Here is a 72,089-nt window from a genome sequence, read left to right as displayed (position 1 = left end):
AAGTTTTGATATATTAAAACTCTTTAAAATTTCATAAGTTTGACTCATGATCTCAAATTAAGGCTCAATTGATGATGATCTAGAATCATTAAAGGATTTGTGAGAATTTGATATTTATAAGACTTATATGAACTTAATACAAATTTTATTGTTCAAATCATTAAATCATCACATTTAAGTCATAAATTCTTTTGTAATTATGTTTTCAAAATATTTAAAATATGTTTAAAAGTTCATTTTACCTAAAAGAATCCATTTGGAAACAAATATTGACAATCTATTAAGGCAGATGAAGCTTATGACTTAACTTGTAGATTTGATGTCTTTCAGTGTGCTTAATCAAATCTCGAAGGCATTAAGCCATTTAGATCATTAAGGTACGTATGAGTTAAGTTATGTTAAGGTATTAAAACAAATTACTAAGTCTTAAGAACATCTGTGGAAACCAATTGGGTACTAATTTGAGGAGTACAAGTCATTTAAATCAATGTATAATGCTCGAAATGAAATAAAACTTTATAATGATGTGCAATGTATATTACATAGTCATATAATTAGCAAAGCCAATTTTATAAGGACTGTGTAATGGTCACTACACCTAAAATAACTTTTTATTTATTTTGTTTTCAATGTATTTGACCTCTAATTACATATATTTGATATCTTTTATTTAAGGCTAGCTTCGTATTCATATGTGAAATATAAGTTTGTTGTTATTCTAATGTGGTATATGTCTTTTATTTTAAGCCTCTATTTCATGAAAGAGACAAAAAGAGAAAGGTAAGTACGCTCATGTCATGAGAATATAACTAAAAGTGAATCCATATTATGTGAATAAAATTAAAGGCATGTCGTTGTTATATGTATCAAACCACATTTTTATAAAGATTTGATTAATATAATGTTAAATATCATGTTATTGAAACCAATGTTGCAAAATCGGCCAACTCAGTGAGTACTTGAGAATTGGCCTTAGATTGAGACTAGTTAAAAGAATTCGGCCAAAATTACTTAGACTCGGAGCAACTTGGTCCTAATCGGGACAACTCAATGACTTGGACAAAATGTCAAAATTGAATTAGAATGAAAAAAAGTCAAGAATTACAAGATAAATATTAATATTTTATATATTATATAACATTCTAACCTTAAAACTAAAGTAAAGTATTGAATTAACATATCATATATGCTTTCCCTTTCTCCCACCTCATATTCAAGAATTTTAAAATTAATATTTATTATTTGAAGTAGTTTAACATTCGAACACATATATTTTTATCATTATTTGTCTATTTTATTATGAGATCACCTTAGTTATGATATTTTAATATATAAAATTTCTTCAAAATTAGTGCTCTTTAGAATTTACCCTAGTGGAGTCCTTCCACCATTGTCGAGTACTTGCTACTCTCAGTTTACCGATTGAGTAGCACCCAATGAGTTTTGCAACGTGTATTGAAACAATGTCATTTAATAGTTGTATGCATTAAGTTTTTTTGTTACGACTAGTAAACAGTGATATTTGGTTTATAGATGTTTTAATATATAACATTCTAACCCTAAAACTGAAGTAAAGTATTGAATTAACATATCATATATGCTTTCCCTTTCTCTCATCTTAGTTTCAAGAATTAATGTCTATTATATGAACTAGTTTAACATTCGTACATATATATTTTTATTATTATTTATCTATTTTTTGTGAATTTAAGCACCTTAATTATGATATTTCAATATATAAATTTTTTCAAAAATTAGTTTTCTTAATAATTTACCCTAGTCGAGTACTCCGTGCCCATGTTGAGTACTCGTTACTCTAGTCGACCGGTTTAGTAGAACCCAACAAATTTTGCAACATTGATGGAAACAATGTCATTTAATAGTTGTATGTAATTAAACTTTTTTTACAACTAGTAAACAATGGTACAAGTTGGGGCTAGCCACTCGGCTAACAAAGTGTTTAAGAAGGTGAAAAAGAAGGTTATTCGCTTAATCTCAGAGATATAGTAGCTTATCGTTCTAAAAAAAAATGGGATTTGTTATAAATATGTTTTAATATATCATATTCTAATCCTAAAACTAAAGTAAAGTATTGAATTAACATAACATATATGCTTCCCCTTTATGTCACCTCATCTTCAAGAATTTTAAAATTAATGTTTATTTTTTTGAACTAGTTTAATATTCAAAGATGTATATTTTTATTAGTATTTGTCAATTTTGTTATGAACTTATCACCTTAGTTATGATATTTTAATATATAAAAATTCTACAAAAAAAAAATATATATTTTCTTTACAATTTACCCAAGTCAAGTACTTCATGTCCATGTTGAGTACTTGTTACTCGAGTCGACCAATTTAGTAGCAACTTAACGAGTTTTGAAACAATGATTGAAACAATGTCATTTAATAATTGGATGAAATTAATTTTTTTGTTACAACTTGTACACAATGGTTTTTGTTGTGTAGATGTTTTAATATATAAGGTTCTAACCCTAAAACTAAAGTAAAATATTAATTAACATATCACATATGTTTTCTCCTTCTTTCACCTCATCTTCAAGAAATTCAAATTAATGTTTATTATTTGAACTAATTTAACTTTGGAACATGTATATTTTTATTATTATTTGTCTATTTTGTTATGAACTTGATCACCTTAATTATGTTATTTTAATATATTAAATTTCTCCAAAATTAGTTTTCTTTACAATTTATCCTAGTTGAGTACCAGTCATTTAATAGTTGTATAAAATTTAGTTTTTTTGCTACAACTAAAAAACAATGGAATTTGTTGTATCGATGTTTAATATATAACATTCTAATGCTAAAACTAAAGTAAAATATGAATTAACATATAATGTATGTTTCCCCCTTCTGGCCTTCTCTCTCCTCATCTTCAAAATTTTAAAATTAGTGGTTGAACTAGTTTAATGTTTGAACATGTATACTTTTATTATTATGTGTCTATTTTGTTATGAACTTGATCACCTTAATTATGATAATTTAATATATAAAATTTCTCCAAAATTAGTTTTCTTTACAATTTACCCTAGTTGAGTACTTTCCGCTCATGTCAAGTACTCGTTACTCCCAGCCGACCGATGTAGTGCACCCAAGTTTTGCCACGTATATTGAAACATTGTCATTTAATAGTTGTATGGAATTAAGGTTTTTTTTTTTGTTTTTTTTTATAGCTGGTAAATAGTGGTATTTGTTGTATAGATGTTTCAATTTAGTGGTCATATAAATTTTTTAAAAACAAAATTAATTATGCTAGAAAGTTTTCCTGTTTTAATCATTGAAGTTTTGATTTTGTTATAACAAAAAAGTTACGTAGAATATTAAATTCTATAAAAGAAAATATAATAATTTTTAATTTGCCTAATTTAATCATATGAACTTTTTGCTTTTCAAAATTTAATCATATAATTTTTAAACTTTTATTTAAAAAAAATTTAACCAGTAAAAAAATGTTTGATGACTTTTTGAAATTCATTATCAGATTAGTGTTTTAATTTTAAATAAAGTAGCAATTAGAAATTTCCAATGATTAAATAGAAAATGCAAAGTTTGGTAGGGCTTATGGAATTTGATCATCATAAAATAGAGGGGCCAACTTTTTATGCCATTTAACTAATTATCGAACCCTTTTCGAAAACAAGTCAGGTTGTATATATAACTTGTTACCGTATGTGGTTTGTAGATGGGAATGTGCCATCTACTTCTTAGTATACACCTTTAGTTACTGTTTTGCAGTTATATAATTAATCATTATTAATTAAGCATAGTTTTACTACAAGCACGATATCATATTGGAGTTGTCAGATGCTGTTGTAAACCGAGTCATATAAAGGGCTCATATTCATTTATGCATATTTGACATGATTATGAAATCAGGTTCTATATTTTATTCTTCCCGGGTTAATTATATGTCTCCCATTGTAGTGGTGTTAGTCATACAATACATTATGCAAACATGTGATGCAGTACACATTTTTTGATCTGTATAGTTATATATAAAGAATACGATAAATTTAATAATAGTTCTGAGTTTGTTTTCATGTACAAGTACTATACAACTATCACTATAACTTGCTGTTCTTCCAATAATAACAAAAGATAAAATAGAAGAAATATAGGGGCGAAAAAACGATAAAACATGAGAATGTGGTGGGGCAATAGCGTAAATAGGGTCGTTCAAAACGATTTTTTTTTTGAACCCCATCATCTTCCTCGTAAATTACATTTCTCCGCTGTAGATATAGTCTTTGTACACCTCACCCCCTTCTATCTCCCCTTCCCCTGCCTTTATATACACTGCCCTCTATACCAATTTTATCACTCCTCTACTTTCTCACCACCACCACCGCCGTCTCTCTCTCTCTCTCTCTCTCTCTCTCTCTCTCTCTCTCTCTCAACATGACAAAAGACGTGGCGGAGGAGGGGTCTTTCTCGGCCAAGGACTACCACGACCCACCACCGGCGAAGTTCATAGACCCGAAGGAGCTGACAAGGTGGGCTTTCTACAGAGCTCTGATAGCGGAGTTCGTTGCCACCCTTCTCTTCCTTTACATTACTGTCTTGACAGTTATCGGTTACAAGAGCCAGATCGACAAGGGCTCCGACGCCTGCGGCGGCGTCGGTATCTTGGGTATTGCGTGGGCCTTCGGTGGCATGATCTTCGTTCTTGTTTACTGCACCGCCGGTATCTCCGGTCAGTTTCCACCTCCTCTTTCCTTTTCTTTCAAGTGATAAACGATCTCCTTAAGATACTTAACCAAATATAAAAATATTATTAAAGTATTTTTTTAAAGAAAAGCTTACACAAAAATACGTAAACCATAAATAACCCAGCTAGCCTTGATTTTTGGAATTTTATTTACTTATTTTTACGTTTATTTCTAAAAGCGCAGGTTATAAAAAAAACTCATTACTTAATGTTTTTATATCTTTTCTAATATCATACCATAATTAAACGATCTAGAGTTGTGTGGTCACAAAACAATTATTGCATAGTGCATATATACTTCTTTTGGTCTAAATTTCCAGACAAATTAAAAAGGACAGTAATAAATATTTGTGTGAGTTTAATGCAGGAGGCCACATCAACCCAGCCGTGACCTTCGGTCTCTTTCTGGCTCGTAAGGTCTCACTACCTCGAGCCATCATGTACATGGTGGCTCAGTGCTTAGGAGCCATTTGTGGTGTGGGTTTAGTCAAAGCCTTCCACAAGACTTACTACACTAACTATGGCGGTGGTGCCAACGAGCTAGCCGATGGCTACAGCAAAGGCACCGGCTTGGGTGCAGAGATCATCGGCACCTTCGTTCTTGTTTACACCGTCTTCTCCGCCACCGATCCCAAGAGAAGTGCTCGTGACTCCCATGTTCCTGTATGCACTCCCTCTTATTCTTTAGTTATTAATAAACTTTATGAACGTATGTGTCTATATTTCATCATGTTTTGTGTGATCGATGTGCACATATATATAGGTGTTAGCACCTTTACCCATTGGGTTTGCTGTGTTCATGGTTCACTTAGCCACGATTCCCATCACCGGAACTGGTATTAATCCGGCGAGGAGTTTTGGAGCGGCGGTTATTTACAACAAGGAGAAAGCTTGGGATGATCAAGTGAGTTTTAGTTATTAATTCTTCGTAACAATTTTTGAAAAAGATTTGGCTTCTTATAAACTTGTTTTCTGAATCGATTTTGCAGTGGATATTCTGGGTTGGACCCTTCATCGGAGCAGCCATCGCCGCCTTCTACCACCAGTTTATCTTGAGAGCCGGTGCAGCCAAGGCCCTTGGATCTTTCAGGAGCAGTGGCCATGTTTGAGATACGGATGCATTATATTGTTCGCAAAAAGATTGGGGAAAAAATTGTTTAACTGTGGATGAAAGTATGTGGTGTTTTGGTGTTAAGAGTGTTCTGTATGTCTTGTTTAAGGTTTTATTGCGAACCATGGAAATGCAATGTAAATTCTTTTTTAGGGGTACCCCTGCCCCTCGTGTTATTCTTGCCACTTCAGAAACTTTGTATTTACTCAAATTATTTCCAAGTTTTTTCTGTGTTATTGAGAATGTTGTCTTATGTAAGAATTAAATGTTTAATTCTGAGAATGTTACTTATTACAATATAATATGATATTAACCTATAAAGTGTAAATAAAATAAAACTATAACTAAAGAAAAACATGTAATGTTTAAAATGTCTTTATCTTACACATGATTATGTTTCTTTATGGATCAAAATTTTCAATTCATACCCTTGTTTATAAATGCATAACACTTTGTGACCTAATAATTAATATTGGATTGAATGGAGTATTTTGTGTCAAAATGCGACCTCACAAAATATATTAAACTTTGTATTGTAAAAATATTAAATACTGACCTATTTATTTTGTTAAAAATAATTAAATAGTTGCAATATTAATATTTATATTTATAAAAATATTAAGTATTGACATATTTTTTTTAAATAATTAATTATTAAACAATTATAATATTAACTTTTTTTTGGTTTATTGACTTAAGATTTTGTTATACTTACTTTAAGAATAAACTAAGAAGTTATAATAATGAGGACCTAGAAAAATTTATAGGTTGAACATGTTTATTGACATTAATTTACCCCCATTAATTGCAAAAAAGTAATCTTTTTTTGGTTTTGGCGTCATGTTTGAAGAAGTTGAGGAAACACCTTAATTTGGTGAACTGTAAAGGGGATAAATCCCCTTTTGATTACATCAGTCTTTCAGTGGGGTTGAACATGTCGAAGATGGGTAATGGAGAATTGTAATTGATTGATTTTTCAATAAACACTCGTCTTGAAAGGTGAAAGTGTTACTCATTAGTAGTCGTCTTAAGTTTTAAAAATATGTTTTTAGAAGTTTTACCATTTATTTCTTTTTTATTTTTCAGGCTTCAATATTAGTTCTGAATTTTCTTGAATCGTCTTGTGCGTGCAATGTTCTTTCTTGGAAGTAAGATTCATGACAGAAATATTAGTTGGATCAAACAGAGGAAAGTGTTGGCTTCAAACGTTGAGGGTGGATTGAGTATGCGTAGATCACATGCATTAAACAATGTGTTGCTTTTGAAATATCGTTGTAGGTTTTTAAATGGACCAAATCGTTTGTGGGTCAAGGCCATTTCGGCTTATTCACGAACTTAAAGGTGGATTTGAAGTGAATGGTTTCGTAAGTACAGATCGAGGTCTGGAAAAACATTGGTGATTTTTTGCGAAACCACGAATCAAAGACATTGATTAAGAGGTATTCTAAAAAGAAAATAATTTACTACTTTTTTGAAAGATGATCTAAGTGGGTGTAGAGGTGTCAAATGGTCAACCATATATATCATGTTATTTTCACATGAGACAATAAGAATATGACTGAAAAACAACTCTGACTTCGGTCCAAAGATCTAAGAATATGAGTGAAAAAGTGAAGTTGGAAATCACTTGAAGGATCCCGTGGCTAGGTGAAGTAAGGAATTTTGGTGGCTAACTATCGTTTTTCGAAGCTCAACAAATGAAAAAAAGTTGAAGAGGTCACTTTGGGGGGAAATTGTTAAAACAAAAAGTGACCCTCTTAAACTTAACGATTCGCAGTCCATTTTGCTACGGTATCTCTTTTGGCTACCGTAATCAGTTTTGCCACCGCAACAGATGTTTATCTACTGCAATTGAAGATCTTGTTTTATCCAGAGTTGAAGTGCAACCTCTATACCGCAGTGAAGACATATTGGCTACATCAACTGACTTAGCGTGTTTGCATTACATTGTCTAGTGAACTGGTCACTTAGAGTCGATAGTTTATTATTGTTTATTTAAGATGTAACTTTATGGAAATTAATCTCTAGTCTCCATCTTCATGTATTAGACACCTCTTTACCACTACTTCTTATCATATCACTTAAACGATCTTTCTGAACTTTCACTTTGAAATACTAAGATCATTATCTCATATCTCCATATTACTAATTATCTTCGAAAATTTTTCTTCAATTTAAACTGATCACACATATTAACTTGGGTTTGAATGCAAACCTCTTTATGAATTCGTTTGGTGTATACTTGATATAACTTGTTGTCATTTACATTTCCTTTACTTTTTAGCACTTTATAATTCCGCAACTAACCATCTAACAAATCTAACTTATTATTGTTGAGCTTGTATGATCCTTTGAGATTAACTTATTCCGCAACTATTATCTTGTACTAACGTTTTATCAAGTGTTTCTCAAAAGTTTTTCTCTGCACAGATTTTATTAACAAATATTTGTGAAATTATTTTTCAAAATACACTGTTTTCACAAATTTAATTCGGAGTAAAAATTATTTGCTCAAGCTTGGTTTGACTTATAATATGAATTTTGAATCTGCAATAAAGGTATTGAGACTGTTGTCTAGGTAGTGATTTCATTGAAGCTTCCCTCGGTGCAAAATATGATCATGTGCGAAAAAAAGAGTGAAATATTTTTAGTTCAAGTTTTTAAGTTTTCTTTCATTTATTTGAGTTTTTATTCTAAATGCTTTTTAGTTCATCTATATATTTCCATTTGTTCATAATGTTTAATCTTTTTATTACTTGAGGGCAACTAAGGTTTAAGCTTGGGGAGATTTGATAGATGTCATTTTATACATCTTTTAGGGTAGTTTTTATTAGCATTTTGCATCATTTTTTATGCTTTTTCATGTGCATTAGTTTAAATAATGTTCAGCTCATGTATTTCGTAAGAATTCCCGTACAACTCATGTTTTAGTGTCTATTTCAGGTGATTTGAAGTGGAGCGGTAGTTTGATGGTCTTTGAAGCATATCTGGAGCATAACTAGAGCTTATCTGGATCCAAAACGCTAAAGAAGACCAAATACAACCTATTTCTCATGAAAAAGAGGTTGTTCTTCACTTACAAAACATAACCGGAGGATTTCTGATTTTTTTTGAGGAATTTGAAAATTTCATCCCTGAAGCACAGGTTGTGCCTCCTAAGCACGGGTTCTGCCTACCTCCTAATGCCATTATTTTGGGTGTCAGTCAAACCTGCTATGGCTGTGGTGAGGTCGGGCATTACAAGCGAAACTGCCCCAAAGCAACAACAACCAACAACATCGGGAGAGTTCTAAATATGGGGCAAGAGGAGGCAGTTGCCGATCCCACCGTTGTCACGGGTACGTTCCTTCTCGACAACTCTTATGCATGCATCCTTTTCGATTATGGTGCAGAACGAAGTTTTGTTAGCCATTCATTCAAACATCTTCTTAAACATAGTCCTCAACCATTAACCGAAACGTTTACCGTCGAGATGGCTAACGAAGAGAAATAGAACGCTAACGATGTATTCATAGGCTGCACCCTTACCCTAAATGACCATTCCTTTGCCATCGACCTTATGCCGGTGTCCATAAAGAGCTTTGATGTTATCGTCGGCATGGATTGGTTGAGTCCCAATCATGCTGATATCCTTTGTTACGAAAAAGCTATATGCCTCAATCTTCCCTCTGGCCAGACCCTCATGATCTACGGCGATAAACTTAGTTCCAATCTTCGCATCATTTCATGCATCAAAGCCCAAAAGCTCCTTCGAAAGGAATGCCATGCATTCCTAGCTCATGTAATTAATGAGAAACAGGAAGTTAAAGACCTCGAGAGCATCCCCGAAGTCTGTAACTTTCCTGATGTCTTTCCTGAAGAGCTCCCGGGAATTCCTCCCGAACGCCAAGTCAAGTTTCGCATCGACCTAATTTCCGGAGCTACCCCCGTAGCCAAGTCTCCATATCGCTTAGCGCCAGCAAAAATGCAGGAGTTATCTAGTCAGCTTAATGAGTTGCTCAGCAAAGGGTTCATCAGACCGAGTTCCTCACCCTAGGGAGCCCCGATGTTATTTGTGAAGAAGAAAGATGGATCCTTTTGGATGTGTATAGACTACCGTGAGCTGAACAAGCTGACCGTTAAAAACTGTTATCCTTTTCCTCGAATAGATGACGTCTTCGATCAACTTCAGGGAGCCAATTACTTTTCAAAAATAGACCTTAGATCAGAATAGATGACCTCTTCGATCAACTTCAGGGAGCCAGTTGCTTATGCCTCAAGACAGCTGAAGGCACACGAAGTCAACTATACAACTCACGACCTGGAGTTAGGAGTAGTGGTCTTCGCACTGAAGATTTGGAGACATTATCTCTACGGAACCAAGTGTACGATCTTCACGGACCATAAAAGCCTACAACACATCTTCAATCAGAAAGACTTAAACATGAGACAACGGCGATGGGTAGAGCTGCTCAGTGACTATGATTGCGAAATCCGCTACCATCCCGGCAAGGCCAATGTGGTGGCAGATGCCCTTAGCCGAAAGGAAAGCTCAGGCAACAAGGTGAAGACACTGACAATGACCATCCATTCCTACTTATCCGCACAAATCCGAGAGGCTCAGTTGGAAGCCCTAAAATCAGAGAACATGTTGAATGAAGCCTTGAGGGGAATGGATAAGAATCTTGAGATCAGAGGTGACGGAGTCTATTGTTTCATGGATCGAATCTGGACCCCAAAGTTCGGAGGTTTTAGTGAGGTTGTCATGAACGAAGCTCACAAGACTAGATACTCCGTGCACCCAGGTTTGGATAAGATGTACCTGGATCTCAAGAAACTATACTGGTGGCCAAACATGAAAGCCGAAATTGCTACCTTCGTGGGCAAATGTCTGACTTGCGCCAAGGTGAAGGTTGAATATCAGAAGCCCTCAGGTCTACTCCAACAGCCCGAGATAACTGAGTGGAAATGGGAGATGATTACTATGGATTTCATTACCAAATTACCCAAATCTCCGAGTGGGTACGATACCATTTGGGTAATTGTCGATCGATTGACAAAATCCGCTCACTTCCTACCGATCAAAGAAACATTCAAAATGGAAAGACTTACGTGAATCTACATTCAAGAAGTGGTCCAACTGCATGGTGTACCTGTGTCCATTATCTTCGATCGAGATAGCAGGCTTACCTCGAGATTTTGGCAGTCCCTACAAAAGGCTCTTGGAACTAAGCTAGACATGAGCACAACTTATCATCCTCAGACAGATGGGCAGAGTGAGAGAACTATCCAGACCTTGGAAGACATGTTGAGAGAATGTGTCATCGATTTCGGAAAGTCGTGGGACACTCATTTACCCTTGATTGAGTTCTCTTATAACAACAGTTACCACACCAATATCAAGGCTTCCCCGTTCGAAGCCCTCTACGGTCGTAAGTGCAGATCCCCTCTGTGTTGGGCTGAGGTGGGCGACACACAACTAGCCAAGGGTCGAGTCCCCGACAGTACTCTCACTGGTCCTGAAATCATCCACGAAACCACCGAAAAGATCATTCAAATCCGAGAACGACTGAAAGCTTCATGAGACAAACAAAAGAGTTATGCCAATAAACGACGAACACCCTTGGAATTCCAGGTTGAAGATCGTGTCCTTTTGAAGGTCTCGCCCTGGAAAGGCATGATACGCTTTGGAAAGCACGGGAAATTGAACCCAAAGTACATAGGACCTTTCAAGATCCTTGCTAGGATCGGTCCCGTAGCCTACAAACTCCGATTACCTCAAGAGCTTAGCAACATCCACCCTGTCTTCCACGTCTCTAATCTTAAAAAGTGTCTATCCGATGAAACCCTTGTGATCCCTCTTTATGAGATCGAGATGAACGAAAATCTGAATTTTGTGGAAGAACCAATTGAAATCATTGATCGGGAGATCAAACGAACGAAACAAAGCCGCATCCCGATTGTGAAGGTTCGCTGGAATGCTAAGCGGGGACCCGAATTCACTTGGGAGCGCGAAGATTCAATGAAACAGAAATATCCGCATCTCTTTTCAAATCCATGATTTGTATCTTATTTCCAAATTTCGTGACGAAATTTCCTCTAACGGGGGGATGATGTGACAACCCGAAGTTTATTCCGTCAATGTAACCCACTTCCGTTAATAAAATTTATTTTTATTAAAAATTTTCAGTTAACTTTTGAGTTAAGTAAATCCTTTTGGGTTATTGTTGTATTTTTCATATGCGTCTGAAAGCAATAAAATCACATGAAATACCCTCGAATTCTTTCGGAAAAATTTCTAGTTCACGACTAAGTCGGGTTACGGCTATTTAATCGGGTACAATCTTAAACTCCGTTTGATGTCGGGATTGGGTGGATCCCCACCTGGCCGTGAAATCAACCCTATATAAGGGTTGAGTGGTCTCCATTTGAACCTTTTTCACACACCTTAGAGATTTCTCTCTCTACTCTCTCTCTCTCTCTCTTCAACTCGGGATTCGATCTAGAAACGCCCCTTCAAGCTTCACAACTGTAAGTTAACCTTCCTAGCTTGTTGTTTAGCCTAACATATTTGCAAATTCGTGATTTATTCATCCAAAAACCTCAAGATCATGTGTTTACGGTTTGGGAACATCCCAAAACCGTAAACACCCTAAAAGGGGGGTTTTTATGCCCCAAAACCCTTCCAAAACCTTTCCAATGCTTGGCTTATGATCTAGAAACTTGCATGAATGATCTACGAACCCCAAAACATGAATTGAAAGGGGTAAACATGATTTTACGGTTTGGGGATCTCCCAAAACCGTAAACACCTTCAAAGGGTGTTTAAGTGCCCTTAACACCATGTATGGCTTATATTTGGGTCTAGAACTTTGCATGCTTAACCTACAACCACCAAAACACATAAAAATGGACAAATATGAGTTTACGGCTGTAAACTCATGTGTTTACGACCGTAAACTCCCAAGGGAGTGGTCCAAAGACCGTAAACTCCATAAAGGGTCCATTTCAAGCCCCAAACACTTCCATAACCTTTGATTCAACCCTAGGACCTTTCTTTGCGAAGAATGAGACCTTTGAGCACCCAATAACACCACTCCCATGAGTTTACAGCCGTAAACTCATGGGGATATTGTGACATCCCCAAAATCTCGGCCAGAAAAGACCGATTTCATTTATGCTTTTTAAAATAATTTCAGAGTAAATCATTTTGATTTAAAAGTGTTGCGGAATTTGTTCCCAAAACAAAACATGATAAAATAATGTTTACCAAAGCATTTCATCAAGAGATGCATTTTCATTATATAATCAAAACTCGGGATGTCATGTTCCGATACAGACCATAAAGCATAAACGATAAACATTACAAGTCATGCAACAAATATATACATATACAGACTTGTAAACAAAACAACTTGATGGTTCATCCATCTTATGCCCTTGCGCCACTTCCTGTAATACAAATAAAACTGAGTGGGTCAGGCTTGGGAGCCTGGTGAGCATATAGGGTTTTCAACCCACAATAAATAAATTATATTTAATTTCACCAACCAACACTATCCCGATTACCCATTCCCGTTATCCTCACTTTATGTCCCTAAAACAACATCTATCTCAAGGGACCTAATCTAGGATTTTCATCGGGACGGACATTACTGCTAAGGGGTTTCCTCAACAATAGATATCCTAAAGGCAACCATGAGGGGGATAGAGTACACCGGTGAACACATCGTTCACAACACCTACAGGTTATGAACCTGCTAAAGTTCCACAAGACTGTCTAGAAAGAGTCTGTGGTCGTTATCCATACTCCGCTGAATAACTAGATCAACAACAACAACAACATCGAGGCCTCTCATCTGTTTATTACACACCAACTATTTACCCAACATATTAGTAGATAAGAATATATATTTTCATACATAGTTTAAAACCTGTATAGCATTTTCATTCAATATATATTCCACATAACAGATGAGGCATACCCACATAACACGTATTTCATAGAAACAAATCAGATCTATGAGATAGAATAAAGTGAATATACATTCACACATATAACAACAAAATATACACATAACAAGTATATCATATAAAATACTTCATATTTATGCGTTAGAAGAAAGTAACTACACACTCACACATATAAACCACAATTTACTTAATACACTCAAACCATACTTGTACTATTATCGTGTTTATGAAAGGTAGTATACACTCACTTGATCAGAAGATGATCGGACAGCACTACGACTTGCAGAAGTAGTAATCCTCAGCAGATCTGGAAGATCTCTACAAAAAATCGAACTTCTCGGGGGCAGAGCTTTGGCTCGGGAACCGCACTTCTCGGGATCTTCGGGATCTCGGGACTTGCTTCGGTGCTCGAAAATAATACCAGGGCTTCGGGGTATTTCTGGCACGCAAAACGATGCAAAACGGGAGAGAGAAGAGAGAAAAGAGCAAAAGAACTCGGCTGCCCTCGCATCCTATTTATAGGAGGCTAGAGCCTCGGAGTACGCGGGGGGTACTGCGTTACGCGGGGCGTACTGCCTCAGAATCGTCATTGGTTACGTATCCGAAGTCCTCGAGCGCGAGTGTCGACATCTTCGATGTACGCGGGGCGTACTTCGGATGAGTCCGATGACTCCTCTTCGGATAATGCCGGATTTAATAATTAAATTTAATTATTAATTATTTAATAAACTTCGGAAATTCATATCTTCTTCATACGAACTCCGTTTTTGACGTTCTTTATATCCACGCGTAGGTGAGACTACGCTCTACAACTTTTGTTTAGACTCCGTCGGCAAATTTTAACTTTATTTTTATTATTTATTATTAATAGGCCGGGACAGAAACTTTCGTTATAAATTCATAACTTCTTCGGTTGACGTCCGTTCTCGCCTAACTTTTTATCACATCGATACCAACAACGAGACCTTCGATCCTCGTTTAGATTGTTTCGGCTAAAAATCGTTCGATCTCAAATTGAGTATTTCAGGCTGCATACCGCTAAGTCGAAACTTCGATAAATCGTAACTTCCTCATACGAAGTCAGATTTGGGCGTTATATATATATATATATATATATATATATATATATATATATATATATATATATATATATATATATTCGGAAACCTCGTTTCAACTACTACAACATTATTCAAGGATACCATGTTTATTTTACACTTAAATTTTGACGCTTATTTTTATTCTTAATTAATCAAACCACATAATTAAGCAATTAAGCACAAAACACATAATACTCAAATAATACACTCTTATTATTTCAAAACGGGTTACAAAGGTTAACCTAGACTATTACATTGCTAAAAATGGCAAGCCCGAAAACACAGGCGTTACAATTCTCTCCACCTTAGAATGATTCTGTCCCCGGAATCACACATCAACAAACAAATGCGGATAGTGACCCATCATGTCACTCTCCGTCTCCCAGGTGAGATTCGGCCCATTCGTGTGTTTCCATCGGACAAGCACTAACTCAACCATCTTGCGTCGCAATTTCTTAGTCTTTCGGTCAACAATTGCCTCTGGTTCTTCAATCAACCTTTTGTTCTCATCGATTCTCAACTCCGAAAGTGGAATCATGTCGGAAACTTCTCCCGTGAACTTCCTCAAATAACACACATGAAAAGTGTTATGAATTCCATTCAGTTCTTCTGGTAGTTCGAGCTTGTAAGCTTGGTTCCCAATCCTCTGAAGAACTTTAAACGGTCCAATAAACCTTGGACTTAATTTTCCCCTTTTTCCAAATCTTATAAGTCCCTTCCATGGCGAGACTTTAAGCAGAACCGAATCTCCAATTTCAAAGGTCATCGGTCTTCGCTTCTTGTCAGCATAGCTCTTTTGACGATCTTGAGCTGCTAACATTCTTTCCCTAATTATTTTCAACTTTTCAGCAGTTTGATGAACCATCTCTGGTCCCATAAACTGCTTTTCCCCAGCCTCAAGCCAACAAGACGGCGTACGACACTTCTGTCCATACCGAGCTTGGTAAGGTGCCATCTTAATGCTCGAGTGGAAACTATTATTGTAGGAAAATTCTACCAAAGGTAAATGCTCATCCCAATTACCTAGGAATTCCAAAGTACATGCTCTCAGCATATCTTCAAGTGTTTGTATTGTTTGTTCGCTCTGACCATCAGTCTGCGGATGGTAAGCTGTACTTAAACACAACTTGGTACCCAATTCCTCTTGTAGACTTTTATAAAACCTCGAGGTGAAACGGCTATCACGATCCGACACAATCGTTAACGGAACACCGTGAAGCCTCACAATTTCTTTCACATAAGAATTCGCAAGCTTTTCCATAGACCATTTCTCCTTGGCCGCTATGAAATGCGCACTCTTAGTGAATCGATCAATGACCACCCAAATCATGTCATGACCATTCTTTGTTCTAGGCAGTTTAGTGACAAAATCTATAGCAATGTCTTCCCACTTACCCATAGGCACAGGCAAAGGTTCTAAACTCCCGTACGGTTTCTGATGTTGTGTCTTTACTCTCGTGCAAGTCACACACTTAGCCACATACTTTGCAACATCAAGCTTCATCGTCGGCCACCAGTAGTAGGGTTTTAGGTCCCTATACATTTTAGTGCTACCAGGATGAATCGAGTACATAGTTTTGTGAGCTTCTTCCATCAGAAGATCTCTGACTCCTCCTATCTTAGGTATCCAAATCCGATCTTGGAACACCTTCAGTCCATGACTGTTTACACCGAACACTAACGTTTTGCCCAAACGTTCCTCCTTTCTGTCATTCTTCTCAGATGCTTCGCTCTGAGCTTTCTTTATACTTTCCAAAATAGTCGAGACAACTTCAATTCTCAACGCTCTTGGCCTTTTCCTTTCAAGACTGACTTTCCGACTGAGAGCATCAGCAACAACATTAGCCTTATCGGGGTGGTAAAGTATCTCACAGTCGTAGTCTTTAAGTAATTCTAGCCAGCGTCGTTGCCTCATATTCAATTCTTTCTGATTAAAGAGATATTGGAGACTCTTATGATCAGTGAAAAGTTTGCACTTCGTGCCATAGAGGTAATGCCTCCATATTTTCAGAGCGAAAACTACCACTGCTAACTCCAAATCATGAGTCGGGTAGTTCGTTTCATGCTCTTTCAGCTGTCGAGACGCATATGCTATCACCTTTTCTCTTTGGGTCAAAACACAACCCAATCCAACCCCAGACGCATCGCTATAAACAGCGAAGTCTTCAACTCCATTGGGTAGAGAAAGTATCGGTGCCTTGCATAGTTTCTTCTTTAGCTTCTCGAATGCTTCTTTATGCTTCTCACTCCAAGCATAAATAGCTCCTTTGTGGGTCAAAGCTGTTAATGGAGTAGCGATCGAAGAAAAGCCTTGGATAAACCTTCGGTAATATCCGGCTAATCCTAAAAAGCTTCGAATCTCCATGGGACTTTTCGGTTGTTCCCACTTTATTACAGCTTCAATCTTCGCTGGATCAACCATTATCCCTTCTTGGTTGACCACGTGACCCAAGAATTAGACTTCACAAATCCAAAAATCACATTTGGAGAACTTTGCATACAATTTCTCCTTCTTCAAAACTTCTAACACTTCTTGCAAGTGTCTGCCATGCTCTTCTTGGCTTTTTGAGTAAATCAGAATGTCATCTATGAACACTATCACAAATTTATCAAGGAACGGATTACAAACCCTGTTCATTAAATCCATGAATGCTGCTGGAGCATTGGTTAGTCCAAACGACATAACCAAGAAGTCGTAGTGTCCATATCGTGTTCTGAATGCAGTCTTCTCTATATCTTGCTCTCTTACTTTCAGCTGATGATATCCTGACCTTAGGTCGATCTTTGAAAAATGACTTGAACCTTGTAGTTGATCGAACAGGTCATCAATCCTCGGTAATGGATATCTATTCTTTATTGTTGCCTTGTTCAGCTCTCTGTAATCAATGCACATTCTCATACTTCCATCTTTCTTCTTCACGAATAACACCGGAGCTCCCCAGGGTGATGAACTAGGTCTAATGAAACCTTTGTCCAATAACTCCTAAAGTTGCATCATTAGCTCCTTCATCTCCGTCGGTGCTAATCGGTAAGGTGCTTTTGCAATCGGCGTTGTCCCGGGCAACAAGTCTATTCTAAACTCAACTTGTCGATCATGCAGTAATCCAGGAAGATCTTTGGGAAATACTTCCGGATAATTACACACAACTGGAATACTCTGCATCACCTTCTTTTCCTTCTTAGCATCAATCACGAATGCTAAATATGATGTACATCCCTTGGTCAAACACTTTCTGACTTTCATTAGGGAAATGATTCCATAATTCACTCTTCGTTTGTCCCCATACACCATAAACGAATCTTTCGCAGGCGGGTTCACTTTCACTATCTTCTTCTTGCACAAAATCTCAGCATCGTTGGCGCTAAGCCAATCCATTCCCAAAACGATGTCGAAACCATTAAGTTCGATAGGCAATAATTCCTCGTGGAACTTATTCCCATTCAGATCAATTAAGATGTTTTTCATATGATGGCTAACAGGTACAAACTTGCCACTAGCAACTTCGACTAATAAGGCATTATCTAGTTTATCAACAGGCAAAGCTAGTTTTCTACCAAATTCATGCAATATAAAGGAGTATTTGGCTCCAGAATCAAATAAAATTTGGGCAGGCAAATTGTTAACGAGAAAGGTACCTGAAGCGACATCAGCTTCATCTTTAGCAACTTCTAGTGTCATCTGGAATGCTCTCGCCTTTGGCTTTGGCGGAATGTTGGGTCTAGCTGCCTCCTTCTTCTTCGGGCAGTCCCTCGACATGTGTCCCTCCTCACCACAACCATAGCAAACCTTCTTAGAGAGGGTAAAATCATTGGCATAGTGCCCTGGCTTTCCACATTTGTAGCACGTAGCCGCTACCTCACGTTTTCCATGATGCTTCTTCTTACATTTATCGCACCATTTCGCTTCGCCTCCACTTCCCCTCGAACCAGACTTCGAGAACTTGTTTTTCTTGTTGGACCCTGAAGTTCCATCGAACTTCATCTTTTCACCAACTTCTATCCTTTCCAGACCCTTTTCCTTCTGCTGGGCCTCCACATTCTTAGCTGCGCGAACAGCCGTTTTCAAAGTAGTTGCCATCTTGACTGTCGGACCAAAGTCGGCAGGCAGTCCATTAGCAAACCTCTCAATCTTGGAGAGTTCCGTTGGCACTAGGTACGAAAATAACTTCATTTTCTCAGTGAATGCAGTAGCATAGTCATCTATGCTCATTTTCCCTTTCTTCAAGTTTTGGAACTCATTGTTCAGATCAATCAGATCTATCTCTGAACAATATTGCACCCTTAGTTGTTCCAAGAACTCCTCCCATGACATTTTCAGGGCTTCTCCTCGTGGCATAGTATCTGCCAACAACTTCCACCAACTCAAGACTCTAGTCTTCAGTTGTCTAACCACAAAGACGGTCTTCTGTTTGTTGCTACAGTCGCAACTTTCAAATACCATCTCCATTTCGGAGATCCAATCCATTATCTCAACAGGCTTTGGGCTCCCAGAAAGACTTCGCGGTTTGGCGCCCAAGAAATTCTTGTACATTCGCCCATCCTTGTTGTTTCTCCTTTCCGGATCGTTCCTTCGTTCTCCTTGAGTCCCAACTTGACTCATAATGCGACTATTGTTCCCTTCCTCCGATTGCTCGGGAATCAATTCGGGTTCCTCAATAGGTATGATAGGTTCATCCCTATTATCATGCAACATCTATCGCATCTCATCCCTTTGTTCGGCTAACATAGCCCGAATCATGGCTTGCACCCCAGCCATTGTTATTGGTTCTGGTGCTGCTGCTACAACAGGTATTTGCTCAATCACTGGCGGTTGATTCCTGTTTTCATCCGCGTTTCCAACGCCACTCCTTGTTCTCACCATTTTTTATCTACACACCGAATAAGGTGAAATTAGATCCTCATTCACGATAGATATTTAAATTACCCTTATTACTCCGAAACGTTTACATGCTAGTTCTAATAATGTAGGCATACGCTTAGAATCCTACACACATAACGTTTCCAGATTCGGTCGGCAACAGACCGTAGAGCCGAACAAATAATATCATATATGGCAACATATAACATTTAGCACATAAAAGCATTTTAGGCAACTTTCCTAAAATAAACTAGTGCTCGTGTCTAAAATCCAACAGACACACATCTCAAAATTCCACTTAGCATTCTAAGTTTAAGTCTAGAAATCCTACAAATTCCTAGTTCGCTTAAACTAATCCTCTGATACCAACTGTGACATCCCCAAAATCTCGGCCAGAAAAGACCGATTTCATTTATGCTTTTTAAAATAATTTCAGAGTAAATCCTTTTGATTTAAAAGTGTTGCGGAATTTGTTCCCAAAACAAAACATGATAAAATAATGTTTACCAAAGCATTTCATCAAGAGATGCATTTTCATTATACAATCAAAACTCGGGATGTCATGTTCCGATACAGACCATAAAGCATAAACGATAAACATTACAAGCCATGCAACAAATATATACATATACAGACTTGTAAACAAAACAACTTGATGGTTCATCCATCTTACGCCCTTGCGCCACTTCCTATAATACAAATAAAACTGAGTGGGTCAGGCTTGAGAGCCTGGTGAGCATATAGGGTTTTCAACCCACAATAAATAAATTATATTTAATTTCACCAACCAACACTATCCCGATTACCCATTCCCGTTATCCTCACTTTACGTCCCTAAAACAACATCTATCTCAAGGGACCTAATCTAGGATTTTCATCGGGACGGACATTACTGCTAATGGGTTTCCTCAACAATAGATATCCTAAAGGCAACCATGAGGGGGATAGAGTACACCGGTGAACACATCGTTCACAACACCTACAGGTTATGAACCTGCTAGCGTTCCACAAGACTGTCTAGAAAGAGTCTGTGGTCGTTATCCATACTTCGCTGAATAACTAGATCAACAATAACAACAACATCGAGGCCTCTCATCTGTTTATTACACACCAACTATCTACCCATGTTCTACCCAACATATTAGTAGATAAGAATATATATTTTCATACATAGTTTAAAACCTGTATATCATTTTCATTCAATATATATTCCACATAACAGATGAGGCATACCCACATAACACGTATTTCATAGAAACAAATCAGATCTATGAGATAGAATAAAGTGAATATACATTCACACATATAACAACAAAATATACACATAACAAGTATATCGTATAAAATACTTCATATTTATGCGTTAGAAGAAAGTAACTACACATTCACACATATAAACCACAATTTACTTAATACACTCAAACCATACTTGTATTATTATCGTGTTTATGAAAGGTAGTATACAATCACTTGACCAGAAGATGATCGGACAGCACTACGACTTGCGGAAGTAGTAATCCTCAGCAGATCTGGAAGATCTCTACAAAAAATCGAACTTCTCGGGGCAGAGCTTCGGCTCGGGAACCGCACTTCTCGGGATCTTCTGGATCTCGGGACTTGCTTCGGGGCTCGAGAATAATACCGGGGCTTCGGGGTATTTCTGGCACGCAAAACGATGCAAAACGGGAGAGAGAAGAGAGAAAAGAGCAAAAGAACTCGGCTGCCCTCGCATCCTATTTATAGGAGGCTGGAGCCTCGGAGTACGCGGGGCGTACTGCCTCAGAATTGTCATTGCTTACGTATCCGAAGTCCTCGAGTGCGAGTGTCGACATCTTCGGTGTACGCGGGGCGTACACAAGTACGCGGGGCGTACTTCGGATGAGTCCGATGACTCCTCTTCGGATAATGCCGGATTTAATAATTAAATTTAATTATTAATTATTTAATAAACTTCAGAAATTCATATCTTCTTCATACGAACTCCGTTTTCAATGTTCTTTATATCCACGCGTAGGTGAGACTACGCTCTACAACTTTTGTTTAGACTCCGTTGGCAAATTTTAACTTTATTTTTATTATTTATTATTAATAGGCCGGGACAGAAACTTTCGTTATAAATTCATAACTTCTTCGTTTGACGTCCGTTCTCGCCTAACTTTTTATCGCATCGATACCAACAACGAGGCCTTCGATCCTCGTTTAGATTGTTTCGGCTAAAAATCGCTCGATCTCAAATCGAGTATTTCAGGCTGCATACCGCTAAGTCGAAACTTCGATAAATCATAACTTCCTCATACGAAGTCAGATTTGGGCGTTCTATATATATATTCGGAAACCTCGTTTCAACTACTACAACATTATTCAAGGATACCATGTTTATTTTACACTTAAATTTTGACGCTTATTTTTATTCTTAATTAATCAAACCACATAATTAAGCAATTAAGCACAAAACACATAATACTCAAATAATACACTCTTATTATTTCAAAACGGGTTACAAAGGTTAACCTAGACTATTACATTGCTAAAAATGGCAAGCCCGGAAACACAGGCGTTACAGATATGGTCTGGAAACCGTAAACACCCCCTAAGGGCTTACACTTGAAGAGTAAACTCCTTAATGAGGCCATACACTCCTTAGATGCAACCTGTATCATTCCTAACACTTGAAATAAAGTGTTTCCACGCATTAGAGTGTACTTACTTGCCTAATTAGTGGTTTAAATGACTAATTAGATACAATTATGTATCACGTCATGTTACATAGGACCCTCGCGTGTGCTCAAGTCCTAAATTGACACCTAGCGTCCTACCTGGCACATCCACATCAAAATTGACTTAAAAAGTGAAAAAAAAATTAAGATTTTCAAGATTAATATGTATATTTTATACCTTATCTAACGTACAAAACCTAAAACTAAAGTAAGATATCGGATAAACGAATTGTATATGCTTTCGTCTCTTTCATTCTTATTTTCAAGATTTTCATGATTAAAAATATTTATTTTTTTGAACTAGTTTAACATTAAAAATATAACTTTTTTTATTGATATTTCACTTACTTTGCTACCAATTTTAATAAACTTATGATTTTTCATATATATAATTTCCCCAAAATTGATTTCTTTATGAAATATCATATCCAAGTACTCTTCGAGTAATCCTCGCCGAGGTAGAATACTTGTTAATCCCCAATTGACCGAACGAGTACCGAATAGTAAGTTTCGCAACATTGAAGAGTGCAATGCTATTTGGCACCACTAAGCAACTGAAGTGTAATATTTTTGATAGGATTATCACACATTCTTTTTAATTGGATAATTTATAGAAACAATAAACTTAAAATCAACTAAGTTCTTTGGTTGCAAAACCCAATGTTGGGTTTGATCTATTTGTAATTTTTGGTTTTTTTTTTTAGCTTTTTGCTGACTTTAAAGAACTTAAGCCAAAAAATCAATAAAAATGATTTGATATAACTAGATCTATATATTTTCTTTTGTTAATTTGAAAGGGAACAAAGCAAAAAAAAAAGTCTTTAAAGTTTGGCTCTATTAATGCAAAAGTTATCTCTGATTCTATTTTGTAATTAAGCTCAACAACAGATAAACATTTGCAAAATAACACTTGTAACCAGATAATAATACCGGTTTTCAGGGCCAAATTGTAAACAAACAATCATGTATGAGTTTTTCGTTAATAAGGTTAAGGTTTAAGAATTTTTCCGAAGATTTTTCTTTTTATATATACTAAATTAATTTGAAGAAAAAACATATTTATTTAACAAAAAACACAAAATAAATATACCATCTACATCCCTTTCACTGAAAATCTTATTTTTATTTATTAAAAAACACAATAATAATAATTTATATATCATTTTTGGTTTTTTTTGTTTTTGTTTGTTTTTGTTTGTTTTGTGATTTTCTTCAAATACAATTCTTAAATATCAAATATTTGAATATTCAGGTCTTAGTGTAAGAACTAACTACTTAAGTGTAAAGAATGACAATGGAATATATATATATATATATATATATATATATATATATATATATATATATATATATATATATATATATATATATATATATATATATATATATATATATATATATGAAATGACCAAATTTAATTCATGATGTTTTACAACACATGACAAGTACAATAAACTAAAGTTTAGTAATCCAACCCATAAAATTTTATCTTATTGTGTATCGTTTTGGCGGCATGACTGAGTGGTAAGGCGGGGGACTGCAAATTCTTTTTCCCCAGTTCAAATCTAGGTGTCGCCTCATCAACAAACGAATCAAAATTTATTAGTTGTTGATATAAATCACCCAAATTTTACCCAACAGATAAGGCGATTGTTGATATTTGGTTGATTCTAAACATCTGTTCTCGGGATTTTGTAAAAGATTGGAAATCTTTCAATCTAAAATTCAAATAAAGATTATATTATAATGGTCAAAGCAAGACTTCCGGATTCCCTTCTAATGCTAATGTCTACTGATTGGGTCTTGAATTTCATTGGCATAGCCGCCGCCGGCTAACTAGTTGTGGAAAGTCCTTTATGTAATCTACATATATAGACTCGCGAGAATCTCTGAGTGTTCAGGCATTCAATCACTATTAGATTGAGATTGAATGGATAATATACTTTTTTTTTATAGAAAAAGTGATTTTTTTTAAACCCCTCGTCAAGAGTATAATATACCATCTCCTAACTGCTTCAGAGAGACAATCGGCAAAGGAAAAGGTACGGATTAGATCAAATAGGAAATAAAAGTATGTAATAGATAGCAATTGATCTATTTGTACTTGGAACAGCAACAAAGAATGGGCCCTCTTTTTTTATTACTATATGTTCCATTAGTAACATTCATTTTGTAGCGTCATTGTGTATTTTAGTTATGTTTAGTCTATCCCGGTTAGAAATCATATAGGAATTTTTAGAAATGGATTTATTTGATTGGTTCATCAATAGTGTTCAGCCAAAATCCCTTTTTGACTCTTGACCATGGATTCTACTATTATTTGTGAGCAATACAATAATGGAATATTTCTAGCATAAAGATAAGGGACCTAATTGACATGGATATAGTAAGTCTCGCTTGGGCTGCTTTAATGGTAGTCTTTACATTTTCCCTTTCACTCGTAGTATGGGGAATATTCAGATTCGATGACCAATCTAAACTCAATATTCATTGAGGGGAAAGTATGAGTATGATATAAATGCACCAAACGGGAATTTTAGGAAAAAGATCTTTGAGATCTCTTTCCTTTTTTTTTTTTTAAATTCTCTACTCTAATATCAATATTGTAATCTTTTTTTTCTATTACTCTAGATCATATATAGTGTAGTTGGGTATTTTCATTCCCTAAGTCAATTTTTTTAGCCACACAATATTGTCTTAGGTTGAACTAAAAAAAGACTATTTAGAAAACTAGTCAATGGTGGCCCTCCATGGATTCACCTATATAAGCCGCAGCTAAAGTTGCAAAAATAAGAGCTTGAATATCACTTGTAAATAATCCAAGGAACATGACAGGGATAGGAACCACTGAAGGTACTAAAGAAACAAGAACAACAAATACTAATTCATTGGCTAATATATTTCCAAAAAGTCGAAAACTAAGTGATAGGGGCTTTGTGAAATCTTCTAAGATGTTAATAGGTAAAATAATTGGAGTTGGTTGAATATATTTACCGAAATAACCTAATCCTTTTTTGCTAAGACCTGCATAGAAATATGCCACTGATGTGAGTAAAGCCAAAGCAACAGTAGTATTTATATCATTCGTGGGGGCGGCTAACTCCCCATGAGGTAATTGTATGATTTTCCAAGGTAAAAGGACGTTTGACCAATTAGAAACAAAAATAAATAGAAACATAGTTCCAATAAAAGGAAGCCAAGGACCATATTCTTCTAGAATTTGAGTTTTACTCACATCTCGAATAAATTCAAGGACATATTTGAAGAAATTCTGACCGCTGGTCGGAATGGTTTGTGGGTTCCGAACGGCTAGAGTGGCTGAAGCTAATAAGTTAGCAATTACAACTCAAGAAGTAATAAGTACTTGGCCGTGGACTTGGAAACCCCTGATTTTCTAATAAAAATGTTGGCCTACTTCCACATCGGATATATCGTATAACCCATTTAGTGGGTTGATGGAACGTGATAGATCATTCATATTGCCCTCTGACAAAAATAGAATTTTAAACAAAATTATTTTGATTCAACCATCTCTTTTCGACTTGACTACTTGAATCATATATTTTGAATACCAACTAATCAAATTCTATTCCTTGTTATTTTTATCTCTATTTTTGAGATTCAGAAATAGTAACCGATTCGATAAATCTATGAAGGTTCCAAAATGAAATAAGTTATTTATCTTATTATTAATCACGAATTTCTTATATAGCCAGAACGACTTTCACAAATTGCAAATACTAATTTGTTAAGAATTAATCGGATTGAAGATATAGCGTCATTATTGGCTAGAATCAAAATATATGCGAGATCGAGTCACAATTTGTATCGATTAAACAAATTGTTGGAATTCCCAACGTGATACATTCTTGAAGGGCCGTATATTCTTCGTGCTGATCAACGATGATTACAATATCGGGTAAACCTGTCATATATTTAATCCCGCCTAGATATGTATGCAAATTAGATAATTGTCTTTTCAACATAGCCACATCTCTTTTCGGAAGACGATCGAGCCCCCCTGTTTTTTTTTCGGTTCTCAAGTCTCTAAACTTATGAAGTCTTGTTTCTGTAGTGGACCAATTCATTAACATACCACCGAGCAATTTTTTATTAACATAATGACACCGAGCCCTTATTGCAACCCATGCTATTGAATCAACTTCTTTATTTTTAGTGCCAACAATTAAGAATTGTTTTCCTCTGCTTGCTGCATCAAAAACCAAATCACAAGCTTCTGATAAAAAACGAGCAGTTCTAGTAAGATTTGTAATATGAATACCTTTACGTTTTGCATAGATATAAGGTGCCATTTTAGGATTCCATTTCCTAGTACCATGGCCAAAATGAACTCCTACTTCCATCATCTCTTCTAAATTAATGTTCCAATATCTTCTTGTCATTTCTCCCCACACTGCCTCCCCATTTTGAAAAAAAAGAGAGGTACCCTGAAATAATTAATTGTTCCGATGGAACCTTCTTTTATACCATAGATTGGCGGAGATACACAGCCCAAGCCATTATTCTTTTCTATTTGTTATTTTTTTATTACTATTACCAAATCAAATGGCTGGACCAACAGATCCTTTATAAAAGATAAAAGGGGTGAATCTGCTCTTAGAGATCATTAAATCCTTAAAAAAATGATTGTTCTTGTGTATCATGGAAATTATTTGAAAGGCAAGAATCAAATAATTTTCAGTGGTAGAACAAAATATCTTTCATTTACCCCTCTAATAGATTCTTTTTTTTGGAGTTCAAAGGCAATGTTTTTAGGTTCACTTGAAGGTGTTTTGAAGCCGCTACCAACAGGTATCATCCCCCAGTACAACGTTTTCTTTTAGGCCTTTCAACCAATCAATACGTCCCAGGAGAGTTGCTTTTGCTAAAACTCTAGCAGTTTCTTGAAAACTATCTTCGGATATGAAACTTTGAGTATTCATAAATGCTCTTATTATTCCCAATAAGACGGCTTGGTAACAGATCGCTTCTTCCAAAGCGCGTCCTATTCGTTCCGCTCGCAACAATCCAATTAGTTCCTCACGTGAAAAAACATTAGACATTTCATCTTCTGAAACCAAAACTTTTGATGTTATTTGACTTACAATAATTTCTATATGCTTATTATGTATTTGCACCCCCTGGGAGCGATAAACCTTTTGGACCTTATTAACCAAAGAGACACGACTTTTCACTATAGTTAGTTCAGCACCAATCAAGAATGCCCAAGGAATTCCAAGAATTCTTGTTATAATTTGTTCCAACCCTCAATCCTCTTTTCAAGATTCATCGATATCGAATCAATCGAACACACTTCTAACACATGTTCCACTTTTGGAAGATCTTGCGTTGTATCACCAGATTTTGATTTTTTATATATAAATGTAACTAATGTATCGCCTTCGTAAAGGATTTCCCCATAATGTCCATGAACAGTTGCTCCTGGAGTAGCCAAATAAGGCTTAGCTGATCGTATTACCACAGAGTCAACTTGAACAATTAGAACTTGACCTGATTTTAAATGCGGTCCTTTTTTTGCTATACATACATTTTCACAAAGAAACTGCCCAAGACTAACGATTGGAGATGTCTCCTCACAATAATAGTAATGGAGAAAATACCAATTCAAAATACCACTATTTTTGGTTTTGGCTCTTCCAAATCATTCCCGCAGGGGATTCGGACCCTTTTTTTCTGATCCTTCGATAAAAAGATTCATTCTCTTCATAAAAAATAGGAAATAGAACCAATAAAACCAATAAAGATGTCGTTTTCCATTCATACCTGGAGTTGAATACCCCATTCAAGAATTGTTTTGAATCCAATCCATAGGAATCAATAGAAAAGGCAAATCTCTTATGATACACCAGATCCGGATCGGTTATTGATAGAGTGAACAAATCTGCCAGTTCTTGAAATCTCTCTTCTGATTCAAAATCGTGGTGTAACGTGTATATTCCCCTGTTCCGGTCATGGAATAGATGAAATAAATCAAAAAATGGATTTTTGTTCAAGAATGAAATCTTGTTGGAACTGTCCATATCCGGTTCATCCTTCGAAACCATATCACATCCCGAATCTGATGAAATAGGATGAATTGAGACAGTATTTTGTAAATACATAATTATCTTGAATAGATTAACCATTTCTTTATTTTCCGATCGCCTGAGAAAAGAAAGATCTTGTTGTTTCTTCAACAATTTCTGATCTCTAGTGGACCTCTCAGTAGGATTCGAACCCAGATGAAATTATGACCATCTGTCAGAGAAAAAAACGAACGGATCTTGTAGGATTCCCAAGAAATTCTTCGATTTCTTCTGGAAGCAGATGATTAATCATCTTCTTATTCCACAACAACGAAAGCACTTTTTCACTCTTTCATATACTAGGGGATTTCACTTGGAAAATAAAATGGTCCATACTAATGGATTCGGGTCCATAACCATGGGTTCCAATGCACGAGATCTTGTAGCACTTACCAATGAGGCCCTATCAATTAGTATTACACAGAATAAATCAATTATAGATACTAATGCAATTAGATCCACTCTTCATAGACAAATTTGGGATTTGCGATCCCAGGTAAGATCGGTCCAGGATCATGGGATCCTTTTCTCTAAGATAGGAAGGGTTATAGCACAAAATGTACTTTTAAGTAATTGTCCCATAGATCATATATCTATCTATATGAAAAAGAAATAATGTAACGAAGTGGATTATTATTTGTACAATTGGTACTTCGAACTTGGAACAAGCATGAAGAAATTAACGATACTTCTTTATCTTTTGAGTTATTCTACCGGATCGGTCACTCAAGATCTTTGGTCATAGTTTTTTTTTTATAAATGAAAAATCTACCTACTAGTAAATTACTTCTTAATTCCACTTATGTTAATGATGGGACTTGAACTACCAAACTCAAAAAGAAAGGGTTATACCTAATACCATTAGACTAGAAGTCATTTGGTTAAATATCAACGTGGTTAAATAATTACAAAGAATGTTATAAAAACACATGTTAAAAATGATATATAGTCATGATATTTATTGAATAGAATATCAAAAATAAATAAATAAATAAAAATAAAAACCCAAAAATGATATATAAATTATTTTTATTATGTTTTTTATAAATGAAAATAAGATTTTTAATGAAAAGGATGTAAATGATATTTTACTTTGACTATTTTAATAAATAAATATGAGTTTTTCTCAAATTAATTTTGCATATTTGAAAAGAAAAATCTTTAGGAAAATTCTTAAAATTTAACATATTAACAAAAAAAGTTATGTATGATTGCTTATTTACAATTAGGCCATGACAACCGGCATTAACGGGGTATAAGAGAGTTATTTTGTAAGTGTTTATCGGTTTTTTGAACTTAATTGTAAAAATAAAATCAATGATAACTTTTATGTTAACATTGTCAAACTTTTTGGATTTTTTTTAGATTTCCTTTTGCTAAAAACCTAAAACGTTTTAAATTACTATTACAAGATTAGGATGGTGTTCTTCTGTTTCGATGACATGTTAAACAAGTAGCCAATATTCCAACTTAAAGACATCTTAACTGTCATTGCACAACTTAACTTTTTCATTTATTTTCGATATCAACATCTTTCATTTTTGATAATAGGATTCAAATGCATTATCTTATTCGTACGGACTAGATAAGTGTACATTTTTTTTTTTAAGATGGGCTCAATAACATAAAGCAAAACCACCTTGTTCGTTTTGAACGAATTATTCAAAATAAATGTTAAGATTCAAATCGTTGTCGATTTATCTGCTTAACACATGGAGGAACCTCCTTTGATCACTGTGAATCTACAAAATTCAACCGTAAAACATATCGTATTTTTGCCGGTTTAAAGATTAATCATTTCAACTTTTTTATTTATTTTATTTTATTTATTTATTTATTTATTATGATTAAACTTGTATGTTTTTTGGCTTATTAAAATGGTAAGTTGTGTTTTCTATATTTCGCCAATTAATTCTTAAATATTTTAGATAACATTTTATATTTTTGTATAAATATAAATGTGCGAAAACGATGCATATCAAACTTGTTAGGTCAAAACAGTATTTGGCCAAAAATCTCAGTTTCAATTTCATTTGCATATGGAACTTTTGATGATCTGGATGCGTTAAGCACGTCTAACGAACCAACAGCTATAACAAGTGTGGGTACAAATGTACCTTTGGTCGTTGGCTATTTTGTAATCATCTAATATGTATATGTTTGCATTCGTATATCATTACTCTATAGCTACTAGAAAAATAGTTATTTACACTGGAAAAAAGTCCTCCCTCTCTATGTACCCCTGATGTTCTTGATCTTGTATCCTTAGCAAGGTTTCTGTTGTTACATGTCAGTTTTTCTAAAGGACGCGTTGTCAATATATGTATTATAATAGATTTTTACACTAGCCACATGTCCTCGCTATAAGTATTTTTTTTAATTAATATTAAAATGGTGTTTGATATTGTTTATCTAAAGTGCTTATTGTGGTTTAATATGTAATTGATAAGGTATTTAAAGTTTTTGGATAATGAGTTTTTTGATAAGTTATTTCATCATTACACATAAAATACTTTATCAAACACTAAAATATAACTTCTAAGCTTATTATGTTTTGGTAGAAAATAAATTAATTCAAACATTTCTTTTAAACTCTATTTTAACACCATATAAACTAAGAGAAATAAAATATCCTCCTACTTATTCTTCATATCCATCTTCTTACATGCTTAGGATTGTATTCAATAAAATTAATAAACTTTTATTAGGTTTTAGAAAATACAAAAAGCAAGGACATGTCGCGAGTGTACACTTTGTTTTGAATTATACTTGCGGCTTTCTTTTGGGGATTCCATCGAGAGACCCAAGGTTCATGTACTGAAACTCGCTTCTTCAAATTTCCCTCTTCTCTGTTGTCGTCGTCTTTTTCATTTTCTTTGCTTCTTTTCTTATAGGTAACGCCTTCCTCGATTTTCCATCCTTTGTAATTTCCATTTGTATGTGTTTTGATTTTCTTTTTTTTGCTTCTTCTCTACATTTGTTAGATATTGTTTTTATTGTTATCTGTTGTACATTTGTCTATTTGTTTGTTTTTGCTAAGGTCTGGTAGTTGGATATATTGCGTTTTGGAGTGTTGCTTGTTAAGTGTAAAGATGTGTAAGGTGTTGCTGTAGCCAACAACTGCAGAGAATGTTACGAGGAGGAAACCTTCCAACACTGAATCCTCAATTTTTTGTTCGAATAGCTGATTTCATCTCCTACGCTTTTTGGTTGTTGGAGTTAATTTGTTGTGTTTTTGTGATGTATATGTCGTCAGAGATGATGAAGTGCACAAACGCATACGGCGATGTTGCTTGTGGTTGTGGAGTTGCCTCTTCCTTCTTCGATTGAAGCTTCAAATACAACAAATTTGGTGTTGTTTCCTTATGAAGAAATCCGTTACGCCAATCCTAATTTTTGATAACAAGAAATTAGGGTTAATATCCTATTGGACAAATGGGTTCATTCATATATATTGATGTTTCCATTTGATTCAGGGTTCTTCTTGTTTTGGTTCACAATAAACTGATACTTTTGAACGAAATTGATATCGATTTTATTGATGCATTTTTCTCGTACATACATGTCAAAGCAAAACTAGCAACAAACTGTCAATTCCATTATTATAGTTCATATATGTCAAAGAAAAACTAGCATCATATATGTTTAATTTGGTTCTTGAATAGTTACGGTTTAAGTAAATGATTAAAGTTGTTTAGAAGTAGTTATAGTTGTCAAGTGCTAATCAAATTGATTAATCATAATTCAGGTTTTATGTAGGCCTCATGTACATAAATCTCTAGGTGAGATAATCAAAGCATCCACCTTTGTATCTCGTTCAGCCTGGTTATGATCAATGTGTACTTACAAATTCAAATAGGTGGTGGATATGCAACTCCAGAGTCACAACCACAAGCAAGTTATGTGTCGTGTTTGGCACGGAGTGTTTGTGAGCATTTGTGAGCTTCTAACTTTTAAATTTTGACAAAAGCACTCCAGTTTAAATAAAACTCTTCAAATCTAAAAGCTACTTCATGTAGCGTTTAACAAAACGCTACTATGCTTTTGAAATTAATTTCCAAAATTGCCCTTATATATATATATATATATATATATATATATATATATATATATATATATATATATATATATATATATATATATATATATATATATATATAAACCAATTTTCCTTTTACGTAAATTTATATATTTTTATAGCTTCCAGCTATTTTTACCAAACACTCATATAACAAATAAAAGCTACAGCTTTCGGATACCACCTTCCTACTAACAGCTACCAGTTTCCAACTTCCATCTTCCAGCTACTTTTACCAAACACGCCAATAGTATGTATGATAGTAGTCGGATGTGTTCTTAGTTAATGTTGTTTTTAGTTTTTTGATGCTAAAGAGAGCAATCAGACACATGAGCTTCTAATAGGTATTATGTTTGCTTCCTTTTGATTGTTTTGTACCCTTTGAAGTTTGACATTTTTTCTTTCTTTCTGACATGGAGTGTCGCTTCATTATGTTTAATGATTTATTAGTAGTGTCTTTTTGCCATCTTGTTTCTTATATCTTTAGGGCTTTATTAGTAATGTCTTTTTGCCATTTGTAAACTTTTGGTGGAGTAGGTTGGATGTTACATATGAAGACTCATATGTCGAGACATCCTCATTTTCACGGTTACTTTAAAAATTTAATGAAAATCTGAGTATCATTTTTAAATAATAATATTGCGGAATTTGTTCCTAAAAACATGATAAATATATTATTAAAGCATTTCCTAAGTTTAAGTCTAGAAATTTCCTAAAATTCCTAATTGGCTTAAAGTAATGCTCTGATAGCAACTGTGACATCCACATTTTCACGGTTATTTTAATTATTTTATTTATGCTTATTTGAAAATTAGAGTATCATTTATAAAGATTAATATTGTGGAATTTGTTCCTAGAAAAACATGATAAATATATTATCAAAGCATTCTCGAAGATATGTATTTTGTTTGTATTAAAACTTTGGGATATCATCGTCAATACAGAAACATAAGCATAAACAGACATTACATTCATATACACTAGTGATCTACATCTTCTTTAATCTCTCAGTGTATTGTAGCTTCGTATCGACACCTATGATACAAATAAACTAAGTGGGTCAGGTTGGCAAACCTGGTGAGTACATATGGTTTTCAACCCACAATAGTAAAGTTATTATGTTTCATCATCACACAATTAACCCAATTACCCATCCCCATTATATTCTTTATTTCTTAAGGATCTACCCTATGAATCATCTATCATTCACTCATTTATTCCTAAGGATTCTCCTAAGGAATATACACGAAGTCCATCGTTGCCTATGGCACAACTGCCAACGTTATCTATTAGGCATAGCTGCCAATATTATCATTTAGGTGCAACTGCCAGGATTATGACATTCTCTATTAGGTGCAAGTGCCGATATTATCATTTAGGCGTAGCTGCAAGGACTATGATGTTCTCTATTAGGCGCAGCTGTCGGGATTATGATGGTCTCTATTAGGCGTAGTTGCCGATATTATCCTTTAAGTGCAGCTGCTAGGATGTTTAACGTACATCATGGTTCAAAAACATCTACAGGTTGTGGCGCAGCTGCCAATATTATCATTTATATCATCTTTCATCCCTCATCATTCATCTACCCATGTTCTACCCAACATATTCGTAGATATAAAATACATATACAGTTTAAATCATTTAAAACATGTATAAATCGTTCATCCAACATAGATATCAGGAACACAAATAATATTCATACATAGCACGGAATTTATATTAAATACTTCATATCCATGTGTAAGATGATAGTAACTATGCACTCACCTGTTAAAGTGATGATTCCAAACTTGGACAGTACTTCGCTTCTTAACAATATAATTTCTTTCAACGAAACCTAGTATTATTACCACTAGATTTTAGTCTAATATTTATCGCAACTACTTACAAGCGATATTGTTTTATAAATGTTAAATAATACTTTTCAGCCACTATGTACAATCAGGGGCCATACATGACACACCAGAGGGCATGACCATTTTGGCATTATTGCACTACTGAAATCCAACAACCCTATGCGACCCTTTAAACCAGATTTCCCGTACCGCAAGTAGTTAAAAGATATTATAATAACACTTTGTATATTATATTTTATAACATATTTATTTTTTATAAGTTCATAATAACGATATTGAACTTAAACATAAGTTATACTTGAAGTAGGGTAAGCATAACTCACTTACCGGGAGGTTCGGCTAAGAACTGGGATCTGCGGGGACAAAACTCCCGAGCCTAAATCACTTCTTCTCGGAGACGTCTGCCGCTCCGGGACTCTCCTCTAGCACTCGGGGAGTCCTAAAGGTTGAGAGGGGTTTAGAGAGATGTTTGAGAGAAAAAGAATGGGAAAGGTGTGAGTTTTTGGGGTGATTTACGCCTCTATCTATAGGTTGAGTATGGTTCGAACGTGGGGCGTTCCCTTGTGAATGCAGGGTATTCATGGCCGTGTGTCACCATTTGGTGCCAAACGCTTGTGAGGAAGCAGCGGCTCATATCGCACCACGTGTCGACTCCTGGTTATTCCAAAAATTAATTATCTTCTAAAATCCTTAACTTTTGCATATGAGCTCCATTTTTGACGTTATTTATATCCATGCGTAGGTACTGAAAAGATCTACAACTCTCCTTTCCACTTCGTCGGCTAGTACTCGACCGATTTCAAATTTAACAATACGAGAAAATTATACGGTTAACGACCGTGTAAAATTTATAACTTCTACATATGTACTCCGTTTTCTACCGTGTTTTTATCGTTGAACTCCTATTAATGAAATATTCAATTCTCATTTAGGTTGTGTCGGCTAAAAATCAATCGATCTAAAATTCGATTTCCGGGTTGTGCACTGCTAGGCTAAATCTTAGAAAAACCATAACTTCCTCATACAGAGACAGATTTTGACGTTTTTTTATGCACGCTGTCGGTTTAACAAATACTATGACTTTCATTTGCATTGCTATGGCTAAAAAGTATTTTATCGCAATCTCACTTTTTACGATTCCTGGTGTCGTGTCGGTTTTGCCGTAAAACTTCGACGAGTCATAACTTCTTCGTTATAACTCGGATTTCGGTGTTCTTTATATGTACGGAACCCTTATGACATATACTATAACTTGGTTAAGATTATTTACTCTAAATAATCTTTTACCGAAAAGTCATTTTTGACGCTTATTGTTTCTAAATTGACTAGCCCAAATCTGCGGGCGTTACATTTATCTCCCCCTTAGGATGATTACGTCCCAGAATCATCAAAGAAACAGGGCTTGTATAATGACTGCATACTTTATCTTTTCATCCTAGGTAATAAACATAACTCCTATGTTCCTCCAAATTAGTATCTAATTATTTGGCTTCTTAACTACAGGCGGTGCTTAATCTTGCACCCGCACTCTATCTCACGTTGGACTTACAATTGTAACCTTCGAGTTACAAAATCAATCCTTATTAGAGACTTCTACTTAACTTAAGATAGGTTCGTTACTTCGATTTTCGTAACAAACCGATGAATCATGTTCTGTTGACCTCTCATCATATGATGCAATGCTTAGACTCTGATCTTTTAGAGTCAAATTCCAGAATGGAATATAACTTCTTTCATGTTCTAATGTGATATAATCACATTCTAGCATGTAGTACTTCTAGGTACAAGCTTATTTACTTTAACAGTGATTTGGATAATTTTATTGATCACTTCGATGATCTTTCGCTTCAATCTTCTAGCTTAAGTCGGATGTTATATCGATCTTGGTTCTCTGAACCACATAACACACTCATTTTAGTCGGACTCAATTTGATATGACCACTAGGGTCATAACAACAATCATCTTTTTAGTGATTACTGAAAAAATGGTAACGACGGACATGATCAAAACGGGATCAATTACTAATGCGTTAGTAACTTGTGACTTTCTCTGATCCTAGCGTGAGTCATGTGCTTCCAGTAGTATAGGCCTCTACTACCTTTCACACCTAGTCATCCTCTTCCCAAGTATTGTCTCACAATCCCCAAGTTCTTATTCCCTAAAATCATAAAACAAATTAACACATACGAATGTGTCCAAATAATCATTAAAAAATCCCTAGACTCTACTAGGACTTCTTCCATGCGTATCTTCAATCATCAATTCTTCTTTAACTCGGTTGGTGGTGGAAATGTCATATGATGGGATAACTTCATGGATTCTACCGAAAAAATATTTCTTTCTGCTAATCAAAAATATACTTCTACTAGACGTATTATTTATTAGACGCATTCTAAAGGCAAGATACCTCCCTTACGGTATCTTCCGATAGGTATCATTCACTATCATCAACTTTCTTAATTCATCTATTTGCTCAGTCTGGTACGAGTCCTTATCATGACGTTCCATACACCGTAATATTTATTCAAGACAAGAAATTTAAGACAGAGAAGGTTTAGACGTGTAATCCTCCTTATTACTCCGAAAAAGTTACATGTCATTTCTAATACCGTAGTTAAACATTTAGAAACCTGAGCACATAAAATTTCCAGATTTGATCGGCAATAGGCCAAAGATCCGATCAAACGATAGCATCATAAATCATATAAGGCATCTTATAACATAAATCATTTAACACATAAAATCAATTTAGGCATCTTCCTTAAATAAGCTAATGTTTGTGTCAATTCAGGTGTACTACCTAAAATATAATAGACACACTCCTCACGATCATCGCAAAATATTTCTAAGTTTAAGTCTAGAAATTTCCTAAAATTCCTAAGTCTCTTAAACTAATGCTCTGATAACAACTATGACATCCCCATTTTCATGGTTATTTTAAATTTTTTATTTATGCTTATTTGAAAATCAAAGTATCCGTTTTAAAGAATAATATTGCGGAATTTGTTCCTAGAAAAACATGATAAATATATTATCAAACCATTTCCAAATAAATGTATTTTGTTTGTATTAAAACTTTGGGATGTCATTGTCAATACAGAAACATAAGCATAAACATACATTACATTCATATACACTAGTGATCTGCATCGTCTTTAATCTCTCAGTGTAATGTAGCTTTGTATCGACACTTGTGATACAAATAAATTGAGTGGATTAGGTTGGGAAACCTGGTGAGTACATAGGGTTTTCAACCCACAATAGTAAAGTTCTTATATTTCATCATCACACAATTAATCCAATTACCCATCCCCCTTATCTTCTTTATTTCTTAAGCATCTACCCTATGAATCATCTATCATTCACTCATTCATTCCTAAGGAATTGGCACGAAGTCCATCGTTTTCCTATTGCACAACTGCCAATGTTATCTATTAGGCACAACTACCAATATAATCATTTAGGCGCAACTTCCAGGATTATGACGTTCTCTATTAGGCACAATTGTCGATATTATCGTTTAGGCGCAACTGCCAGGATTATGATGTTCTCTATTAGGCATAGCTGCCAGGATTATGATATTCTCTATTAGGCGCATCTGCCGATATTATCCTTTAGTTTCAACTGTTACTATGATTTAAAGTACATCGTGGTTAAAAAACATCTATAGGTTGTGACACAACTGTCAATATTATCATGATAAAATTACACGAGTGGTCCCTATGGTTTGGAGTAATTTGTGAGCTTGGTCCCTAACTTATTTTTTTAACTCAAAAGGTCCCTACTATTTTTTTTTTGTTATACGCTTGGTCCCTACTGTTTGTTTTTGTTACACACTTGGTCCTTGTCTTATCTAAAAAGACTATTATTTAAATAAGGAAAAATGGTAGGGTAGGTAAGGTAAGGTGAGGGGTGGGGTGGGGTTGGGAATGTGTTTATTTAAATAAATTTAAAAATCAAGGGCAAAATAGTCTTTTTTAGGTAAGACAGGGACCAAGCATGTAACGAAAACAAACAGTAGGGACCTTCCGAGTTAAAAAAATAAGTTAGGGACCAAACGCGTAAATTACCCAAAACCATAAGGACCATTCGTGTAATTTACTCTATTATCATTTATATCATCTTCCATCCCTCATCATTCATCTACCCATGTTCTACCCAACATATTCATAGATATAAAATACATATATAGTTTAAATCATTTAAAACATGTATAAATCGTTCATCCAATATAGATATTAGGAACAAAAATAATATGCACACATAGCCTGTAATTTATAGTAAATACTTCATATCTATGTGTAAGATGAAAGTAACTATGCACTCACTTGTTAAAGTGATGATTCCAAACATAGAAAGTGTTTCACTTCTTAACAATATAATTTGTTTCGACGAAACCTAGTATTATAACCACTAGATTTTAGTCTAATATTTATTGCGACTATTTACGAGCGATATTGTTATATAACTATGAAACAATATTTTTCAACCACTATGTACAGACAGGGGCCAGACATGAAACACCGGAGGACAGGACCATTTTGGCATTATAGCACTTCTAAAATGCAACAACCCTATGTGGCCCTTCAAACCAGATTCCCCGTACCGCGAGTAGTTAATGGATATTATAATAACACTTTGTATATTAAATTTTATATTATATTTATTGTTTCTAAGTTCATAATAACGATATTTAACTTAAACATAAGTTATACTTGAAGTAGGGTAAGCATAACTCACTTACTAGGAGGTTCGGCTAACAACCGAGCTCAACGGGGGCAGAAATTCTTAGCCAAAAGCTCTTATTTTCGGAGTCGTCTAGCGGTCCGGGACTCGCTTCTAGCACTTGTTAAGTGCTAAAGGTTGGTGATAAGAAAAATATTGTCTAAGATCGATAGATTCAATAAGATATCAATGAAATGAAAACAAGTAATAGAAAACGATAAACACCAAGATAAGTCAAACGAGTGTCGAATGATTAATATGCTCTACCTCAGAAGAATTCAATGAGAATTGCTATTGTAGAGGTAGGCTAGGGTTACAGTACTTGGTAAGTAAAATAATAATTAAGAAGCTCTTTTGATATAAAGCGTGCATGCACTATATATATATATATATATATATATATATATATATATATATATATATATATATATATATATATATACACTAAACCCTAAAACAAAACACGGCTAGACAGGCCCAGACCGAGTATACAAATGGACCGATGATCTAAGCCCAAAGACGCAACTTCTTAGACTCAACAATCTCCCCCTTTGCGTCAATTGGGGCGAGAGACCAAGTTGGTTTAGCAAGAGTGCTTTTCTTCACCTTCTTGAATAACATGGGTATGATGGTAAGAAGAGTTTGGGAAAATGAAATGTACCACCAAAGCATATCTGTGAAGTTCTTCTTATCACTTTAACTATTCAGTTTACACCTGTGTATGATATCAGTAATATGCTCCAAACACGAAGTGGAGAAAAAATGCTTATCATCGAGAGCGAACACAAACTTTTGACCTTCGCCTTTAGTGAACATGACAGTGTGATATTGTGAATCAATTTTTCCCATCCACATGTTGTTCACATCACCAATCTTCCCAATGGATTTGACAGTTGGCTTCTTCCTTAAAACACTTGCAATCTCCTGATCCATCTTTGCAACCTCAATGATGTAAGAGGCTAACATTCTCTTGAGATGATCAATAATCGGCTGATACTGCTTTTGATCAGTCAACAAAATTTTGTTGAGAAGGATCCAATCAAGTGGATTCAGATTCGGCAGATCGGCCAAAGAGATCATATGGACCGAACTGTCTGATCATCGGGTCACTTTAAATTTGACATTTATAAATGAACCCGCAGGAGTCGGATTCAATACCTTAACCGATGTTATCTTTTGAGCACTCCACGTCAGTTATTGTGGTTGAGAGAATTCAAGATAGAAATTTATTAGTTCTCGATCAACCTTCGGATCAGGAGAAAGAATGTTGACAGTTGAATCAAAACAATGAAATACAAAAGGCCTTTCAGGTGATAGGCATGTCAAACTGAGAATCCTTTGTATTCTCACAGTCAAAAGAAACGACTGGTTCAAGCCAAATTGCTTCCTTGATTAATTTCTCCAATAACCACAGTGGAAAGAGAGCTTATCTACAAACCAAAGTGTCATGAGCATCTTTCTCTCTTTTCTCCCTTTCTTCTTCAGTTTCCTCTTCTTCAAAATCCTAACCCATAATGCCCTTCCCTTTGTCCTTCAAACTAGAACCCGAAGCTTCATTACCCTTCGGTTTAGTGGTGACATTCAGAATTGTAGAGGATTGTTTTGGAGGGTTTTACAGATCTTCTCCCCCTTGTTGTGGAGTAACAAACGGCTCTATAACACCTTCAATTCGGCTCAAAATTTCGAGAGCAGGAAGTAACTTCTCAGTTAAGTGGTTTCGAACCGAGAGAGTTAGAACCGAATCATGGGCATTGACCAAATTAGAGAGAATGGCGAAGATATCAGAAACACAACTCTTGATGACAGCTTGCTCCGACTTTAGAGAATCAATCTCCTTATTCGCCTGCGTTAGCTTAACATACTGAACTTCAAGCAAAGTAGTTTTGCGAGCAAGTTCATCCATAATCTTGTTCTCCATGGCAAGGTCAACTTGAAGCTTATCAAGGCGAGAGGTGATAGAGGTTAGAATAGTGGCTTGATCAGCTTGAAGACTGGTTCGCACCAAATCAAACTTGTCCTTCTCTGCCTGAAAATATATGGAAAGCGACTCAATTGCAGTGTTAACCTTGTTGGCATTAGTCTCTGCAGCAGCTTGAAGAGAATCCAGAAAAATCTTGGCATCTGAAATTATTTTGGCTACGTCTTCTGATGCTTTCTTACATGATAAAGTGGAGGCATCCACAACCTTGGTTGCCTTCTATATAGACTCATCATGTTGTTTGAGGGTTGTTTCAATTAGGGATCAAACATCAGTATCCGAGTAAGCTAATGTGGAGGAAGGGGAAGATGAAGTGAGTAGCTTGTCAAGTTTTTCATTCAAATCTTTTAAGTGTCGCTTTGTAAGGGAAGAATCATCATCATCCTCACTTTAAACTCTGTAAGGGCTGTAGTAATAAGATTCAAATTCATGGTCTTCTCCTCTGAGAACTGGGAAAGAATTTGTGGATTGAGATAAGGAAATGGGTTTGGAAGTAACAGGGATTTTGGTTCCTGAGGTAGGTGCCCCCATATCAGATACATTGACACAAACCAGAGGTTCGGTTGTGTTGTTTGTTGTTGAAGTTGCTTGAGTGAAAATCGATGGTGGTAGAGGTGCAGTAGAGGTAGGTTGGGAAGAAGTAGGTAGTGGAAGTGGCGCAATAGAAAAAGGAACTGTAGTATAAGATGGAGAAGGAGGAGGAGTTGAAATTGAGTCATTAATTTGTACCACGAGAGATGGAGAAGGTGGAGGCGAATCTCCTCTTGGTGATCCTTCAAGGTGATCATCTTCACCTTTGGCTGTTTTCTCTTGATCGTGATCGGAAGGAATGTGATCTAAATCAGTAGACGAAGCTTCTTTCGGTTTCCTTGCCATCTTCTTCACCTTTCGCTTCTTTGGAGTAGAAGAAGCTGCTTGTTCGGCCTTACGCTTTTGGGGCGTAGAGGCTTTGGAGGATTGACCTTCTTTCTCCTAATTCTTTTGATCAAGCTTCTTCCCATGTTTGGCTGGTTTATCAAAGGCATCTAAGGCACTTTGCATCTCAGAAGTTAATTGCCTCGATCCTATGGGTGGGAGGTTCCTGTATTCAGCCATGACCTTGCTTTCGATAGTGACACACCTATACATTGATTCAGGAATGGAACCAACAAACGAGAATTTGGTTGGATCGGATACTATGATCTTCGTTGTGTGAAAAGTTGCAATCGAAGATCTTAATGCGTCTGCCATGACAGGAACCTTAAACTTCTCAATAGCCCGATGAATGACAAGGGTCCAAAACCTGCCACAGGAGATTTCAGAGCATCGAGAAGAAGAATTAAGGATTTGTACCAGTTGGGACCGTAAAATGGATCCATAGTTCAAGTTGATGTCGTGATAAAAAACATAGAGTAAGGTCATGAACGCCTTGCTAGCACCGTCTAATCCAGCAAGCCTTTTTAGCAAATGCCTTGAAAAGAAGGGTAAACAATCCATTCTGCTGTGATGGAGGCGAGATTTCTTGAACTTGGTCACCGTTGTAAGAACCTCAGTATACCCCATATTGTAAAACATTGTGAAAAGTTGAGTCGTAGATATGGAGTTAGGATTAACCAAGGAATCATCAGAAGCCAACTTTAAAAGGGAGCAAAATCAAACTCTGGAGACAAAAGTTTTGTGATTGAAAATCTCAAAGAAAATGCGATCCTTGCTTTTGTCATAAGAGGCTGTCGTATAGACTTGAGAGATAAAATACATTGGAACTGATTCCACCTGGGTCATAGCGATCACAGGTGGTGAATATTTGAGGCATTCAACAACTTGGAGCATATAGGGATCATAAAGAAAAGGATTCATATCGATAATCAGGTTCTGGTTGGGCTTGATGGTCAACAGAGAGGATGAGGCAGTTTGTTCATGAATGGATGAAGATTCAGCCATTGTTGCAGGTGTGAAGAAGAAGATAAATAGTAGAAGTTTACCTGTGAGTTCTTGAGAGAGTTTGGAAGTGGTAAAGTGATACAAGAGGTGTGAGAAAACATTATATACCATTCCCAGGAGAGAGAAAGAATTTGTAGTAATGATGATACGATCTTCTGAATTGGCTCCTGTAAAAGCGCGATTTGACAACTGTGTTTCCCTAAAAGGACGTCATCAGGCGTGATGTTAGGAACCGTTTCAAATTCACGCGCCCATTGCAAATCTTATCCAATGAATCGGTTTGCAGTCTTATCTTGTTACTGCCTTTCCAACTTCAAAAACATTTCAAATCCTTTTTCAAACTGTGATAGACCCATTCGCTTCATATAAGGCTTGCAATGTTCATGCCTTAACATAGTATACCACCATTGTATTTACAACTGAAGTTTCAAAACTGAAAAATTGCCATTAGGACTATGAACAAGAATTGGGAAAATCATAAAGATCTTCGTGCAAGAGTGTGCCAATAGAAAAGAAATAAAGCAAAGTATTTGTGGGATTTAAGTGATATCTATTTAGACACGCAACTATGGATCCTGGGCACGAATCGCTTCTTCAGAGTCAAGAGAGACTTAGAAGTGTTTGTGTGGTTTCCCATTGAAATACGAAAAAATGTTTATTAAGAAACATTAAAAGGTATCTTTTCAAATTCAAGCTATAAGGGGTGGCTTAGCTTCAACCGAACTTCAGTACTTGACATAAGACCGAAAGTTGGATGAAGTACTTGTGAGACCAGTGTGGCCTGTGAAACAAGTAGGTTTGATAATATATTCAGTGACTTGGTGATATAGATGTTGAAATCTTAAAAAAAAAAATTAAAAACTGGATATTTTGGGAAGAAAAGTCTTGGTGTTAGACAATTCATAGAGATCTCACAAAAACTAAAAATATTTCAAGGTACAGAACATCAAAGTGGTTTCGTTAAATCATGGGTGAAAAACTAGAACTTTGGAGTGTTCACTGTCAATTCGTTTAAGGCATTGGATTTTGGGTGTCACTTAGCACGTGGTGAAACGAAAATAAGATCATCAACACGACTGTTGTGTAACCATAAACCTTAGTGGTAAATGCTAAGAGTCTCAAGGGTTACTATTATAAACCGAAACGAGATGGAGAAATAAGAATAGGTGGTTAAAGATCTGAAAGTACCTCTGCTAATAAAGACGGACCTAGCAGATAACTCTTAACTCAATGTGAGAAGAGTAAGGTAGCTCATGACTTGATAGCTTCATTTTATTTACTTCTTTTTATAGTTTTTTAGCACATTCCATTCGCATTTTAGTTCATTTCCATGCATATTTTCCTTTTTGTTATTTTTATGACCATTTCGGGTACTTTCTAGTTTCTTGAGCATTATTGCAGATTTTAAGGAAACTAGAGGAGCGGGAGTGTGCGGGATCTTTTGGAAGGAGATTGGACATGAAGAGCAGTGGGGATGCCATGCTTGATACCTTTGGAGGTGATCTAGGGAGTAGGCTTGTTGATTGCTTGAAGGCACAGAAGTGTTGAACTTTAAATTTGAAAGGGCGCGAGAGAATCTTGAGTGTGCAAGATCGATGTTTAGGAGTTTGCGGAAGTTTTGAGTGATGTGGAAAGACAACTTGGGCTTTAATTCAAGAAATATTGATGAAAAATGGGCTAGGAGTTGATTGGACTCGAACTGGGCCAATGGATTAGCTGTGGGGGCCCAAGACTTGAAGAAGCCCAAAATACCCGTCAGAGCCTGCGGCCCGCGTAAGATTACCCGTGGCCCGCGTGGGTTCCTGACAAGGGCATTTTCAGGATTTTATCTAGAGCTCTATATTGGGAAGGTTGGTGTGCCTCTTCAGCCTTATCTTGGAGGTCCGATTTTTATACTTTCTCTCTAGAGTTTGGAGTGCTTTTGAAGGCCAAGAACACCTCAAGAACATCTTGATTTCACCTCTTGATTATTGTAAAATGTTTAGTACAATTTCCTCTAACTTTGTTTCTTTGAGTTTAGCCATGCTTGGCTAAACAAATCTTGGTTGACTTTTTGTTGAATCCTTTGAACTTTTGTTGGATGTTGAAGAATCCATGAACTTGTTCTTAAATCTTTATGGAAATGTTTTGTGTTTCATCATATTATCACTACTAGTATGTTTTTATTCATGAGTTTAAATATGTTTGTGGTGATTAGTTGGCTAATTTCTTGATTAAGTAAATGATCCTCAAATTAGCAAGCAACAAATGATTTTTGTGTTGTTTTTGCTTCACACAATCATAAAAACATTTCCTCCAACATGGTGATGAAAGCATTTGACTCCTCTTGGATTTGGTGACTTTTTGGTTCTTAATGCTAGTTGACTTTCACTAATTACATGCTATTTGGAATTAGTGACTTTGACTAAGGAATTTGTTATGAGCTTCTCTAGCCATTTCAACAATTAAGAAAAGTCTGGGTAATCTCAAGCTCCTTGGATTACTATAGCCAAATTAAGGATTAAAATCAAAGTATTGCACCATTGAATTCTAATGATATGTTCATCAAAAGTCAATGTGAGGAAACTTTAAGTCAACCATCTCTCCCTTATTGATTTTACATCAAACTCTTATTTTTGTTGCATTTGTCTATTTAAATTATAGTTAACTCTAGTTTGTTTCAAGTATTTCAAAACACCACCCCCCCCCCCCCCCCCATTTTATTTTTATTGTCATTTTACAAGTATTTTTACAAAGAGATTTTTCACAGAGTTATAAATTGAACCAATCTCCGTGGATTCGATCCCTTTACCACTATACACTATTTTAGTGTGTAATATTTAAGGTTATTATTTGTGTTGGCCTCGACAACCACCAAATTTTTGGCGCCGTTGTCGGGGATTGGTTTATTTTTAATCAATTTGTTTCTCTATGCCCAGATCTCAGCGTACAGGTGACTTGATTTACAATCCAGAAATCGAAAAAGAAGCAAGGCGTTTGGCGAAGGAAAAGCGAATTGAACATGGTCAAACTTCTAATCCTCACGGGGATCCAGAGGTTGAAACCGCTTCATTAAGTGATATAGAACCCGATTCTAGTCCCGACCCTCGCCAAGAAATTCCCGAAACACCACCCCTACAACAAAATCCACCCATTATTGAACCAATTGAAATGGCGGACGGAGGAGAAGTTCCCGAAAGAACTTTGAGGCAAATGATGGAGACCGATGTTACACAAACTCCAACCGGTATAAATTACCCGGTTTTGGAAGGAGGCTCGGAGTTGAAGTCCAGTTTACTCCATCGCCTACCAACTTTTCATGGATTGGAGAATGAAGACCCTCATAAGCATTTGAAGATGTTCCACATTATTTGCACTAGCATGAAGCCACAAGGGTCAACCGATGACCAAATCAAACTAAGGGCATTCCCCATTTTCATTGGCCGATAGAGCAAAAGATTGGTTATTCTATCTTCCACCGGGGTCGATCAACTCATGGACCGACATGGAAAGAGCTTTCCTTGATAAATTCTATCCCGCCTCAAGAGTCTCAAGTCTTAGAAACGAGATTTGTGGAATCCGCCAAGGTCAAAATGAGACTTTTCATGATTATTGGGAGAGGTTCAACAATTTGTGCTATAGTTGCCCACAACACCAAATTCTGGAACAACTACTCATTCAACACTTCTATGAGGGATTGTTGCCAATGGAGAGAAGACTAGTTGATGCCTCAAGTGGTGGAGATGTCTTTAGTAAAACCCCACAACAAACAAGACAACTTTTCAACACCATAGCCGCAAATTCACAACATTTTGGCCCTCGCCAAGACATGAAGAGAGATACACCACACAAAGTCAATGAAGTGGGAACATCGAATCTTGAGTCTCAACTAAAAGATCTAACATTCGTCATCCAAAAGCTAGCCATGGGACAAACTCCACAAGTGATGGTTTGTGGAATATGTGCAACAATGGGACATCCTACAGATATGTGTCCCATCCTTCAAGAAGATGCGGAGCATGTGAATTCCACGGGAGAGTTCCAAAACTACCACAACAAACCATCCGGTTACCAAAATGCATATAATTCAAGTTGGAAGCCAAATCCCAACATGAGCTACAACCCAAGACAATTGCCTCAAAATGCATTGGTTAGACCATCCTATCCACCACCACAACCTCATTACCAACATCAACAACCACACTATCAACCCAAACCGCACCCTCCACATCATCATCAACAACCTCCTTAATCTCAACCAAGTAGCTCCGGAATGTCTCTTGAAGAAATTGTCAAATCTCTAGCCACTAGTACCCAACAATTCCAAAAAGAAACAAGGACAAGTATCTCCAACCTTGAAGCACAAATGGGAGATATAGTTACATCCATAAGGAAGTTGGAATCCCGTGGTAAACTCCCTTCTCAAACCGAAAAGAACCCAAATGTCAATGTGGTGACCTTGAGAAGTGGCAAACAAGCCGAAGAAAGTAGTTCAAATAAGAAGCCGAGGGAAGAAGAGGAAGAGATAGAAGTTATTCCCATTGAAGTACCTATAATCAAGAAAGATGCACAAGCCGGAGTTCCAAAGAAGACTGCCCCTCTAGTAACACCAATAGCCACTCAACCACCATTCCCCTCCCGACTTGCAACTTCAAAGAAGAATATGGAGGAGAAAGGGATTTTGGACACCTTCCGAAAGGTGGAAGTAAGCATCCCTCTACTTGATGCAATCAAGCAAATCCCGAGATATGCAAAGTTCTTGAAAGAACTTTGTACCAACAAGAGGAAGTTGAAGGGAAATGAGAAAATTTTGATGAATGAAAACGCATCCGCGGTTCTACAAAGGAAACTTCCACCCAAATGCAAAGATCTCGGAATGTTCACGGTTCCTTGCAAGATTGGAGATGTCACTTTTAGTAGTGCTATGCTTGATCTTGGTGCTTCTATCAATGTCATGCCCTATTCGGTGTATGAATCATTAAAATGTCGGACCCTTAAGTGAAACCGGTGTCATAATCTCTCTTGCGGATAAATCAAGTGTCTTTCCTAGAGGTGTTTTAGAAGATGTCCTAGTGCAAGTGAACCAATTATTCTTCCCGTCGGATTTCTATGTGATTGATCTAGATGAGCAAGTGTCCTCCAAATCGGCTCTAATCTTGCTTGGGAGACCGTTTTTGAAGACGGCTAGGACAAAGATCGATGTGTATGCGGGAAGTTTGACAATGGAGTTTGATGGCGAAACAATAAGTTTTAATATTTATGATGCCATGAGATATCCTAGTGATGTTTCATCTTTGTACTTTGTTGATGTTGTTGAGCCAATTACTCAAGAATTGTTTGAGTTATCTAACGGTGATATGTTGGAGATGATCTTAAGCAAAGGATTCGATTGTGGGAAGCTAGCCGAGCAATTAAAGCTTTATTCTTTGGATCCGGAAGTTGAGAAGTTGGTAAATAAAATGGAGATGAAAAAATCCACAAGATTAGATGTCAAGCAAATTGAATTGCCCCCAACTCATACAAAATTGCCTCCATCCCTAGTTCAACCACCCGAATTGGAATTAAAGGTCTTACCTCAACACTTGAAGTATGCCTACTTGGGAAAGAATGAAACCCTCCCGGTTATCATCTCAACTCACTTAACCCAATTCGAAGAAGAACAACTCATCAAGGTGTTGAAGTAGCATCAAGAAGCCATGGGTTGGACGATTGTGGATATCAAGGGTTTGAGCCCCTCCACTTGTATGCACAAGATCTTAATGGAGGATGAATGCAAGCCAAGTAGAGACGCACAAAGAAGGTTGAATCCGCCAATGATGGAGTTGGTTAAGAAAGAGATTTTAAAGCTCCTAGATGTGGGGATGATCTATCCAATCTCGGATAGCAAGTGGGTGAGCCCGGTGCAAGTCGTTCAAAAGAAGACGGGAATCACGGTGGTCGAGAATAACAAAGGTATGATGGTCCCCACCCGTGTGCAAAACGGGTGGAGAGTATGTATTGACTACCGCAAACTCAATGCAAGCATACGAAAAGATCATTTCCCATTGCCTTTCATTGACCAAATGTTATAAAGGTTGGCCGGGAAATCTCATTATTGTTGTCTAGACGGGTACTCCGGTTTTCACCAAATCCCGGTGGCACCGGAGGACCAAGAAAAGACAACTTTTACATGTCCATTTGGAACTTTCGCATACCGTAGAATGTCATTCGGATTGTGTAATGCCCCTGCCACTTTCCAACGTTGTATGGTTAGTATCTTTTCGGATTATGTTGAAAACATAATTGAGGTTTTTATGGATGATTTCACGGTATATGGCAACTCTTTTCAAGAATGTTTGACAAATCTCACCAAAATTTTAAAAAGATGCATTGAAACAAATTTGGTTCTAAATTTTGAAAAATGTCATTTCATGGTGAGTCAAGGTCTCATTTTGGGTCACATTGTGTCTAAAAAAGGAATTGAGGTAGATAAGGCCAAAATTGATGTTATTCAAAGCTTACCTTACCCGACTTGTGTTCGGGAAGTTCGTTCTTTTTTGGGCCATGCAGGTTTCTACCGAAGGTTCATCAAGGATTTTTCAAAGATAACAAGACCAATGTGCCAACTCTTGCAAAAGGAGGTTGATTTCGAGTTCAACGAGGCGTGCAAAGAAGCTTTTGACAAGCTCAAAGAGTTGCTTACATCTGCTCCCATCATGCAAGCACCAAATTGGGATCTTCCCTTTGAGATCATGTGTGATGCAAGCAACTATGCGATAGGCGCCGTTTTGGTTCAAAAGAACGGGAGGGCCTCCCACGTGATCTATTATGCATCAAGGACACTAGACAATGCTCAAAGAAACTACTCTACCACGGAGAAGGAGCTATTGGCCATAGTGTTTGCTTTGTAGAAGTTTCGGCAATATCTACTTGGCACCAAAGTTATAGTGTATTCGGATCATGCGGCTCTCAAGTACTTGATGACAAAGAAAGATGCAAAGCCGAGACTCATCCGGTGGATTCTACTGTTACAAGAATTTGAATTGGAAATCCGGGACAAGAGCGGATGCGAGAACCTCGTGGCCGATCATCTAAGCCGAATCACTTCAAATGAAACTCCTCTCCCGTTGCGGGACGAGTTTCCGGATGAGCATCTCTTTTCCATTACTCAATCTATTCCTTGGTATGCCGACATCGTTAACTTTTTGGTCACAAAAAGGTATCCCGACACATTCACACATGCTCAAAAAGACAAGCTCAGTGATGCAAAATACTATGTGTGGGATGAGCCTTATTTGTGGAAACATTGTCCCGATCAAATCATTAGGCGATGTGTACCCCAACAAGAGCATCAATCTATTTTGCAATTCTGTCATGAATTTGCTTGTGGGGGACACTTCGGACCTAGCCGAACCTTGAGAAAAGTTCTTGAATGTGGACTATTTTGGCCAACCATGTCACGCGACTGTTACTTGTTTTGCAAAAGTTGTGAACGGTGTCAAATGACGGGAAACATTTCGCAAAAGAACCAAATGCACCAAAATCCAATCCTTGTTTGTGAAATTTTTGACTTATGGGGGATTGATTTCATGGGTCCGTTTCCTGTTTCGTTTGGCAACATTTACATCTTGCCCGCGGTTGACTATGTTTCTAAGTGGGTTGAGGCCAAAGCTACAAGATCAGATGATGCCAAAACGGTTATCGAGTTTTTAAAATCTAATGTGTTTGTGAGATTTGGTGTGCCTAGGGCTTTGATTAGTGATAGAGGGACGCACTTTTGCAACAAAATGATGGAAGCTTTATTGAAAAAGTACAACGTAACCCATCGTGTCTCTACCGCCTACCACCCTCAAACGAATGGTCAAACGGAGGTCTCGAATCGTGAAGTGAAGTCTATTCTAGAGAAAACGGTGAATCCGACAAGGAAGGATTGGAGTTTGAGACTAGACGATGCCTTATGGGCCTATCGGACCGCTTATAAGACCCCAATAGGAATGTCGCCCTTCAAATTGGTTTTTGGAAAACCATGTCATCTTCCCGTCGAATTAGAGCACCGTGCATTCTGGGCAGTCAAGCAATGCAATTTCAACATTGACGAGGCGGGAAGACATAGGAAACTTCAACTCCAAGAGCTAGAAGAATTGAGAAACGACTCCTATGAAAACGCAAGAATTTACAAGGAGAAAACGAAGCTCTTCCACGACAAGTCCATCACCCGGAAGCATTTTGAAATGGGGCATAGGGTCCTACTATACCATTCGCGATTGAAGTTATTTCCAGGCAAGCTAAGGTCAAGATGGATTGGACCTTTTATCGTGATAAAGACCCTTGACCATGGGGCGGTAGAAATTCAAAGCGAAAAGACGGGACAAATTTTCAAAGTCAATGGGCATCGGTTGAAGCCATTCTATGAAGGTTTCAGTGCTAATGCTATTGAAATCATCCATTTGGATGTCCCAATGTGTTGAAAAAAGCTAGGAAGACGTCTCGCCAAAGACGTTAACGAAGGGCATTTTTGGAAAGCAATGTGCTTTCACCATTTTTTAAATTCAAATAAACCATTTTGCAAAGCGTTTTTATGGGATTCAAAATTTTTTTTGAAAGGTTTCACCAATCGTTCCCCATTTTACTCCAAATTTTGTCAAATATTTGATACCGGGCCTTAAGGGGATCGTTTTGGCTTAAAAATCAAGTGTTTTGGAAAAATCTCATTTTTGATGTGCAGGAATACCTGCGGCCCGCGTGGCTTTTAGGCTTAAGGCTTGCGCGGCCCGCGTAGGTCAAGGTCATATTGGGGAACAGCACCCGCAGCCAGCCCGTGGCCTGAGCCTTGCCCGCGTGAAAGGTCAGAAGGTTTCCTAGCCAGTAGATGCGGCCAGCCCGTGGCCCAAGCCCAGCCCGCGTGATGATTCGAAGCACTTAGATTTTTTTTCGTGACCATCCAGTACCTGTGGCCAGCCCGCGGCCCGAGTTCAACCCGCGTGTAAGATCAGAATGTAACAGAAATCTCGAGCCAGTAGACGCGGCCAGCACGCGGCCCGCGCCCTGCCCGCGTGTTGGTCGCTTGACTGTTTCCTTGGAGCTGTTGACTGCCTTGACTTTTGTTGACCATGGGGTTTAATGAGTTGACCAAACATTGACCGGTTTTGACCTTCCTTGACCAAGGATTAAACACCTCCGACCTTCTTCTTCCTCATTCAAACCCTACAAATTCCTCCATTCTCTCTCTAGAAGCTTAAGAACACTAAACCCACTTCTCAATAAATTCCATTTTCCCGGAGTTCTACCAGTCGGAATCTCGTGAAACCACCGCCATTCTTCGCCATTTTTCATCCTCTACAAACCTCACCCAAATTCCGGTCCGATTTGTGGCCGGAATTCCGGGCGCCACCACCACCTTCTTTCGTGTTTTTCGGCCAACTCCGGCCACCATTGGAGAATCCGAGCACGGGGTTTTGTTTCTCTCATCAAGAGCTTTCTAGCCATACCAATCTTCCCGCAAAAACTCACGAAAAATTTCCGTCTAATTCCGGGTGCCGCCACTCCATTCGCCGGAAAGTCATCTTGAAGCTAGTTTTTGGGGTTGTTTTAGCGATTAAAGCGTCAAATACGGAGCAAAATTGCAAGCTTGGGGTATGTCTTGACGAAATCTTTTTGGTGGCACTAGTTCATCCCGGGTCTAAGAAATTGGGTAATCTCATTCCTTTAACTTGATTGTTTACATCCCAATTTCCCATTTGTTGTTGGTATTGTGTGCCTTTGTTGTGGCTGAAAATTATTATTGGTAAAATTTTGTCCCGATTAAATGTCAAAGCGTGCAAAAACGGGGACGGGAGCAACTTCCTCTAAAGGAGGGTCGAAGGGAAAATCCAAGGATCCCCCGTTTCGTTTGTTAAATCGCGAGGATCGTAAAACTTATGATTTTCTCGTTTCAAATAAGTGTCAAGTCAAGTCAACAAAATTCCTCCATAGGGAATCTTTTGCTAGTCTTGGGGTGCTCGATGGAGTCCAAGCGTTATTTACCAACATCGGGTAGGGTCAATTCCTCTATAACCGCGCCGCCACCTATGTTGAACCCACCTTGGAATTTCTTGCCACATTCAATCCCGAGGAGGAAGCCCAAACCGTCACCTTCCAAATGCTCGGTGAGAAACGATCCCTACCGCATTGGGTTGTGAATGCCCTGATGGGCACTCCAGTGGACAACCTATATTACCAACAAGACCCATGGCCCGGAAACTTCAATGAGCATCACTTTTGGCAGCAAATTACCAACAAGCCACAATATTCATCGTCTTCGTCAAAGGCCTCCTCCATAATTCACCCATGTTTGCGCTTAGCGCATCGAGTTCTCACATGTACCATTTTCTCCCGCTCCGAAGTGGGACAAATTTCAAAGGCGGAATTATTTTTTCTTTGGTGCATGACTCGTGAGAACGGTCCACAGTCGGATTTTGCCTCCTTTTTCTTCACCAAATGTTACAACCTCACAACTATGGACAAAGGAGACATTTTCATTGGGGGATTGATCACCCTCATTGTATCGCGGCCACCGCTTCAACTTCATCTCTCTACTCTTCCATTCGAGAAGGCTTCCGGCCCCTCTAGCCTTGACGGCAACACACTTCGCCGAATGCAACACATCCGGGATTCGGTCGTCGGTCACATGTGGATCCTTGACAACCAACCATACCTAATTCTCCCCCATGAGTATATAGGGAGTTTTGAGCCGACCGATCCCGAGCAATGGATCATTCCATCAGACTACCCTCCTCCTATAGATGATGAGAATGACCAGTTTCAGCCTGCACAACAATTCGCCGAGCCCCAGTTTCAACCGCAGCAGCAGGGGGGACACGAAGTCCCACCATATTTCCCACCTACGTTCTTTGACCAATTTGCGACAATGTTCTCCACGGTGCAGCGCATCGATACCCAAACGCAAGAGAATACGAGAGCCATCTAAGATGTGGCGAGTCGCGTTGATCGATTGGAGCAGTCCTTCTCTCCCATTTCCCGCCAGGTCCAAGATATATGGGACTACCATTATTGCCATGGGCATTTCCCGCCACCCGGCCCTTCGATTTAGGTCCTTTCCGCCCTTTCCTTAAGCATTGAGGACAATTCTTGTTCTTAAGCTTGGGGTGGGGCATTTCCCTTATCTTTTTGTTTTTTTCATTCATTTTTAACTAGGTTGCATAACATTTTAGTATTAAGCTAATTTTCATTCATATTTTTTTATTTAAAATTCCAAAAAGATTTTATTTTCTTCTTTTTCACCTTTTATATTTTTGCATAACATTTAGCTTAAGGCATTAGCATTCATGCATTTTTGTTGTCTGTTTATTCTCACCTCTCTTGGATGCCATAGGACAGGTTCACAATTATTGTATCATTATTGGTCCAGGATCTTGTTGCCATCTCACCCATCGAACTGGGACCACTAGCTGCAGTTTGGGATTTCATACTTGGGATCAGATGCTGGTAGCTTAAAGGGATAAGTGATCATGGTCAGGTAGTTTCATGAAAAATTATGCATACAATACTAACAACTGTAGGATATACTATAACAATGAATGTTCTTAGCCTTGCGGTCACTACCACCGAGAGGATCACACTTGATCATGTTTGAACTGTTAGGATGAAGCATTGGTGCTTGTCCCTGAGTAGAATCCATATCCGGTCTCTTTACATCACCATATCTTTTTGCGATTTTCTTAGAATTTTAGAGAGTCTTTTAGTCCACATTTGGAAATTTTCATTATCTTTGAAAAACCACAAGTTTGAGCTACATTACATCTTTATGCTCCACACGTGGTCATTTTCACACTTAGGCCATTCGGATTATATCATTACCCTTTCGGTTCCACTTACACACTTTTGGGAACCAAATTTTGAGTCAAAGGGTTTTCTTGTTAAAATTTTTAATTGTTAATACATTACCATCAAGAATAAAAAAAAACAAAAACAAAAAACAAAAAACAAAACAAAGAAAAAAGAAGCATGCAAATTTTCAGTTGCAACTATCTTAGATAGGCGGCCGGTTCAATTATTGAACAAATTTCCCAACATCTTGGTTACCCGGCATTTGATATTCATTTATACAGGTCTGTTTTTTTGTATATAGATCGAGTTGTTTTTTTTTCTCGCAAATTGGTGATGTTAGGGAGATTGTCGAGTTGGATACTACGGGAGGTTTGGGCCAACACTAAGTGAACCGATTCTTACAACGGTGCCCGAGCGATTAAACCTAGTTACACATGAGAGAAACCGGCAGACGTGAGATCAGAGTGTGCACTTAAAGAAGAGCTCCACCCGAGCCCATCCAGTTGTTTTCTCCCTACTACAGATGTTCTTCATTGTATGCATGTTCCATTGAGGCTGCGACTGCTCATCCCTCCTTACTCACCTAAAGGAGTTATCCTGACTGTGGTTTATGGTTCCATTGTCATCGGATGAAAAAGTTGTGGGATAGCAGCGAGATCAATTCTGACCATGCTAACTAACGTCGAACAGGTTCCGCGGTTCTATCCATTCTTTTTATTTTCCTTAGGATTGTTCATCACGAGTTCATTTTAGTCTTGACTTACTTGAGGACAAGTAATGTTTAAGCTTGGGGTGATTTGATAGCTTCATTTTATTTACTTCTTTTTATAGTTTTTTTAGCATATTCCATTCGCATTTTAGTTAATTTCCATGCATATTTTCCTTTTTGTTATTTTTATGACCATTTCGGGTACTTTCTAGTTTCTTGAGCGTTATTGCAGATTTTAAGGAAACTAGAGGTGCGGGAGTGTGCGGGATCTTTTGGAAGGCGATTGGACTTGAAGAGCAGTGGGGATGACATGCTTGATAGCATTGGAGGTGATCTAGGGAGTAGGCTTGTTGATTGCTTGAAGGCGCAGAAGTGTTGAACTTTAAATTTGAAAGGGCGCGAGAGAATTCTTGAGTGTGCAAGATCGATGTTTAGGAGTTTGCGGAAGTTTTGAGTGATGTGGAAAGACAACTTGGGCTTTAATTCAAGAAATATTGATGAAAAATGGGCTAGGAGTTGATTGGACTCGAACTAGGCCAATGGATTAGCTGTGGGGGCCCAAGACTTGAAGAAGCCCAAAATACCCGTCAGAGCCCGCGACCCGCGTAAGATTACCCGCGGCCCGCGTGGGTTCCTGACCAGGGCAATTTCGGGATTTTATCTAGAGCTCTATATTGGGAAGGTTGGTGTGCCTCTTCAGCCTTATCTTGGAGGTCCGATTTTTATACTTTCTCTCTGGAGTTTGGAGTGCTTTTGAAGGCCAAGAACACCTCAAGAACATCTTGATTTCACCTCTTGATTATTGTAAAATGTTTAGTACAATTTCCTCTAACTTTGTTTCTTTGAGTTTAGCCATGCTTGGCTAAACAAATCTTGGTTGACTTTTTGTTGAATCCTTTGAACTTTTGTTGGATGTTGAAGAATCCATGAACTTGTTCTTAAATCTTTATGGAAATGTTTTGTGTTTCATCATATTATAACTACTAGTATGTTTTTATTCATGAGTTTAAATATGTTTGTGGTGATTAGTTGGCTAATTTCTTGATTAAGTAAATGATCCTCAAATTAGCAATCAACAAATGATTTTTGTGTTGTTTTTGCTTCACAGAATCATAACAACATTTCCTCTAACATGGTGATGAAAGCATTTGACTCCTCTTGGATTTGGTGACTTTTTGGTTCTTAATGCTAGTTGACTTTCACTAATTACATGTTATTTGGAATTAGTGACTTTGACTAAGGAATTTGTTATGAGCTTCTCTAGCCATTTCAACAATTAAGAAAAGTCTGGGTAATCTCAAGCTCCTTGGATTACTATAGCCAAATTAAGGATTAAAATCAAAGTATTGCACCATTGGATTCTAATGATATGTTCATCAAGAGTCAATGTGAGGAAACTTTAAGTCAACCATCTCTCCCTTATTGATTTTACATCAAACTCTTATTTTTGTTGCATTTGTCTATTTAAATTATAGTTAACTCTAGTTTGTTTCAAGTATTTCAAAACACCACCCCCCCCCCCATTTTATTTTTATTGTCATTTTACAAGTATTTTTACAAAGAGATTTTTCACAGAGTTATAAATTGAACCAATCTCCGTGGATTCGATCCCTTTACCACTATACACTATTTTAGTGTGTAATATTTAGGGTTATTATTTGTGTTGGCCTCGACAACCACCATGACTTGAGTGAATTTATCAGTCTATTTGGGAAGAAACGAGTTGTATATATCGAACCATTAAGGCTTCACTCAAAGTCTTGGAGGCTTCGGTCGACATGCAACAACATTCTTCTAAGGACACTTAGCTAGTACATAGATAAAGAATGTTATACCTGCCCCAACTCCATCACGTAAGTGCATCTGTGATACTGAAATACAATATTTTGGAAATTTCGAATTATTTGAGAAATGAAAAATAAGTAAACTAAGTAAAAAAATATTTTTGTTGATTTTAGAAATTCTGAAAAAAAAATATTTTTGGATTTTGGAAATTAATTGAAGACATAAAGTAGAGTAAGCAAAAGATATACATAGTGTACAAAGGATATGTAAGTTCCAAACCATAAGATGAAACAATCGCTTGCTTAGAAAAAGTATAAGAGGCGAAATAGACCGAGCCTTCGGTTCATGAAAAATCAGGAGTCGTAATAGACCAAGCATTCGGGTTATTTCGGTTGTTAGAAAATTTTAAGAAAGCGAAAGAGAAAGTTATACTTAATGAAATGAGTGTGGTTTTGGAACTGAGTCAACTTCCATCATTCCTAAGCCTTGTAGTATTTTATTAAACGATGCTTCAGGGAAGGCCTTAGTAAAGATGTCAGCCAATTGATCAGAGGACCGAACGAAGTGAATTTCAACATTACCATCTTCTATGTGATGCTTGATGAAGTGATATCTCAGTGCTATGTGTTTTGTCTTGGAATGTTGTACTGGATGATGACAAATCCTGATGGCGTTTTCAGAATCACAATAAAGAGGAATCTTCTTCATATTCAGGCTATAATCTCTTAATTGGCTTTGGATCCAAAGGACCTGGGAAGTGCAAGATGATGCAACAATATGTTCAGCTTCGGCTGTAGAGAGTGAAACACATGTTTGTTTCTTGGATTGCTAGTTGATGAGTTTACCTTCGAGGAATTGACATCCGCCTGTAGTGCTCTTTCGGTCCAAACTGCATCCTCCTAGATTGGCATCAGAGAATGCTTAAATGAAAAATCCTGATTTAGTAGGATACCATACAACGAGCGATGAGGTTCGCTTCAAATATTTGAAGATGTTCTTAACAGCCACCATATGTGGTTCTCGTGGATTAGCTAGGAGCCTAACACAGTAACAAACAGAAAACATAATATCTGGTCTACTAGCTGTTAGATACATTGTAGATCCTAACATTTTCCGATAGAGGGTCATATCAACAGTTGGTTTCTCCAAAGATGGTGTTAACTTCGTTCCAAATGCCATAGGAACCTTCACTCTGGAATCTCCCATCATGCCAAACTTAGCTAGTAGGGTCTTCGTGTAAGCCTCCTGATTGATAAATATGCCTTCGGGTCCCTGTCTAATATTCAAGCCAAGAAAAAAGTTAATTAGACCCTCTTTCTTGCGTAAGAAGTTTGGGTCAACCGAACCTTATTTAAACTTGGACATTTTTATAAATCGAGTAACGTTTTCATACCAGGCTCTAGGAGCTTGCTTCAAACCATAGACGGTTTTATCCAGAATATAGCAATGATCAGGATACATTTCATTCACCAAACCTGGTGGTTTCTCCACATATATAGTCTCCTCTACTTCTCCATTCAGGAAGGCACACTTGACATCCATTTGAAATACTTCAAAGTTTTTGTGTGCAGTATATGCCAGAAAGATTCACACTGATTCTAACCTTGCTATAGGAGCAAAGGTTTGTTCATAGTCTATACCTTATTCCTAACAATATCCCTTTACAACCAACCTTGCTTTATTACGAATCACATTCCCTTTTTTGTCCATTTTGTTTCTAAAAACCCATTTTAAGCCAACTACATATGCATCCTTTGGTGTGGGAATTAATCTCCAAAATTGATTTCGCTCAAACTCATGGAGTTCGTCTTGCATTGCCTGTACCCATCAGAGTGATCAAGTGCAATATTAATCGTTTTTGGTTCTATTTTCGAGACGAACGAATTAAACATGCAAATTCTACTTGAGAGAACAAGGCAGTTTGCTTCGCATTTATTTGAGACCGAGTAAGAACTCCCTCAGATGATTCGCCGATTACTTGAGTTTTTGGATGATCTCTTGTCCATTTTGTGAGAGTAAGAACTCCCTCAATTCGACATTTATTTCCTCTTCCAATTATGATTCAGTATCTGAATCATCATTCGTATTATGATTCTCCCCCTCGAATGATGAGACAGTTTCAACATCAGGTTCAGAATGCTCCCTCTCGAATGGAACTTCATGGGTCTTGGCTGGTGATGGGTTTTCCCCCTGGAAAGACGAATCAGGGTTATATGATGTTGATGAGCCTTCCCCCTAGAATATAGAAATTTCTTTTGAAGGTTCGCTTGGGCTTGGCTGTTCGGTTGGTCCTTGATGTTCCCTTTCCATTTCTTTTATTGCTTCATCAATAATTTTCTTCATGTTGTCGATCTTGTTGTCAGCTGCCTTTGTCTCAGAATTGCTCTCTCTGGTTCATCAAAGAGCAACATGTATTCTTCAAATAGATTGGAAATTGGAACCGAGAATTGACCTGATTTCAGAAAGATTTCCTTCGTTGGTCCTTTGCTTAATTGAAGTTTCTTCTGTTGGATTAGTCTAAGTCCATAACTATTTTGGTATGTACTTAACCCGATGGTGCATGGTCCTTTTGGGTTGCCTTCACCAAAGCAACTTGATAGGATGAATTATGGAGAGAAAGGATTAAATATGATTTATTAATATATTATGAGAATAATATATATTAAAGGAGAAATCATATTGTTTAATTAATATTAGTCAATAATTAATTGGTAATTAGTTTTGTGACTAAAAGAGATTAATTAAACTTAAGGGACTGGAATTGTAATTATAAGATAATTGCAATTAGGACCATGGATTGCCTTTTATTATAAGGTGGACGAATTCTAATGGGGAAGCCCATATGAAGTCGTCCAAGGCTTTAAGAAAAGGGCTCCACGGGTTGCTTAGGGCTTAAGCAACCAAATTAGGGTTTCCTTGTTAGATAACCCTAATAGCCTTACTATATAAAGACCCCTTATGCCTCAAAAACGTGGACAAGCAACCTTCTAGGGTTTCACACGTTTTTTGGCAGCCTCTAACCTCTCTCCTCTTCATCCTCTTGCTTATGGTGTTTGTGAACCATTAGAGGAGTGACACTTGTGACTCTAAGCCTTCCAAAGTCAATTCAAGGAGGAATTGGGATTGTTATTGCTACATAACAATCAAGGTAACATTATAAACTTATTCTAATATCTAATATGATTACTTGTATGCTAGAATTAGGGTTTATAGTCTTGGATTCAAAGCATGTACTATAGAGAAACCTAGATCCAAGCATTAGGGTTTGTATGAGCACATAGGATGTCTTATGACCAAAACCCATCAGTGGTATCAGAGCCTAGATTGGTTTCTATTGTATTGATGCTTGTTGTAACTGAAAAATTCGATTTTTTGCATTCTGGAGGCTGGACTCGCCGAGTCCATGGCTGAACTCACCGAGTCCAAGGTGACTCGACGAGTCCAAGTCTGACTCGACGAGTCAACTCGTCAGAAGGAGGGTACTTCAGGATTTCTTGCTGTTTTTGCTTATGGATAGTTACCTTATCATGTTAGATCAATATTAATCCGATTATATGATATATTTGACCATAATTTTGATCTAATTGAAGATATTTATCAATTAATAAGATAATTGTTTCCTTATGTGATAATTGATTAATTATTTTGAGTAAATTGATAAATTGTTTTGCAAGAAATCATTAAATAAATCAAATATGGATAATTATGTGATTAATTGTTAATTTAGATTATTTGTTATTTGATCCTTGTTGTTATGAAAAGTTTCATATTTTGCCCTTTAGGTTTTATAGTTTAAATTTGAACCTAAAAGTTTTGTTGTTTTGAAATTTAAATAGTTGAAACCCTAATGTTTTGAAAAAGGTTTCAAAACTTGCCCTCAAGTTTTGGAATTTAAATTTTGATTAATTGTTTAATTTTGATGTATATTTAAATTCTAAACCCTAATGTTTTGAAATGTTTCAAAACTTGCCCTCAAGTTTTGGAATTTAAAGGTTGATTAAAAGTTTAATTAGAAATGTTAAATTCTAAAACTCTAGTATTGTTTTGAAAAAGTTCAAATCACACCCTTATGGTTTTATTAATTAATTAAGGTGTATAATTAAAAGAGGTTTAATAAATCCATAAAAGTTTAGATTTACAATTTAATTGAATTAAAAGTATAATTGTTAAATTAGGCCACCTAGTATTTTAAAAGTGTAAAATACACCCTATACTATATATATAACATTAAAAGTCTAACATTATATATATATATATATATATATATATATATATATATATATATATATATATATATATATATATGTGTATGAGTAAAAGTCAGTCTTACCGTTAGTAGGCCTCATTCACGAAGCTAGTCTATAAGGGGTGTTTAAGGAAATTGCCTATAAAATGGCGATTGAATGGGTATCCACTCTTACCCACCGCACTCTTGACTAGTGGGGGGTCGTTAGCCGAACAGGTAGGATAGGACGAAACCTTCCATTATAAGTATAATGAATTACTAAAGTAACTAAATGTTTTCATAAAATTTCCAATCTTAGTTACTTAGGCAAAAGTGAATTGATGCAATTCCATGAAATTACACTTTGTGCCCTTGCGAAGAAGTTAGTGGAGCGTGTGTGGTTAACCGGCACACTAAATGGGTCTAAGCAAAGGTAGCAAAGGGTGACTCAATGTTTGTCATAGTTCGGTGGAGCATGTGTGGTTTACCGGCACATCGAATAGGTGACTGTAACATGTGAGGGCACCATGTAGTTTGCATGGTTATTCACACCCGCTTTGTGATCCTCGGCATCCCAGTCACAAACAAGAGGGGCGTATCGAGATATAAACATGCCATTGAAAGTTCAATGTATCTCAAAGGATCTAGGAGTTTTCATAGATTTAAAACTTAAATTTCTTTTTCGTTTTTCATGGTGGAAATTAGTGAATCGTCATTCACTTACCTTCAAATATTCTGCAACTAGATTACGACATCCCTTTTCTAGGTTGTAGAATATTGTGTTGGGTCCTAGCCTTAGTATTTCATTTGGGTGATTTACTCAGGACTCAATCAATCAACTAACTTGAATTTGTTTTCTCCCATTTTGTAGATGTCAAAGTTCGACAACTATGGTCTTCCCAAATCCCGTGGAACAAGCATTCCACATGAAGATGGTATTCCACGATTCAATCGAGGAACGAGAAACCATGCTTCACTTCCTCCTCCTCCTCCTATTGTTCTCCCCAACCCACAAGATCGAAGAATTGAAAGGTTCAATATCACTAAAGCCCTATTGGAAATGAAACATGAAGATGGTAAACCCGTGTGTGCCCACGTTCTAGGAATGAAATCACACATTGATAGGTTGATAATGTTGGGTGTGTCATTCCCGAATTAGTTGGCTGTGAATTGGGTTTTGCAGTCACTTCCAGAATCATATAATGATTTCCAAAGAAAGTATTATATGATGGATCATGACGACAACCTCATTGACCTAACTTACATGCTCATTGCTGCTGAATCAGAAATGATTTGGCGAAGCAATGGAGCGTATTTGTTGGGAGAGTCAACCGACCATACTTCCGAGGACGTTCTAGGAGAACCGACCTGCGTTTGCTGCCAAAAGAAAGGGCGTTGGATACAAGTCTGCCCAAAGAGCCTGAAGAGTCCAGAAGATGGGAGAGTCAAAGAGTATGGTTGTGCTTCAGGTAAAATCCACTCTCTAACTCCATTAAGTTCCTATTCATTAATTCTTAATACATAATGTAATAAGATTGCATTTGAATGTTTTACAGGATCGGTGAAAAGAAAGGAAGCTTGGTGAAAGAGCAAGATAAATCTAATCACAAGGAATGGATCTTGATCGCATGGACTTGAAGATTAGATTTTGATCTTAGATAGTTATGATAGAGTTGTTAGAAATTTTTCTTTTGAAATACATAGTTTTCAATGGATTTTGCATTGTAAGGACATATGTTTTCCGCTGCTTTTATAAATAAAATAAATTTTCGTTTGACTTATTTATTTATTTGTTTATTTCCTTGCAATGAAATTGTTATGAAAATTGGTGTTTGCATATTTCTACAACAAATGGATATGATTCTTATTTATGGTGTTTATGGAAAAGTAGAGAATTTACCAAATAGGGAGAGTTTTCTCATCGCCCAAGTTTCAATTGGACAGAAATTTGGAATCATGCAACTTGGTTGCACGATGAATGAGAAATTTCATATATGGAAATTAGACTAATTCGTTGACAAGGTGTCAAGTGAAGGACTAGGAGATCGAATACACAAAGTTGCGTGTTGATCAAAGTCCACCATAAGAGTAACAATGATATTCGTCATGATTTACTAAAGGTTTAGTAAATATGATTATACTTACAAGATTAAGTATAATTCTGAATTGATTAAAGGATTTAGATCAATAGCAGAACGAATAAGAAGAATCAAGTAGGCAGAAAGATAAAAGTTACTCCATTCTAAGATGAAGGGAGAGTACCTTTTATGCTTTATGATAGGTCTTAATGATTAAGAACCATATCTCAATTGATCCTCTAAGTGAGTCTTAGTACAATTGTATGTCCAAGAAGAGGAATCAAAGAATTGAAGAAATGGTTAAATCAATAAGTCAATCATACTTCGTTCCAATAACAAGTCTTAAAGTTAAGATTGTGACATTGAGTGAAAAGTCTTAAGAAGGTTTGAAACATTCATCAAATGTGGAAAGTTGTGATGTCTTGGATAAGACAAAGACCAACTAGGACCAATTTATGAAGAGTTTTGATAAAAGCTACACTAACTCTTGAATATTTGTTTGTCAAGAAATGTTTTGACAAGAGAATCGTATATGTCAAGGAGTCAGTGGGAGTCTTAATGGTCTTGAAAGGTTTCAAGAACAAATCAAATAAACCTTATCGATCATCACTAGCACACGAGTTGAGGTTTACAACCTATCGTGTTGACATTATTTTGATTCTGTGCCAATCCAATCGAGTTAATTATGCATGTGAGTTCTATGAGTTCTCATTTTGAACGCATAAAAGGCAAAGCACCTTAATCAATGAAAGGTACATTGATAGGAAAGGGTGAGCTGCTTAACTACTTGGAAGACATGGTGGGCAGCTGTGCTACCATAAAGGCAAGAAATCGAGATCAAGAAAGTTCGATCCATAAGAGTTTAAATTTGTCGTAAACTTTAGTTTTAACAAATTCACATGGATAAGAACACATACACCGCTCAAATCTAAGTGTCATAAGATTTATGATTGTGAAGAAATGCTTTCACTAAGAGAGATTTTAAGAAGATAGTAATTGTAAAATTGCATTCTCAAATTCAATCATGGTTACGGCATCCCTTTCCATAATTTGAATTGTGAGGTTTGGCAATTAGTCTTAATTGTTTAGACACACATATGAACTATCGAAGGCAAAGGTGTATAAGTTCAAGAAGCATTGATAAAGGATTATCAAAGCACTAAGTAGTAGAAACACGAACTTAAGAAATTCAATAAGTATTGTTTTCTGAAAGTTAAGATGTTTATGAATACATGTCGAAGCTAGTGGGAGCATAAGTGTTATGTTGATAGTGGGAGCATAAAAGTTATGATTGTATGATTATTAAGAAAATTATTGCAAGGTTAGCAATATTAATTATAGAAAAACAAGAGTCATACTTTGCAAAGTTGTAAGAGTTGAAAGGTTGTTTTGCTATAATTAAGGGAGAGAATATTATGCTTCATTTCAAATCTAAAGGATTAGGTTGAGAAATGTTAATAAATTTAGTCAAAGGTACATAGTGTGTTCTTAAAATTTCGATTATGATTACGGCATCCCTCTTCACAATTCGAATTTTGAGAACATAGAAAATAAAACATTATGCGTCGTGTCCCATACGCTTCAGGTATAGGATCGATTGCAAATGCTTTAATGTTTGAACATTCTAAAATTTTCCAAATTTCGAGCGCATTTAGAGGGAAAAGGGACTAGAATTGGTTTTGACTAAAACAATTAAACAACTATCAAAGGACAACCCAAAGTTCGACAAGGATTGGTCGCTTGTGAGTAGTTGGAAGTATAGTATTGGAAAATATGGAAATGTTTCCATATTGGATGGACCGTATCGACATCATTACGAATAGATAAGATTATATTAAGAATGAGTTGTCATATGGAACATATGGAAGTGTGTCCATATTGGGAATTGAATATTGAGAAATCTATGATTAGATTAGAAACTTCTATGCAAAAGGATGTTCAAAGAATGTACTTTGAGTGAGAGACATCACGTCTATGGAATTGTCTTGTAACAATCTCCGATAGAGGACTTTGTAATATCATTGGGAATAGTCTTTGTGACTTTGGTGCAGTGACATTACGAAAGGATAAGTTGCATAGAATGTTAGAATCTAGCATATTCTATAAGTAGCAAGAATTTGATATTCTCTAACTTATGGAAAAAGGATTTGGAGTTGAGAAATGAGAATGATTGGAAATGTGTTCAATATGATCTATTTCACAAAGTAAGAACCATAGGTAAACATTATGTGCATGCTAGGAGCATGGGACAAGTGTTGTAATTCAAGTAAGAAGTTGATTACCTGGAACTACAAATAATGAGTAATCAATATGGTGATAAATAAAAGGTGTTTTATTTATGCTCAAAGGGTTGAGGCCATATGGGATTAGTATTATTCTTGTGTTTCACATTTTCATGTTTTGACTTCCAGAATAATTGAGTTTATTAAGAATAATCGAATTATTCAAACGGGCCACAGTCGTTCATATGTTGGAAGTAGATATGAATAAAGACTGTCATGAATTGGTGTGTGGATTGTCTATAAGGTATTAGACATAAGCAAATGTTTGCTGCAACGTTCATGAGTGCTTATGAATATGATTTGAGCATTGGATCAAACCCACGCTCACTTGGATCACTCCATGAATTGTATCACGAGTGATTGGTGAGACGATAACATCTTATATTCTTGAAACCGAGATGTGTGAGTTGTATCTTGCGAATCGGTTGCACATTGATAATATGTAAACGCACTAGTAACTTGGTGTTATAAAACATATTGTTGTGTGTGATTTGGTGTGTGAGTGCAAGCGAGCATTGTATCAAAGTTTATACGTTCCTTTTATTCAAAGTAGAATAAAAGCGATATCTTTGGGCCCCTCGATGGTTTAGTGATGACAAACGTAAATGCTCGACCGGGCTAGGGCTAATTTGATTTGTTCAATTAGTCAGTCGTCATAAATCGGAAATCGAGACATAGTACAAAGAGAATGATTTGAAATCATATTTCATATGATATCTAGAATGGAGGAATATATGATCCCTTATTTAAGGACACGCGTATTTGATATGATCAGAGTTGACAGCGGCTTTGGAAAGCTACGATTGCAGATTGGGATCTGAAGTCATACGCAGATTAGTTATTAGACTTATTCAAGTGGGAGACTGTTGGATTAGTGTCTAAGTCCATAACTATTTTGGTATGTACTTGACCCGATGGTGCATGGTCCTTTTGGGTTGCCTTCACCAAAGCAACTTGATAGGATGAATTATGGAGAGAAAGGATTAAATATGATTTATTAATATATTATGAGAATAATATATATTAAAGGAGAAATCATATTGTTTAATTAATATTAGTCAATAATTAATTGGTAATTAGTTTTGTGACTAAAACAGATTAATTAAACTTAAGGGACTGGAATTGTAATTATAAGATAATTGCAATCAGGGCCATGGATTGCCTTTTATTATAAGGTGGACGAATTCTAATGGGGAAGCCCATATGAAGTCGTCCAAGGCTTTAAGAAAAGGGCTCCATGGGTTGCTTAGGGCTTAAGCAACCAAATTAGGGTTTCCTTGTTAGATAACCCTAATAGCCTTACTATATAAAGACCCCTTATGCCTCAAAAACGTGGACAAGCAACCTTCTAGGGTTTCACACGTTTTTTGGCAGCCTCTAACCTCTCTCCTCTTCATCCTCTTGCTTATGGTGTTTGTGAACCATTAGAGGAGTGACACTTGTGACTCTAAGCCTTCCAAAGTCAATTCAAGGAGGAATTGGGATTGTTATTGCTACATAACAATCAAGGTAACATTATAAACTTATTCTAATATCTAATATGATTACTTGTATGCTAGAATTAGGGTTTATAGTCTTGGATTCAAAGCATGTACTATAGAGAAACCTAGATCCAAGCATTAGGGTTTGTATGAGCACATAGGATGTCTTATGACCAAAACCCATCATCTTCATGTAATCATCATCAAAGGTGACATAGTAGGTTTCTTCAATTTTCTTTGAACGTTTATTCAGAACCCTATATGCCTTTGAAGTTAGCGAGTAACCAAGAAAAATCCCTTCATCTGCTTTTACATCGAACTTGTTTCGGTTCTATTTAGAGTTAAAAATAAAGCACCTTGAACCGAACACATGGAAGAACTTGACATTTGGCTTGCGATTATTCAAGATTTCATAGGGAGTGATGGAAAATCGTTTATTGAAGAAGGATCGGTTCTGGGTATAGCAAGCAGTAGCTATTGCATCAGCCCAAAAGTACAAGGGTAAGGAGGCGAAGTTGAGCATGGTTCGGGCTGCCTCATAAAAAGATCGGTTTCATCTTTCAACTATGTCGTTTTGTTGTGGAGTGTAGGGATCAAATAAATTGTGAGACACTCACTTATCAACAAGAAATTCTTCAAACTCTTGATTTTTGAATTCCAACCCGTTGTCGCTTCGTACATTTCTAACCACCTTTCGCAGTTGGAGTTCCACTTGCTTTATAAATGCTTTGAGCTTTGGAGTCGCCTCTGATTTCTGCTTAAGAAAGAAAACCCAGGAGAAACGTGTAAAGTCATCAACAATTACTAAAATGTACTTACTACCACCGATGCTTTCGATTGTTGAAGGACCACACAGGTCGATGTGTAGAAGTTCAAGTGGTTCGATGATCTTTGTGTTAACACCCGTGGGATGACTCTTTTGGCTTTGCTTTCCCATCTCATATGCAGCACACAAGTTTTCCTTATCAAATTTGAGAAGTGGGAGTCCTTGTACATGATCACCGATAACCAACTTGTTGATGTACTTAAAGTTGAGATGTGAGAGCCTTTGGTGCCACAACCAACTTTCGTTAGAGTGTGCTTTTGTTATAAGGCATACAGCTGGCTTTCCTCGAATTGGATTAAGATTTAAAGGATACATTTCTCCTTTTCCCTTGGATTTTAACAGGATAGTCTTCGTCTTCTTTCCAACAATCTTAGAACCTTCCTCATCGAATGAAACCTTCAATCCAGTTCCCACAACCAGTTGACAGACACTAATGAGATTGTGCTACAATCCATCCACATATGCTACCTTCCGGATTGAGAATTCCCCGTTTGTGATCATTCCATAGCCTTTGATCGTGCCATATGAATTATTCCCGTATTTGACACATTCACCATTCTTAAGGGCCCGGAACTCCCTTAGCTCTTCCCTCCTTCCTGTCATGTAACGTAAGCAACCACTATCAATGTACCATTTGACGTCGAACTGCTCGTCACTTATAACCTGCAAAAATTACGCAGATTTAGGAAGCCAAAGTTTCTTGGGTCCACGTGAGCCATTTATAGGATAGGGAATTGCAACAGAAAGATCAACCAAATATGTTCTTTTTATTAATGTGGTTTCATCTTTTCTTTTGATGGTGAAAACCTTGATTTTATTGTTCTCTTGTTTTGGTTTATTTGAATCAAACTTTTATTTTTGTTTTGAATCTCATTTGAACTAGTCCTTAGATTCCTAGGGTTAGCTGACGTCTTCTTAGCATGAACTTCAGAGTGCGAGACTAGCTTTCCCTTTATTTTGATATCCTTGATAGGGTTCGACTTTGGTTGTTGATGAGGATGATGGAATTTAGGACCGAAACAAGTCTTTCGGTTCTTATCACTGCTTGATTCGACACCAAAATTATTTCTTCAGTTCGTTTGACTACAAGACTGACAGTGAGTGCATGGACCTTTGTTTGTCTAAGGGTTTACTTTCGCCTGTGGATTCGATACCTTGTGAACGCGATTAGCGTTTTGAGAATTCCAAAACTCCTTTCTCTCTTTGAGATTTTTCTGGTACCTTCTGTTCCTTTGACGTGTTTGCTCAGCAAGTTGTTTTTGAGATTTGTAAATTTTTTATTTAGGTTTCGATTTATCTTCATGAGCATCGCTTGGAGATGATTCTCTTGATGCATTTACTGGTTCACCTTGAATTTCTTTAGTACCGCTTGTACTTGGCTTATCAAAGCTTGAAGGCTTGTTAAGAGGTTCAGCCACATATCTACCCTTGACTCTCCATGAGGTTTGCTTCGACAGACCTATTGTTTCGTCTGCATTGTCAATGGGAGCTTACCAGAAAAGATTATCACACCCATCAGCATTGTCTTCATCTACCAAAGAAGTTAGCTCAACTGTTTGCTTCTTGGTAACTCCAGTGGTGGCATATACTTGATTCGGTACTGTTTGAACCTTTTTATATACCACTGCCTTTTCTTTAATGACTTTGGACTTACCTTTGGTCATTCGAGCGAACTCAACTGAGTTTTCTGATATGAGTGGTTTTGCCGGTTTGGGTTCGCTTTTGAGGATTTCAGAGCATTCAACCTCATCCTCTACAGAAATTTCACTCATATCACTGTCCTCATCAGATTTAGAAGAATTTTCCACATTCATCTTATTTTCTGAACTTAATTTGGTACTCAATGAGTCAAATTTGTGCATGGTTTCGGTCTTTATTTTCAATTTGCAATTTTCGTCCAATAAATTCCTAAGCATGTCCTTATGGTCTTTGGACTTAATAAAGGACTCAATTTTGTCCAGACCAATCTTGTAAGCATCTGAAACCTCATCTGATGATACAATCGATTCACAATTGTAGCAATCAACATCAAATTCATCCTTCTTAAATTCAAGAAAGGGCAAAATCATTTTGTGAACCTTTTTGCCAATGTCACAATTCAAATGTAACTGAGTAATATTAGTGTAAAGACGTTTAGAAATTAAACAAAAAATGTTTCTTTGTTTTAAAAACTTCAAATTGTCACGTTCCAAATATATCAACTCATCCCTCGTTCTAACTAAGTCTAACTCTGTCTTCTCGATCCACATCATTCGCTCCTCACTCTTGGATGTCACCCTGCTAATTTGATCGGCTAGGTTAACATTTGTGAGGCGTGTTTGCATTAGACTTCCACTTAAACTAGAAAATTTGAATTTTAATTCGTTTAATTCCTTTTCATAGTCTGTTACAGGTATTTTAAGTGATTCGAGAATGGATCGTACCTTCTTGATCAACTGATCGCAGTCGTTGATCCTTTCGCTCACTGGTTTGGCAGCAAATCACTTATCTTCCTTCTGATTCGCCTCATCATACTCGCCTTTGGTTGTGTAACCCCTCATTTGTGACACTCCAGCTGTCACCATCAAGCATCTCCCAGAAAACTCAACACTATCTTCTTTTGCCATAAAGGCCCTGCCATGTGTGGGTTTACGTACTTCTTCATCTTCAGAGTCTGTAGAACAGACCTCCACGCCACCGAACTCATCATCAACAACGTTCTCCTGCACAATAAAAGCATTCATAGAATTGTTAGAGGCTTTCTTCTTCTTCTTTATCTCCTCTAGCTTTCGCATATGGTATGCTTCATCATCTTCACCCTCCTTCTTCTATGATAGCTTTCTTAACATGCAATCTTTGGCAAAGTGGTTTTTGATAGGTTTTATCCATAAGAACTTTCCTATGTGCGCATGCAAAACCCTAATGCTTGGATCTAGGCTTTCTAATAAACATGCTTTGAATCCAAGTCTTCTAATGACTAATTAGGTTAAATAACAACATTGAAACAGATCTAGAATCATACCTTTGAGTTCCTTGTTGATCTTGAGGTCTTGGAGCTTTTAGAGTCACAAATGTCACTCTTCTAATGGCTTACAAACACCAATAGCAAGAAGAATGATTTAGGAGAGAGGAGAGGGGAGGAATTCGGCCAGGGTTCTCTTACTTTATGAGATGTGTCGAATTCGCTATGCCATGGGGTCTATTTATACTTGTAGACTCCTTAAGGGTTACAACCTAAACCCTAATTGGATAATCTTCTCTTAAGGCTATCCAAATCCATTCCATAGATAAGCCTTTGGACGATTTTAGCTATCCTATATCTCATAGAATTCGTCCAAAGCATATCCCAATGGATTTACAGTCTAAAGTTTAACTATCAAACAATTGACAGTTTATACCCCTTTATTTAATTAATCTCTTTAAGTCACCAAATTAATTCTAATTAATTCTATGACTTATATTAATCAAATAACAAATATATTATTCTCATAATATATTAATAATATTTACTCTCTCTTAATAAATCATCCTATCAAGTTGCTATGGTGAAGGCAACCCAAAAGGACCATGCACAACCGGGTCAAATACTTGTCTAATATAGTTGCAACCTTAGACACTATTCCAACAGTCTCCCACTTGGATAAGTCTAGTAACTATATTCACAAGTACAATTCGGTTTGCAATCGTAGCTCTCAAAGACGCTGTCAACTCTGATCTAATCAATCTTGTCCTTTAGATAAGGGAACGTACAGTCCTCTGTTAGATATCATGATGACAATCCTATGGAATGGTTAGTCAAGCATTTAGGTTTCTCGATCTCTGA

General features: G+C 36.6%; 2 protein-coding genes and 1 long non-coding RNA gene across 3 annotated transcripts; all 3 read left to right on the top strand.

Annotated features, from left to right (window-relative positions):
- Window positions 1-4,338: 4,338 nt before the first annotated feature.
- LOC111877216 (aquaporin PIP2-1) lies at window positions 4,339-6,081 on the top strand. Its single transcript, XM_023873736.3, has 4 exons — window positions 4,339-4,719; window positions 5,102-5,397; window positions 5,498-5,638; window positions 5,724-6,081. The coding sequence occupies exons 1-4, from the start codon at window positions 4,425-4,427 to the stop codon at window positions 5,841-5,843; spliced, it is 852 nt and encodes a 283-aa protein (XP_023729504.1). The 5' UTR covers window positions 4,339-4,424; the 3' UTR covers window positions 5,844-6,081.
- Window positions 6,082-30,567: 24,486 nt separating this feature from the next.
- On the top strand, window positions 30,568-32,116 carry LOC122195522 (uncharacterized). The gene is made up of 2 exons (XR_006185778.2): window positions 30,568-31,453; window positions 31,600-32,116. It is a non-coding gene; the product is annotated as an uncharacterized LOC122195522 (long non-coding RNA).
- A 13,911-nt stretch (window positions 32,117-46,027) lies between these two features.
- On the top strand, window positions 46,028-48,098 carry LOC128127670 (uncharacterized). The gene is made up of 2 exons (XM_052766329.1): window positions 46,028-46,305; window positions 47,564-48,098. Exons 1-2 carry the CDS (start codon window positions 46,028-46,030, stop codon window positions 48,096-48,098), a joined length of 813 nt encoding a protein of 270 aa, XP_052622289.1.
- Window positions 48,099-72,089: the final 23,991 nt, after the last annotated feature.

This window comes from Lactuca sativa, chromosome 8 (assembly GCF_002870075.4).
Source record: "Lactuca sativa cultivar Salinas chromosome 8, Lsat_Salinas_v11, whole genome shotgun sequence".
Classification (NCBI taxonomy): Eukaryota; Viridiplantae; Streptophyta; class Magnoliopsida; order Asterales; family Asteraceae; genus Lactuca; species Lactuca sativa.
Note: the sequence above shows the minus strand (reverse complement) of the source record. Positions and strands in the feature narration are given on the sequence as shown.

What these genes read in the sequence shown, in the direction of transcription:
- LOC111877216 (XM_023873736.3), top strand. Translation starts at nt 4,425, where the DNA reads ATGACAAAAGACGTGGCGGAGGAGGGGTCTTTCTCGGCCAAGGACTAC. An exon ending in CTGCACCGCCGGTATCTCCG is followed by an intron (nt 4,720 to 5,101) that starts GTCAGTTTCCAC and finishes AGTTTAATGCAG; the next exon opens with GAGGCCACATCAACCCAGCC. An exon ending in AGAAAGCTTGGGATGATCAA is followed by an intron (nt 5,639 to 5,723) that starts GTGAGTTTTAGT and finishes TCGATTTTGCAG; the next exon opens with TGGATATTCTGGGTTGGACC.
- LOC128127670 (XM_052766329.1), top strand. Translation starts at nt 46,028, where the DNA reads ATGCCCAGATCTCAGCGTACAGGTGACTTGATTTACAATCCAGAAATC. An exon ending in GTTCCCGAAAGAACTTTGAG is followed by an intron (nt 46,306 to 47,563) that starts GCAAATGATGGA and finishes GACCTTGAGAAG; the next exon opens with TGGCAAACAAGCCGAAGAAA.